This window comes from Tubulanus polymorphus, chromosome 10 (assembly GCF_964204645.1).
Source record: "Tubulanus polymorphus chromosome 10, tnTubPoly1.2, whole genome shotgun sequence".
NCBI classification, from domain to species: Eukaryota; Metazoa; Nemertea; class Palaeonemertea; order Tubulaniformes; family Tubulanidae; genus Tubulanus; species Tubulanus polymorphus.
The window spans coordinates 6,371,301-6,443,389 of NC_134034.1; the positions used below are offsets into that span (position 1 = coordinate 6,371,301).

The 72,089-nt window shown below is 35.5% G+C and overlaps 2 protein-coding genes across 2 annotated transcripts; one reads left to right on the forward strand and one right to left on the reverse strand.

The window, feature by feature from the left end:
* The first annotated feature begins 1,900 nt into the window (after positions 1-1,900).
* LOC141912070 (uncharacterized) lies at positions 1,901-38,008 on the forward strand. Its single transcript, XM_074803254.1, has 9 exons — positions 1,901-1,938; positions 11,699-11,816; positions 13,039-13,115; positions 16,305-16,459; positions 17,221-17,281; positions 17,725-17,871; positions 30,250-30,318; positions 32,120-32,221; positions 35,642-38,008. The coding sequence occupies exons 1-9, from the start codon at positions 1,906-1,908 to the stop codon at positions 35,888-35,890; spliced, it is 1,011 nt and encodes a 336-aa protein (XP_074659355.1). The 5' UTR covers positions 1,901-1,905; the 3' UTR covers positions 35,891-38,008.
* Positions 38,009-40,126: 2,118 nt separating this feature from the next.
* On the reverse strand, positions 40,127-51,498 carry LOC141911882 (enkurin-like). Its single transcript, XM_074802961.1, has 4 exons — positions 51,342-51,498; positions 42,608-42,753; positions 41,611-41,834; positions 40,127-40,640 (listed from the first exon to the last, which is right to left on the reverse strand). The coding sequence occupies exons 1-4, from the start codon at positions 51,410-51,412 to the stop codon at positions 40,320-40,322; spliced, it is 762 nt and encodes a 253-aa protein (XP_074659062.1). The 5' UTR covers positions 51,413-51,498; the 3' UTR covers positions 40,127-40,319.
* Between the last annotated feature and the right edge of the window lie 20,591 nt (positions 51,499-72,089).

Consider the following 72,089-nt stretch of genomic DNA (forward strand, 5'->3'; position numbering starts at 1 on the left):
GCCAAAAATCTTCCCCAAAATTTCAAATTTTTACAAGCAAAGATAATATACTTCATGCTTTTGGTGCAGAAAAAAATACATGTACACAAAATGCAAATTGAGTTTTCAAAGTAAACGATTGAGTGAGGAATTGTTTCGAATTCAAGGTTTTCCCATTAACACTCCGGTATTTTTCAATAAGATAAGTCAAACTATTGTTGTGATGGCCAGTTGAATACTTCATCATTATATTGAAAGATATGTTATACTTAATGCATCCTTTCTTAGGCCTTACAGCTTTCTCTATTGGTTAGCGTTGTGATCACTCAAAATTAACCATAAGTTTGAATTCTCACTGACCTACAACATCTCTATAACAAAAATATATTTCATATCAGGCAATTAGCTTTTATCTGTGCTCAGTGGACAGCAGCTACGAAACATTTCAAACTACTACATTATCATTCCATCTATTCATGTATATATAATATGATATGATATCTTCTTTGTTCAGTTTAAAAGTCTTGATCGTAAAAGTTTGACAAGTCTCGCATGTTGGTACCGATACGCACGTTCACGCGAGTGAAATGTGCACGTTACAGGCTCAAATGTGCACGTTACAATTACAAATGGAAACGTTGTTCGTTCAAAACCCTACGTAAAAATCTTATGCATTTTAGCGGAATTTCAAAGTTAGCTCGCTACCTACAACAAAAATCGGACAAGACTTTTTCAAGCGACAAATTTAAATATAAGAGTTAGTAGTACTAACGAAGGATTCACTAAACATATAAATTACTTATGGGGGTTCTGGTTAGCACTGGTAACTGGTCTGTACTGGTCAAGCATTGGTCAGTTAAACAATTCTTAGATTAATGCCCACATCATATCTAGTTATTTGACACCAAACAACTTAATTGTTTGCAAACAAATAATTTACTATATGGTCAGTACTGGTCATGCATTGGTCAGTTAAAAGACCATGGTCCACGCCACATTTGATACCAAACATGATTGGATTGTGTCGTTTCGAAAATTTATCTGTTGGGCAATTTGTGGTCAGCCCTGGTTCGTTAGGTTCTTATTTTGCGGGCATTTTTTCTCGAACCACCGAAGGACAGAATCACTAATTAATTCACCAGATCGTTAATTGCTTAAAATGAAGATTAGTGTTTAACTAATAGTCCTTGTCTGAACAAAATGTCTCTGGTATGGGTCCTATGGAATCATGTCCTTAACTGTACACCGTACTGTATCTTTGTACTGTATCTTTTTATGTTCACTACCATCGTAATTGACTATGATGTTTTCAAGTGGTCTTAAGTACCGCTAATAGCCGAAAGTCGTTGATTTATGTGAAATTTACATACAGCGCCACCCGTTGATAGTAAAACTAACCCGAGCAATACGGGTGTTAAATAGATACGCTAGCAAACCGGCATTCTCATAATGAGCACCCAGCGAGTCATCATGTGACATTATTTTCCGAAGATACAAGAGCTAGTAGAAACGCTGTTATACATACACCCTGTCACACATCTATGACATAAATTATGTTTGATAATTATGGGGTATTGAAAATATATGTCATTTAATTCTGAAAAAAAAAAATTTCCTCCTAGACTGGTTACCGGTCTCCATCTTCAATTATAATGGGACAGGCAACCAGTCTAAACATCCTCCAAAGGCGTACTCTTTTATGACCTCCGAAGTCTCCGTCAGAAATCTCCGGTTGGCTCCACACAAAATCCGAATCACACCACCTCGACAGAAAGGAGGTTTCGGAGACTCCAAAAAGTCACGTGACCAATAAAAGAGTACGATTGGAGGCAAACGGATTCTCCGATCTGATAAAACAGTTCGCCCCAAGTCACCGATTTCTTCGTAAATTTAGTCCGTTGCCTTAGTCCGAGACCCGCATTCAATATGGCGACTACTATGGACATTTCGAAAATGAAGGTTTGTTGATCGTTTCTTTCGAATCCTCGAATCCTTAGGCCTATATTTCCTTTCCTATTTTACCACCTATACAAGCTCCTGTATTTTTCATTCCGGATGACTAAATTCAGTCATAACCAGAAAAAGTACCATTAACACGGGTAGGCCTAGTCTTGTGTAGTAGTCTTTATATGGTACCTAATTCAATTCAATATTTTATTGGAAGTGCATATTTTCATTTAAATCACGATTTAGGTATAGCAATACCAACTACGAGGTATATGTTGCCTAGAGATGCAAATTCTGTAAAATTTGCTCTCCTTCAAGCACAAAATATGTTCATCTGATAAATAAATCCTCATTTTGAACAAAATATTGTCGAAGTGGATATTAAACCGTGGCCTATGGCAAAGTATTTACTTCCGCTCTTTTACCGTACATTATTACTATATATATAGTATTAACTAATAGAATTAACAATTAAATCATTATATTGGGTTTAAGGTAGTCTAATGTCTATTTCAACCTGACTTGAGAGCATTCCTGGTGGCCTAGCTCAGTCAGTTTTGGTAGTACATACCTGATAGAAGTCTTATTAGGAACAGAATGCATTGGCATATGACCTAAAATATCGTTTTTTAATCCACTTTAAACTGTATTGAAGGATATCCAGAAAATCTGCATTGAGAGGGGTTCCTGAGAGAAAAGAGACTCCATGATTTCAAAGTTTAACAATATGTCTCCATGCCTACCAAGTGAAGTTTGGTACGTAGGCATGGAAACATATTGTTAAACTTTCAAATCCTGGAGTCACTTCTTTTCATTTAACCCGTGGAGACTTTAAGGATATCCTTCAATACAGTTTCGAATTAATTAAAAAATGATGATTTAGGTCGACTGCCTGTCCTTTCTGGTCCTATTAAGACCTTTGTCAGGTATGTCCCACCAAAAATTGGCGAGCTAGGCCACCGGAATGCTCTCAAGTCAGGTTGAAATAGACATTAGTACCTAGCCGTTGTTCCTCAAACAATGTCTAGGGCGAAAGTGCTCATATAAGGTTAATTTTCGTCCCTCATTTTGAGGGATGAGGCTTTGAGCGTCTATTTCACCCCTTAGGCCTAAAGCACCCTCAACTTACCTCAAACTGACTGTTCTGTAATCAGATGGAAGTTAACTATTGTTTGTGCATAAATTTGTAATCCTAAGTAGCTCTGACGATCGTAGTAGCTCAAAACTTTTGACTAGTCACCTCAAAAATCAGTTGAAGTGAAGCACCATAACAAATATGGCGGCTTTTCGTGGTGCATGGTGGGAGTGTAAATAACAGATTCGGACTTAAACTTGGACTGACATTGATGCCAATGCAGATATCATTCTTGTTTCAAATACTTATGGTTAAAATTGACCAAAATTGATGCGCTTTATCAACAAAAAATAACATATAGAGTTATTTTAGAGAGATTTATTGAGTTTTCACATTTCATTCATTTAGTCCGTATTGGAAATCCCGATAGTGGCAATCACTACAATTCAAATCAAATCAATAAATTCTCCGGTTCGTGATTTAAATCATCAAAAATTTGGTAAGGTGAGGTACTATAGATAGTTAAAACATTTGGGTGGTTTTCAGCGAGCTCGGTGGTTTAGTGGTATGACGCTGCGCTAGTAATTTACTGGCCCGGGTTCGAGTCTCGCTCTATTTTATCTATCCCTGATCTCCACACTCTACTTGAATTTTGGCTGATTTACACCGCACAGAGGTGCACGACTTTACGATTTAAGGATAGTGTGGAGCGAGATCAGAGTTCAATCAATTTGAATTCGATAAAATTGTCCAGATCGAGAGGAATTCGGACCTGGCCCAGCGTATTCCTAGCCCAACTTTTTTCCACTAGTAGACCACCGAGCTCCTTGCAATCCAAGCGTAAGTTTTAATTACATAGGCCTATAGCACTGAACCTTACCAGTCCCTATCCTTAGGGGTAAAATGGACCCTTACCCTCTAGACCCTAACCCTAACGAAACCCTGTCCCTAATCCCAATATAGTGATTTTATTGTTACTTTTATTAGTCCACTTGGGAATTTAGTCCCAGCGGGCTATTGCGTTCACTTTTCGTCCGTCGTCCATCCGTAGACGGAATCTAGCTATTTTGCTAAGTTTTGAAGACGCTTCAAGGTAATGTCTTGATATTTGGTTAATACATGTATCTACCCTAGACACATCTTCAGCCCAAAAACTGGCCCTGTCAGAATCAAGATGACCGACTGGCAGCCATTGTTGTTCGCCAAAATCAGCACTTTTTACATGTTTTTGAAATTTTTTAGGGAAATTTTGAAGACGCCTTGATCTTTCGTATATATTTGTAAATTTTAAAATTTAACGCCCCTCAGAGTGTCTGAGACAGAAAATCACACTGGAATTTATGAAAAGTCACAGATGGTTTTAATGCTGGACACCAAATATTACAATAAATCTATCAACGAAAACTGGGCGAATGGCTCAGTTACTATGATGGTTGTCCATTTTTTGAAAAAACTGACGACGACCTACGCACTGGAGAGAATGAATGCATGAACACTTACATGCAGATTTTTTAGAAAATAAAGCGAGACGATTTTGAAGCGTAAAATCTATTTTGATGAAATCAAATGGTTTTGATGAAATCAAATGGGACATATAAGATATTTTACAAGCAACAGCGCCGAGGCGGCGCGGCGCGTAGTGAGAAGAACATGCCTCAACATGTGGCTTAGTTGTAGTTTTCCAGGAAACCAGGTACTAGGCACTTGGCCAGGGATATGAATACATTATCACACTCACGTTGAGGCTGACTATCACCGCTACATAAGACTTTGATGTGTTACCTTTACTCAGCTCAAAGAAAATCCTACTAGATATATATGACACAATATCAATGATGCAGTCAACAAAAATGTATATAAACTTCATTTGTACATACATTTATTGATGATCCACAGATGCTAAACAAACTTTATTGATCAGAGACACGTGCCATATGCAGCGCGCGCTCGTAGATACTGATAGTAGGCTCCGAACGCTGAGCTGCCAATCATTGTAGAGACCGCCGTTATCTTAGAAGTTGGCTACGTTCCAACTACTAGAACATTTCACGCATCCGATTTCACAACTTTGTCGGCACACGGTGATTTAGCTTCCCGTAAATTACGCATACCACAACAAAACCGAAAAAAAATTTAAGCAGGGCAGTAAAAACATTAGGCAGGGCGGCATTAAATTTTAGCAGGGCGACTCGCCCTGCTAAAACAGCCCATAGAGAACACTGCTTTTAAGTGTCCAAAAATGTCAATTTTGGCCCGAATTCTGAGTCCTGTAGCTTCCTACTGGTTTGCCATTTCTCATTGCAATTGCTGATGGGTATTCTTTGGAAAGGGTTGTTTTAAACCTGAGACCGGTATTTTTGATCAGCCAATTATGATGTCATTGGCGGTTATCTTGGTGTCATCAGTACTCATTGGTAGGTGGGAAAAAGTTTTTCGACATTATATTGACATATAACTGGCTATAATATGACTGGCTACACACCCACTGCTGCTGTTGGTCTCCTTACCGGTGGCAATGAAATGCCGTCGGTGAATTTATTTCTATTATTGCCGTAGGTGATATGAATAACCCGCGGCACACCTGGTTCACAATATAGGTCAGCCGTCAATCACCCGCAGTTCTTGACGCTGCATTATAAGGCTGGCTTATGTCGACAAGCAACGCGACGCCTACCGACGCAACTGGGTTTATCGCCGATTAGCGGCCTACGAGAGGCCGCCAGTTGCTCCTCAATCGGTTCGACATAAGCCGGCTTGCGGCGGCAACGCAACGCCTACCGACTCGTCGCAAGCCGTATCCGGCTAGTTGCCCATGTTCTACTCCGGCCTACGGTAGGTGGGCAGTTGCTTTCGATCACAGCCGACATAAGCTCATCTGCGACGCGACGGAACTGAGCGCAGGGGTTCCAGCCAATGAGAGACCACATATACATAGTTAAAATTATCACCGCTAGTTAGTCATTCGTAATTAGTCATAAACTTTCAAATTCAAGTTAAAAGTAAACCAAACCTTCAGCACAGCAGAGGACTGGACCGAAGATCTAGAAACGAAATTGGTAGAATTATGGTGTGAGCGGCCATCTTTATAGATGTCGCTAGCACGTTGTATTCAAAACAGAATCAGAAAGATCAAAGTCTTAAAGAAATAGCTTTTCTAATAGAAATATATTTCCTAATAATTCAAATTTATTCGCAAAATGCTTATCACGTGACCATTTGAGCCGTTGCAGTTGCCAGTAATCGTAACCGACATAAGCAGGGAAGCAACTGGGAGGATCTCGTATCCCGATAGTCGGCCTCAGTTGCTGCGAATCGGAGCGCAGTCGACATAAGCTGGGCTGGGATCGCGGTTGTTCTCAGTTGCATCGGTAGGAGTCGGTAGGCGTCGCGTTGCTTGTCGACATAAGCCAGCCTATAAAATATAAATTAGCGCTGCCACTTGACCTGTTTATCTAACTTCAGTCAGAGCTCCATCCAGATTTACTGATAAAAACAATGCCCAGCATACATCTATAAGAAATACGGGCGGCGTCAGCAGTGAGCCGTGCGTGTGTCTGTGTATATAGGTTTCAATAATCGCATGTATACAACAGTCACGGGGATGAATAGACACATCAGCTCGGCGACTATTGTGCTTCGTGTTTTTCAGCCTCTTACATCCTCAATTAAGACAAACGAATTGACAAATCAGTGAATTAAATTATCTGACGAAGGGTAATTGGGCGAGTTTCATTAGATCTAACTTATGTATTTTTAGGCTAAAAACTGCCATTGGCTTAAATTCAGCATTATCCCCTTCAAATTTGTTTAGTTTGGAATGGTTTTATCTTTTATTAATTTTATGATTTATTACTAGGCCTACCTTGAACCTAATTTGTATCACATCTTAATAAAATAAGTATCTTTGTTGTTCTGGATTCTCTCACTCTTTCTATTTAATCAATAACTGACATTGTATTATTTAAGTACCCCTAGCATGCCTTTAATTAGTTTTTAGTTTGTAACTCTTTTATTCCTTTTATTCTACCCCTGTGTAGAATATTATTTAGAAGTTTTATTCATTCTGTGTCAAATTTTTTGCCGTGGGTTTTTCGATTTACGGAGGCAAATTGGGATTCTAAAATGCTGATGGTCTTTGGTAAAATGCTCTTGCTCCAGGTCTGATTTTCCCAAATTCGAGGCCTGCTGTATGGTCACCAGGGGGCGTTGAATAGTAGAATAACCTAGTATTTCCTTATTATATTGGTACCTAGGCATATTTTGTTACCATGATCAATTGCAAAGTTGTAGTTCATGACATGTTCTATCATTGTGGTGAGTTACAAGGTTATTGGGTTTTGAATATGGTCACCAGGGGGCATTGAATAGTAGAATAACATATATTTTCGTATTAGATTGGTGACAAGGCATATTTTGTTTTCACAATCAATTACAAAGTCGTAGCTGCTGACATGTTCTATGATTGTGGTGAGTTTCAAGGTCATTGGTTTTTGTATATGGTCACCAGGGGCGTTGAATATTGAAATTGTTAGAATGTTGAGCATTTGAAACCACTTCTTAAGGAGGCATGGTGTCCCTGGACCCCTAGTTAGTTTTATGATATATAGGGTACGGTCAAATTGTGGAAGTAAGTACTTTGCCATATGGGCCTACGGCTAAATATCCATTTCTAATAGGCCTATAAGATATTGCGCTTTGATCGATGCATCATTTGTTCATTAGGAAACTTGATTCAGCCCTTGTTTTTACGTTGGAGACTATGGGCCAGTTGCTCAAAAGTTGGTAAAAGATAACCATCCGTTAAATACCATAGTAACAATGAAATTTCAATTGTCACCATATCAGCTATCCACTAGTTAACTCTAACCAACTTTTGAGCAACCGGCCCCATATAGGTAGGCCTATTGTATGTAGTAAAAATCCACAGGGACTTGTCACATTGATAGTGAAAACCAGTATCAATGACCAACCCAATATCCTTGTATAGGAAAAACAAGGATGGCAACTAACTGACTTATCGTCAATCTGAAAATTACCTCTCCACTTCAATCGCCTGGAATTCTATGTCTGCTATTCTTCCATTTCCAGCATCCAGCATTGTTGTTTTCTACTGACTTTGCCGAGCGGCGGTCATATGAAATGGTCCAACTTTTCAATTCTTTTATAAAAAATTGCCCGAAATGTTCCTTTCAAATAGCCTCGAAAAGCCTGAAATTCAGACTGGCCTGGAAGCTATGAACCATGTCTAGCATGATATTTCAGTATTTGGTGTTAAGGCATTTTTGGTTGGCCTTCCACAATCAATTGCTTAATTGTTGCTCATGTCATGATTGTTGCTCATGTCAATTTGATTATATTGAGTGTCCAGGTCATTGGTTTACCGGTATGTTGAATATTTGTCGAGCATTTGACCAAGTGGGCATTTCTTCATTCCTTATATTTAACCTATTATTTTACCTAACATTCAGAATTATGCACCAGTCAATGGAAGTCCCGTCCTACGGGGGCTGGGAAAGGAAAATTAGCGACCCATAGCACCGAACAGAGGTGATCCAGAAAAAAAAAAAGAATAGATCGCATACCGGTAACAGCGCAGCTTTTGCCACTAGTCCTTGTGTACGGACCCAATCCACAGCGTCAAATAGCGCCGATGTCCTCTCCCACAATGTCGACCCATAGCGATTCACAGCGCTAGCTAGTGCCATCTTCAACCACAAACTTTTTATTTCCATAAATTCATATTTTTACCGTTTTTAAGAGCTCAATGAGATCACTTTTTTCAAACATTGGTTTGTAATATTTTTCTGATGATATCATTAAATCTTGACAAATCGTACTAAAAGTAAAATGTGTTTTCGTACTGAAAAGTGTTAATGAATAAATCTTGAAATGATTATGAAATTGTATAAATTTTAATGGAGAAAACTATGCTGAATACATGCTAAAGCTTTTTACAGTAAACCTCGCACAAGTCGGATCATTTGGGACCAGGCAAGCAAAAAAAATCTGAGTTAGAAAAAATCCGACTATGGGCAAGTCGGCTTTTTTACTTTTTAGCTCCGCTGTGATGGAAGGAGCTAATGGGTTAGTGTGTGAGCCGTCGTTGTCCGTCTGTTTGTTCGTACGTGTGTCTGTCAACTTTCTCTTCAAATCGCTCCTAGTCCTACATTTTTTCAGAGTTTCCATTTCTTCAAATCGCTATTTTTCCTACAGTTTTAATCAGATCAATTCCAAATTTAGTGTGAATGTTCTATGGACCTAGGCCTATAAAGTCAATGAGCAATTTTTAGCCCACTTGGGACTTTAGTCCCAGCGGGCTATTGCATTCACTTTTCGTCTGTCCGAAGACGGAATCCAGTTATTTTGGGAAGTTTTGAAGACGCTTCAAGGTAATGTCTTGACATTTGGTTTATAAATGTATCTACCCTAGACACATCTTCAGCCCAAAAACTGGCCCTGTCAGAATCAAGATGGCTGACTGGCAGCCATAGTTGTTCGTCAAAATCAGCACTTTTTACACTTTTTGAGGGAAATTTTGAAGACTCTTGAAAAAATAACCTTGGTCTTTCGTATATATTTGAATCCCCCAAGGACCCATCACCATAAGAAAAATTTGGTCGATTGGACTCAAGATGGCTGTCCTATGACCTTTTTACTGCCCAAAAATTGTCAATTTTGGCCCAAATTCTGAGTCCTGTAGCTTCCTACTGGTTTGCCATTTCTCATTGCAATTTGTGATGGGTATTCTTTGGACAGGGATATTTTATACCGGAGCAAGGTATTTTTGATCGACCAATTATGACGCAATTGGCGGCCATCTTGGTATCATCTTGGTATCATCAGTACTCATTCGTAGGTGGGAAAAAGTTTTTCCACATTATTTTGATACCTAAGCATATTTTGTTACCACAATCAATTGCAAAGTTGTAGCTCATGACATCGTCTATGATTGTGGTGAGTTTTAAGGCTATTAGTTATTCTATATGGTCACCAGGGGGCATTGAATAGTTGAATAACTTAGTATTTCCTTATTAGATTGGTATCTAGGCATATTTTGTTACCATGATCAATTGCAAAATTGTAGTTCATGACATGTTCTATGATTGTGGTGAGTTTCAAGGTCATTTGGTATTGCATATGGTCACCAGGGGGCGTTGAATAGTAGAATAAGTTAGTATTTCCATATTAAATTGGTAACGAGGCATATTTAGGCATATTATGTGATCACAATCAATTACAAAATCGTAGCTGCTGACATGTTCTATGATTGTGGTGAGTTTCAAAGTCATTGGTTTTTGTATATGGTCACCAGGGGGCATTGAATATTGAAATGGTTAGATTGTTGAGCACTGGAAACCACTTCCCAAGTGTGCATGGTGTCCCAGGACCCCTAGTTTGGATTCGTCCCCCTGGGGGTGGAGTTTCTATTATTTTCAAATCGCTACTCGTCCTACAGTTTTAATCAGATCAATTCCAAATTTGGTATGAATGCTCTATGGACCAAGGCCTATGATGTCACTGAGTCATTTTTTTATTCGTCCACCAGGGGGTGCCCCTGGGGGTGGAGTTTCTATTTCTTCAAATTTCTATTAGTCTTACAGTATAATCTGATCAATTTCAAATTTGGTATGAATGTTCTCTGGACCAAGGCCTAGAAAGTTACCGAGCCATTTTTTATGGATTCGTCCCCCAGGGGGGCGTCCCTGGGGATGGAATTTCTTCAAATTGCTACTTGTCCTACAGTTTTAATCAGATCAATTCCAAATTTGGTATGAATGTTCTATGGACCCATGCTTATGAAGTAACAGAGCCATTTACGGAGTTACGGAGCCATTTTTTTGGATTCATCCCCCAGGGGCGCCCCTGGGGGTGAAGTTTCTATTTCTTCAAATTGCTACTAGTCCTACAGTTTTAATCAGATCAATTCCAATTTTGGTATGAATGGTTTATGGACCAATGCCTATGAAGTACAGAGCCCTTTTTGGATTTGGCCAAAAGGGGACACCCCTAGGTATGCAGCTTCTATTTCTTCAAATTACACAGCGGAGCTATATAAGCCGATAGGCACCTTGTTTAGTAAGATATCGGATATGGCCATAGAAAAACGTCACTGAATGGAATAAAAATAAAACATGAAAATGAATAAAACTGATGTGTTTATTTATTCACTATTTCAACATAATATCCTGGTTATGATGAAGCCTATTTTTAACATCTAAAAGAATATAGTGTAATTTTATACATGATTAATAAATGATCGGACTTTGAGACAATGATTTGAATGGAGTATTTATATTTTGGGATCACACTTTACACTACAATATAGGCGAGTTTCCGACTAGTAAAATTCCCCGTATACCACGACGATCTGTAACGCACAATTCCCCGCATACTTAAGCGATCCTTAGCGGAGGAATCCCCGTGTGTAGGTGATCCATAGCGTTACGGCAGCAATAGAAATAACGTTACCGGTAGCGGGGAAAAAGTCCCGATTGAGCGATCCAAGCGCCTGCGCTAATTTTCGTTTCCCGGCACCCGGGAATGAAAGGGGACTTTCATTGACTGGTGCATTAGGTTGTCATTAGATGATGGTGAACTTTACACAAAGAAAATGCTTGAAATGCGGCGGTCATATTATGTAATAGGCTAGCGGCAAGCGAACAGCCCTATACTTTTTGTGCCCTATGGACATTTTAGATTGCCGAGTTAAAGAAGGAATTAAAAGAACGTGGTTTATCAATGAGTGGTAATAAAAGTGATCTTCAGGAACGATTAAGAATTAGTATCGAAGAAGCTGGAGAAGTGAATGATGCAGGTAAGCATGTAAAGCTATGTGCGGCTAAGTATAAATCGTCTTATACCCACTCTGGGTAAAGCTCCTTGAAGGCTACTGCCACTTCTTGTCCACTAGGGCATCGATCTATGTATAGTGCAAATCAAGTTTTGGAAAGTCTTGATAGAGTTGCAATGAATTATCTTAGTATTTAGTTTAGCCTATAGCCTACATGTCTCCTATCCACATCTGCAGCCCAAAATTTCTAGAAAAATATAATTACTGGCTTGCAACCATCATTATTGTTTGCCAAAATCTAGCTTTTTTTCATATTTTTAGAATCAACTTTGTTGATCTTGTTGTAGTATTTTAAGTCTTGCTATGAGACGGAAGACTTCTAAGGCTTCTAATGCAACTAAGGCTAACAATGAAGGAACTGGTTACTTTCTCTGTGTCTGTCTTACAGTTTTAGCTTTGTTAATAGTTGGTTGATCTTGATGAAACGTGGTTACTATGTTAGAAAATGGGTCTAGTATTGTGCAGTGCAGAGAATAGGCCCGGTGTGCCGCGTAGTTTCAGAACTAGGCACTAAAAACTGGTTTTCCGTAATATGACCTTGAAGATGACCTCAACTGAGGAACAGGGTGAAATTTAAATGGCTGACTTGACAAAATGTAGCTAAATATTGGCTCTTTGAATAACATATCCAAAATGCTATGGGAACTAATGCATGGTAATTTCGGAGTTTTATTTGAGCGAGAACCGTTGTGGCCTATGGCTTGTAATGATGATAATAATAATGGTAATTTAATTTTCTATAGTGATCTACAATTGGTGGAATATACTTCTCAGGGCCGAGATATTTGGATAGTTTCTGATACTTAGTACTTCTGAAATTAGTATAGCTGCAAATAAATGTGGTTGGAATGTAGAATTCCTTTGGAAGTCTGAAATTGGGCCTATTTAAGATGAAACTACTAGTATAGAAATATGTTTAGTTAGCCTATATACACACACTCATATCAGAGTGACACAAGATACAGTATGGATCGATTGGTGGCCATAGAGCTCAGATGCTGTCTACTATCTACATTTTTATCGAGGAAAATAATGCAATTGTTGTGATATTCTTATTTTCAACCCTTGGTTGGGGGGGGGGACTCTTGGATCATTCATTTAACAATTGGACCTATGAGCCTATATAGTTTTATTACTAGCCTAAAAATGAATGATATTGAATGATATTCAATTGAAAACACTACAGATTTGCTGGCTGATGTAAGTGCTGAAGTTGATGATGATGATGTTGCTGCACTTGAGGATGAAATCCTTGATGAAACTGTGAGTATTTACAGAGATCCCTTCCCAATGTTGACAAATGAGTGGCATAGGCCTATTGTGCTAGTCCGTGAAGAAGACATCAATGTGTATAACAATTAGTTTCACTAAGCTAATTAGGCTATGAATAATGCAGCTATCAATGTAAATCCTGACACCCCCTCACCTACCTCACACATTCGACACCTATTTGACACTTTTGATAAAAATTTCTGCCCCAGATTCAATAGAATTTCACCAAAAATAACTCACCTCTTTAGCCAGAGCTGTCTCAGAGCCTAGACAGGTTGACCGGAAACCTGGGTCCACTGAACATTATTTGGCATTACCTTTTTGGGCAAATAGCTCATTTTTAGTTTGCGTTCAGAGATATGTAGCTAATTAATGGTTTGCCAATTGCTGTTGAAATTGTTGATGGGTATACTTTGGGAAGGGATCTCTTACACATCCCACATCTATTAACTTTCAACTTTCTTCCTTGCATAATAAGATAAAAACCCACTAGGCCTATGTACAAATTAAAAGAATTAAAAATCAAGAATTCATTTATTCAAACAATCTAAATTAAAAATACACGACGTTTCTATCTCGCCCTAGAGATCATCGTCAGGTTTTGATCTCTAGAAGATGATCTCTAGGGTGAGGTTGAAACGTCATGTATTTTATATTTTAGATTGTTTGAATAAATAAATTCTCAATTTTACATTCTTTTAATTTGTACATAGTGGGTTTTTATCTTATTATCCGTTCACCACGTGTGGTTATCGTACTGCTGTCTTCTTTGCGTTAAGTTGACTTAAGTAGAATGGCACAACGTCCTGATATCATCCATCATATTTAGCCATTTCATCAGTTTGCATACACATAGTAGTTCTTCACATCGATGTCCCCACAGACTTGCACAATATGCCACTCATTAGTCAACATTGGTTAGATTTCATATGTGATGTTTTAAAAGGCATCGTAAAAGTTTTTTGTCAAAAAGTCAAAAGTTGAAAAGTTGAACTTGAGTCTTGATATTTAAGACGTGTAAGCAATCTCTCCCTGAAGTTCGTATTGGTCCAGTGTTTTCAATTATTCAGGTGTCTGGTCCCGGACCCGTCTGTTAGTCCATTTAGGCCCAGTTGATTTTTTTCAACCCAACATTCATCTCAATCAGTTTGACTCACGCATGATAAGACTGTTGGTACAGGGTTCTGGTCATCAATTTGATTTTGGGGCCTTCAATTTTAAAAATGTTGCAGATCTATAGACTTATGTTTGTTTTTGTAGTAATGGAAATCTGGCAACATTGTGCTATTTTGACGAAATATAAATTGTTTCGATTTCTTTTCATTCAATTTTGTACGTAAGGTGTCTTTTTGAGTCATTGGGAATGAAAAAAAGAAGTTATGTTCCCTCCCATTTTGATAGGTTATGATCTTAAAATGTGTATATTTTTTCTATATTTAGCTTTTATTGTCTGCTGGTAAAATCTGTACTTCAACTGATTAAGAAGGCCTTAGTGTGAGCATTTGGCCACTGCCTTGAAAATTAGCAAATTTCCTTTAAAAAGTTGCTGCATTTGGCAGTGAATTTGGCATAAGATGGGCAGTGAATGGTAGTGAAATTGCTAGCCTGGTTTTCCTATAGAAAGTGCTTACTTTGGTTTGAAAAAAGTGGTGTTGCGTGCTTATTTTGAGCCCACTTGGGACTTAACTCCCAGCAGGCTATTGCGTTCACTTTTCGTCCGTCATCCGTCATCCGTCCGTAGATGGAATCCAGTTTTTTTGGGAAGTTTTGAAGACGCTTCAATGTAATGTCTTGATATTTGGTGTACACATGTATCTACCCTAGACACATCGTCAGCCCAAAAACCATCCCTGCCAGAATCAAGATGGCCGACTGGCAGCTATTGTTGTTCGCCAAAATCAACACTTTTTACACATTTTTGAAGTTTTTGAGGGAAATTTTGAAGACACTTTGATCAATTACCTTGATCTTTCGTTTATATTCGAATCTACCAAGGGCCCATCAGCATAAGAAAAATTGGGTCGATCGGACTCAAGATGGCCGTCCTATGACCTTTTTAGTGCCCGAAAATGTCAATTTTGGCCGGAATTCTAGGTCCTGTAGCTTCCTTCCGGTTTGCCATTTCTCATTGCAATTTGTGATGGGTATTCCTTGGAATGGGAAGTTTTATACCTGAGACAGGTATCTTTGATCAGCCAATTATGACGCAATTGGCGGCCATCTTGGTGTCATCAGTATTCATTCGTAGGTGGGAAAAAGTTTTTCCACATTAAAATGATACCTAAGCATATTGTGTTACTGTAATCAGTTGGAAAGTTGTAGCCCATGACGTGTTCTATGATTTTGTTACCATGATCAATTGCAAAGTTGTAGTTCATGACATTGTCTATGATTGTGGTGAGTTTTTATGGACATTAGTTATTCTATGTAGTCACCAGGGGGCGTTGAATAGTAGAATAGCTTAGTATTTCCTTTTTAGATTGGTACCTAGGCATATTTTGTTGCAATGATCAATTGCAAAGTTGTAGTTTATGACATGTCCTACGATTGTGGTGGTTTTTAAGGTCATTGGGTTTTGCATATGGTCACCCGGGGCATTGAATAGTAGAGTGACTTAGTATTTCCACATTAAATTGGTAACGGAGCATATTTTGTTATCACAATCAATTACAAAATCATAGCTGCTGACATGTTCTATGATTGTGGTGGGTTTCAAGGTCATTGGTTTTTGTATATTGTCACCAGGCGGCGTTATGTATTGAAATTGTTAGATTGTTGAGCATTTGAAACCACTTCCCAAGTGGGCATGGTGTCCCTGGACCCCTAGTTACCATTGCCTTGCAACTATGAACCCTGTTTTGTCCTTCGGCCGAAGTAAGTTGAGACCCTGGACCCAGTTCCACAGTTCTGAGTTAGAGTTAACTCTGAGTTAAAGTTAGTTCATTTTCAATGAGTTAACTCTAAGTCAAATCTTAACTCAGAACTGTGGAACTGGGTCCTGCTGTTTTTATTAATGACCTGACAGTTAAAATGATTAATGAAAACACTGGGACCTATGCGTATGATGGACCATATCAATTGCAAAATTGTAACCAAATGTATTCTATAATTTTCAAGCATTTCATCATTTTTATCCCTTGTTGTTGATTCTGTTCTGATTGTAGAACTTTTCTTATGTAGGAAACGAACACAATGATAAATGAGGATGCATTGACTACTGATGATGTTCTTGAGAATCTTGAAGCCAGTTTAGTTGATGCAGGAGTTGGTATCGATCCACCACTTAAAGTTCAGAAAATGATCACTAAGTCACCACAACATGCATCAGTGCTCATGTGAGTTTTATACTATGCAGATGAAATCTTCCTCATACGATGTGTTTTAGGATTTATCGATTTTATAACGAACTTTGATACAACGATGTATCAGATATAACAAATATAGAATTTCGTCCCCAGAAAATTTGATTAATCTCGTACTGGATATAACGAACTATCGGTTATAACAAACATTTTTGCTGGTCCTGTGAAGTTTGTTGTAATGAGGTTCCACTGTACCAAGCTTTCAATGTATCTGAAAGTAACATGGATGAAAATTGATTGAAATAGTTCAGTAAATCAATTTGGTAAGTGGTTAGGCATTTATTGCCATCGTCTGCATACCCTCATTTGCTTGGTCTTTACTAACTGCTGAGAAAAAATCACTGACCAAAAGATCCACATTTGCCTAGTGTGCGCTCACTAAGTGACTGTTCACTTCCAATCATAGACTCAATGACCAATGAAATGTAAGTCAAGAATGGCTTTTTTCATGGATTCTGCAATTTCGAGAGAACTAGTGTAGCATCACTTGTTGAGCTTTCAAACTAGAGTAAAAGTTGACGATCAGACAAGAAATTGTCTGTGGCGACAAATATTGGCAAGTAATCGTCAGGTGTGCTGCTGGATTTAGCATAAAACGATGCGACTTAGAGATACTAACATAAACATGTAAATAAGATTGCTTTCATTTCAAATTATGATTGAATCACTTGACTTTTACATCATACCAAGCTTTTTATCTAACTTTAATTGCTACAATATTTTTTGCATTATAGGGTGAAAGAGTCTGTGGTGATTACAGAAAATAGTGTCAACAAACCTACATCTGATTCTGAAGTAATTATGTCCTCTCTGGTCCTTGCCCCCGAGTAAAGTCAACTTCTAAAGATACACAGTTTCAGACACTTCAGTGCTTTTATTTTCATTAAAAATGAAGGTTCAGACATTAGAAAATTAAGATATGAATTAGAACCAGTTAAAAACAAGAGAATAAATGCTAACATCATCTTGATGATAAAATAAAAAATCTGAAGTAATTATTATGTCATCTTTTATAATGGAATTAAGTATTCAGTGAAAAACCTGTAAATATAAAAATGAAAAAAAAATTAGAAGTGTCATTCTTACTTATAAACCTAATAAGTATGATTATATTGTTATTAACCTCAAGTTTATTCACATTTTCAATTTGCCCATTAATAAAGATGAATTGCATTTTTGATAATGGAAACATTCCCAATCTACAAGTTTATCATGCATATCAATTAAAATGTTTTCAGAAATTACTTGAGCGTGTGAAGAAATATGGTGCTCAGTCAGAGGACAGCAAAAAACAAATGCGTGCAGCACGATTTAACGTGGGTCAAACTTCAGAAGAAACAAACTCTGTGGGTGCAAAATCTATTACTACATTAAGTACTGGCAAGGTAAAGATCATAAAATACTAACTTTCGTTGAATATCAGCCATTGATTATTTGAGGCTTTATAAATCATTGCCGTATAAAAACTAAGCAAGAAATTGTATTAAGCTAGGTAATTAGAAGGCCGGTGTGTAGATCGAGTAACACGTAAAAATCTCCCAAAATTTGATTTCACAGCAAAATATGATAAAATATTCTTATCTTGAAAAACTTAAATAGTTTTCACAAATTTCTAATTTTTCGTGGTTTTTTTTTTAATATTCACCTCGGATAATCTGTGACTTTTACCAAGCTGCGTGCATGAAAATGACATTAGGCCTATTCAGTGACTTTTTAGCAAGGAACATGCATGATATTATCTAAGTTTTGAAAATTTCTATGAAGAAATCTAGTCTAGAAGTAATAGTAAAATATCTATGTACCCTAAATATTATTGTGAAAAGTATTATCTATTTCATTTAGGTTACTTGGGTGATTTTTGCCAGGGGGATTTTTGCTGCGGGGATATTTACCGGGGGATTTTAAACGAATGTAGGTAAAAATGTCCCTGGAAAAAATGTCCCAGAAAATGGGTCCCCGGAAAAAAAATGTCCCATAAGGTAGAAAAAAATGTCTTGGTCTATCATTACTAATTTAGTAAATTTCAAATCGAATTAACACCAGAGAACAAACTTGGCAATTGTGTAAATTGCACACTAACCATAAAAAAAGAATTCATTGAGTGACCATGAGGCCTAAAAAAATTTGGCATTAATTAGTTTTGCCTATGAGAACATGTGAAATCATTATATAATGCGTCAAATTTAAGAAGATTTACTATTGAATTGAATGCACGGTTGCTAAATTAGATATCATTAATGGGGAAAATTATGAAAAGTTATAAAGTAAATGCACAGTCACTTCAATTAAGATGTCAAAGTTAAGAAGGTTTTAAATCTTTAATACAAATAATTAAATCAGAATAGATCCATGATTTATAAAATGTTGAAATTGTAATTAAAATTTATTACCAAGTTTGTTCTCTAGTGTTATTATGATGTGAAATTAACTACATTACCAAGTTAGTAATGAAAGACGGGGACATTTTTGCCGGGCATATTTTTACCGTTTACCGATTTTTGATTGGTTTCGTCGTCATACAAACCCATCTATGGCATCGTTGTGATATCTGTCTATCTGTCTGTGTCCGTCTGTCTCTCGCTTATATACGGTAATTGCTTTGTAGAGGGCAGTTTTTTAGCCAACTTCACTTTTCATCCGTCCGTTGGTATGTAGACGGAATCCAGTTATTTTGAGAAGTTTTGAAGACGCTTCAATGTAATGTCTATATATTTGGTTTATACATGAAGCTACCCGAGACACATATTCAGCCCAAAAACTGGCCCTGTCAGAATCAAGATGGCCAGACTGGCAGCCATTGTTGTTCGCCAAAATCAGCACTTTTTACACATTTTTGAAGTTTTTGAGGGAAATGTTAAAGACGCTTTGATCAATTAGCTTGACCTTTCGTATATATTTGAATCTAACAAGGGCCCATCAGCATAAGAAAATTGGGTCAATCGGACTCAAGATGTCTGTCCTATGACCTTTTTAGTGCCCAAAAATGTAAATTTTGGCCCAAATTCTGAGTCCTGTAGCTTCCTACTGGTTTGCCATTTCTCATTGCAATTAGTGATGGGTATTCTTTGGAAAGGGAAGTTTTATATGAGACAGGTATTTTTGATCAGCCAATTATGGCGCAATTGGCGGCCATCTTGGTGTCATCAGTACTCATTCATAGGTGGGAAAAAGTTTTTCCACATTTAATTGATAAGCACATTGTGTTACTATAATCAATTGGAAAGTTGTAGCCCATAACGTGTTCTATGATTTTCGTGAGTTTCAAGGTCATTGGTTTTGTATATGGCCACCAGGGGGTGTTGAATAATACAATAACTTAGTATTTCTATATTATATTATATTTGTACCCATGCATACTTTGTTACCACAATCAATTGCAAAGTTGTAGCTCATGTCATCTTCCTATGATTTTAGTGAGTTTTAAGGACATAAGTTATTCTATATGGTCACCAGGGGGCGTTGAATAGTCGAATAAATTAGTATATCCTTATCAGATTGGTACCTAGGCATATTTTGTTACCATCTATTGCAAAGTTGTAGTTCTATGATTGTGGTGAGTTTCAAGGTCATTGGGTTTTGAATATGGTCACCAGGGGGCGTTGAATAGTAGAGTAACTTAGTATTTCCATATTAAATTGGTAACGAGGCATATTTTGTTATCATAATCCATAACAAAATCATAGCTGCCGACATGTTCTATGATTTTGGTGGGTTTCAAGGTCATTGGTGTTTGTATATGGTCACCATGGGGCGCTATATATTGAAATTGTTAGATTGTTGAGCATTTGAAACCATTTCCCAAGTGGGCATGGTGTCCCTGGACCCCTAGTTTATCCTGACATATATCGATTTCATTAAACTTTGCCGATTAGTGCTGTTCATACTATCATCACTGCATCACACATACTGCTGAATGCTGACTGCGTGCATACAATTGTACTATATAGCAGACACGAGGCCCTATTGCGCTGACGCACGTGTCTATACGGATCTTGTCGCTGTCAGTTGATGAAATAAACAAAATAATGCAAGAGTAACATCCGGAAGTGATTTATAGGCCAGCCCTACGCTGAGCCTATTACTATACAAATTTAATTCGTTATGGTTTCCAGATGAAAGGGTTTTTACTGTGCAACCTTGGAATATATTCATGATACAAATCGTGTATTCAAGCGTGCCAAATTTTGAAAAGGCCTCGTCAAAATTTACAGCAGGTTTTTGACGAAAATATGAACGCAAAACTGCCAGTTTTAAAAAGCCAATCGGAAAGTATTGCCTCCTCCAGAGATGAGAATTTCTCGCTTTTTTGTGATGAGAAATTTAGAATAGATTGCCCATGGGCAAAGTGTGGTTTACCTTGAAACCTAGAAGTTGTTTGGAGTAAGGGCATTGCTTGAAAAATCTTTTTAATTCGTGACTTCAAAGTTCCACAAGTTTATATCGTATTTTATCTTTCTGAAAGACTTATTTTGTAGTCAAATAAGACCAAAGATATACATTTGGTTATGGTCCACGTCCAAAATTTTATATTTTCCAAAAAAAATATGTTTCACAATATGAAAAAAATATTCAAATAAGGCCATCCCAAAATAATTGTCTGTTTGCCGTAACACCGACTCAACTTTTCAGGATGAGTCGGTAGGTAAGAAAAAATCTTTTTTGCTTAATTTTTTGGCAAAAAAAAACTAATTTATCACCTTCTACATGTAAACAATATCCCAAAAATCATCTACGTTGTGCACGGGAAATTTGTCTAATAGCGTAGATTTAGAGAATTATTCTAAAATTATAACTTCGTCCAGAGCGTCATGTCATCTCTGTGTTAAAAATGAAACAGTGCATTGAATATGTGCGCAGTTTTACGTTACCAGCTCTGATATAGTCACTATTAGAATGAATGGCAGCTTATTGGAACACTGCCAGTTTCCTGGAAAACTTAAATTAGGCCACATTGACAAGGCATGTTTTCACAAGATGCACACTTGAATTCAAACATATATAATACGTAGCTCATACGTAGGCAGTGGGTCGGTCGGCCGTTTTTTTCAAAAATGAAATTTATTTCAATGAATCCCAGAAAAAAGTTTTCACTCGGAACCTTTGAAGTCGGGTCGGTCGGGTTTCGGCAAACAGACCATAAATATGGGATGGCCTAAAATTCATATGATGTCACATATCAGAGGGTGGCTGAATATTGGGTCATGGAAACCTCTTCCAATGTTGGCCGCGGAAGTTAAAATACCGGTACAGAAGAAATCGGTTATTAGATCGTTTTAAATCCTGGAATTTACGACTACAATATTCAGACCTCGGCCTATACTTTTAGTTTGCTGCTTAATATTTTCAGGTCACAAGAAATTACAATTTATTACAAATTCTATCAAACAGAAAACACAGCACTCATCTTCTGCTACGATTATTCAGCTTATTTTCATGTCAAACGCGCACGCGTTACAGCATCACCTTGAGTAGTGTACTGTACGAGCTTGTGTATGTGTGTCGTGTAGCACTCTGCGCGCACAGGTGGAGGCCTCATGTCAGTGAATGTTCGCTTACATTTCAACGTCAATCAAAACAATCACCGGGTATTAAAATGAAACAATATCTATGGCGGTTGTGTGAAATAATTTCATCCTCACCAGCAATGAGCATTTAAAATTCGCACGTATACGGCACCTAGTCCAATGAAACGTACGCCATTCTATGGCTTTCTCATAATTATTTTAGTAGCGCCGGAATTCCCCGTATATCCCAAAAACAGCCAATCACATTCGCTCGTAGAGTCGACGCCCCCCAATCGAGGTCATTGCAATTTTATACGCGAGAGCTAAGAATTTCCTGCCAAAAACAGTTTTTTGTAGAATTTTAACTCAGTTGACCACGTACATCGACGGAGGTTCGCCATGTCTTCAATCGCATCGATTATACGTCATTTAAGCCGAGAACCAATGAAACAAATGCTCACATAAAAAAACGTACCGCGATTTTACATGAATTGGCTCAATGCCAACCTCATGTCGCTGACAAAGGTTAACCAAAAACGAGCTCTCCAAATTGTCCAGATCCATTAAGAAATTGATGGGGGGGTGGAAGGTTTGCTGTGTCTGGCATTACCGTAAAAACAGGCGTATAAGTCAACGCGGCGTATAAGTCGAGGTCGATTTTTAGACCTACATTTCATGATTTTAGCATATATCCGGCTTATAAGTCGAGTCCCTTCTCTTAGAAGAATAATTACTTGTATTATATTGAATAGTTTGTTTTGATAACGATGTGCGCCTTCACGCACGCCGCTGCGCGTCAGCCTGATTGCTGCTGTGTGTTAATCAATAGACTGTTACACACACACTCAGGTATAATACACTACCATACAGTGATATAGTAGTGTGAGTCACACGCTATATATAGCTTATGTATTAAGCGCTGCTATGAGCGCGCATATATGAATACATCGTTTTAAATGAAGCTATGTCAAGATGAAAGAAGTTTTTTCATGAAGTAACTTTATTTATCATGAATAGTTATTCAAACTGTTATAGCAGTAAGAAGATGAACACTGTCTTTTTTGTCTGGTAGAATCAATATTTCTTGTGACCTGAAAATACTTAGTAGAAAACTGTACTCGGCGTATAAGTCGAGGTCAATAATTTAGTGGTAAAATCAAGGGTTAAAAACTCTACTTATACGCCAGTTTTTAAGGTATGTTTCGGCTCACAAAACTGAGTATTTTTTTAGCATGCTTGATGGTACTCAGCCCAAAAAATACGAATATGAAAGATGTTCGTTATGTGCTGCCATCTTGTATTGCCAATATAAACTGCTGTGAAAAAATAACCAGTTCGTGCTGCCATCTAGAAATGAAACAAGACTGTTTTGGAAATCATGCTGGGAACTCCCACTTTGAGCTTCGTGTATATGTTGCAGTTTAGCTGGAATTTCAGTAATAAGGCCTAATAGAAATTTTCATCATAAGTCCCGCCATCCCTGCTTCTCTATGATAGGCCTAGCCGCAGAAGTCATCAGGTGTTCATGTGAATCCACAACTTTTTATTTCCGCGTTTAAGATTTAAATTTGTATTTCAAGATCGATTCCTGTGATACCTAGTCAGTCTCTGACAGTTGTAAACAAGCAAAGGATGATCTATCAGGGTTATTGTCAATGTTTGTAAAATGTCAATGTCTGTCTCAGTCAGTCTAACTAGAGGACCAAAGGTCCTGTGCTCTCGAGGTACAGTTTTTAGCATTGGTTGACGTTTATGACGTCATGCCAATTCTAGTAAAATGGATCGAAAAAGGTAGTACGAAAAAATAGCACCGACTCTTCTCATTTTCATAGTAACTTCAAATTGTCACTCCGTTCACGTAAAACATAAGAAACAGATGAAAATAACTCAAAACAATGTTTTTATTATTCCCGACAACATAGGGTTGCCAGATTTCTAATTTATTGGTCCTAAAAGTTATTCTAGCGCATTTTTCTCGTTACTTATCTGGTAGATGAGAGCGGGTTAAACAATCGCGTAGCGATATGTCTGCATTGACTTGACAGTAAAGAATGGGGAACAACCTCTTCTCAATAAAAAACATAAAATTATGTACCCCCCCGGTTTATAAATATAGTGTTTGAATATCACTGTCAGAAGCCATGGGATTAATTGGGATTGATTCTCAGTGTCAGAATACGTATTTCTAGAGCAGTGGAATGGCAGGCCTACTCATGACTGAAACCCGTATAGGTAAGTTATGTAATCGCGCGGGAACGCCTTTACTAAAATTAAAACCGTTTCATGATGACATGAAACATCAAATGGTAAACGGTAGGCTACCAACATGACACAATATCACCAGTAATGATAGATCATTTTATTCAATTTTACCAGAGTTGTTTATTGGAGGAAAATATCATAGTTAAGTAGGCCGAGAACAACCATGTTGTATCATCAATCAGTTGACTGACAGTATTGTAAAATTCCATCGGTTCGGCTATATTCTAAGATACGTTTTCACTTTAAGATGCCCTGCCCGCCTGCTGCGCACTCACGAGGCGGTTGCAGCCCCTTACGCACTCGCTCGGCAGATAGAATCGTTTTGTAATGTGGCTTGTAATGCGTGCTGGGAAAAAATAACGTTTATTATCTTTTCCATGCGTTAAACACCACAACAGTGATTGAATTTACACGTTTTTCGTAAATTGAAATATTGCGATGGTTATTGCCGGTGCTGTAGTTTTTTGGAATTAAATCGAGCGGCCTCTGTAGCTCAGTGAGATAAGTCATTATGCTAATGCATCCACCATCAGGGCTGAGTGGCAAGTGGGTTTGAGTCCTACGGCTGGCTGCTTACAGTACAGTGTGTGGGCAACACTTCAAAGACCGTCCCGTGGTGAGGTTAAATGAACAATCCAATAGGGTTAGTCTTGGGAAACCAAGATCCAAATGATGTAAAGCCAGACAAACAAACAATCATCAGCCGGCCTCAGTGACAACAATGCCGGCATCGTTTTGCATGTGTACATCTGACCGATTGATCAACGTACCTATTATGCATGAGGAGATTCAGTTGGGCCTAACAGTTCATGCCAAAAAATGGGTTTTTGTATCTAAATCTTGATTGATATAAATATCTTTGCGGGGACATGATTGAAAACAGAATAAACCAGTTTCGTCTTTTTAACAGAATTGCATAAATGAGGTTTAACAGTGCAGAAATCCTAGGCTAAATCGTTTTGCAGAAAAGAAATTCATTTTCAGCGTGAATAAAAAAATCGTACTAAACAAATTGACCTTTAAGTCTGTGGTCCTCCCAATCAACATTGTCATAGAACATTTGCCGGCAGATGTAAAACATTACAACCTCTTAATACCTTACCACAGTATAATCTCCCAATGCTTCAAGGTCCATGGACCTCTTGTGTATAATATCAATGATAAACATATTACATTGTTCATTCTACTACTCCTTTAATTATGCAGATCTGTTCTCTTTAACATCTGCCCTGGCACTACGGTGCGACTGGACGCCTAAGACAGTGGTAGGCAGGAACAGACATGTCGGATCGATTTGTTTTACCTTAAACTTTAGAGTGAGATATGGCCGGTTATAGTTCAAAAAGATCGACAGACCAATGTGTATCACTTTCGAAGACTTTTTAATAATAATTGGCCCGACAACTTCAATGAAAATCTATGATAAAGTTTATTTCATTCAAAACAGCTTATTTCACTGTATGAAAAATGCGCGTATTCATAATGCGTGCGGCAATAGGAGCATATGCTGTCACTGTAGCGTGTGCAGTGTGAGACACTGATCCGCCAGCGCCCGCTTGCCTCGCGTAGTATACACTGATATGGCTAGATGCTGACTGTTGCTACGCAATACGTCTGCAATTAATGAATAAACGCACACCACACTGCCATACAACTCGGCGATAATTTCTAACTATATAAATTAAAGGTTTTCAAGGAAGTTGTCTCGATTGCCAACCTTTCAAATTTAAAAACTCTCACTGACTTTCCCGGCACAAAACAAGGAATTTAAGACCAATAAGGTACCGACACTTCGTGCAAGGTGCCCGTTCACACCAAGTGATGTATAGTTATCCGCATATTAATTCACCTTATAAAATAAATTCATCCGAACAAATTATTGATAAAATATTATTCAAAAATCTTTTAGATATTATTGTGATCAATTTCTTTCACCATTCAACGCCATATAATTTGAAATAATCTTGACACAGGGGTTTGGCGATGAGCTTGGATTTCATTTCCGGGTTGTTGATACTCTCGCGAGAATGGCGCTAAATATGAACTGCGAATAAATTCAAAATATCATGGAAATACCTTGTGTTTATATTGTTTATTTATCCGCTATAAGTTTCCGATAAACAATTGGTCGTTAAGGATCATCATCAGACGGTTGTGACGCTCTATATAAAATCACAAGGGATGAAACGCCTTCAGAGTTGTGCCAGCCAGAAAGTTGGGACAGTCACGTGATCTTAATTACAAAGTTGTCAGATCTATTTTTGCAACATATTTAACCCCATTTATCGGATCTCTCATTAACTCAATGTCTGTCAAATGGTGTGCTTTGGTTCGCGGTAAACATACACAAAACGATGCCGACACGCTCGTAATAGCCCTCTCGTTCCTCGAGAGCTAAAAACGATCTTTGTCATTCAAACCTTTGTCATACCGGGGCAGGAGAACCGACCACATGTTTGAAGTTTTCTAGTTACATTATGAAGGAGTTATCCTGCTAATATTTTTCATAAATTACCAAATCATCTGAAGTATTGTTTGATTACTAGACTGATAGCTTGCACCAAATAACATAATCATAACTTATTGACAATCTTCTCCCAATGATTCCTTGTCGTTTAGAATAGTTTCTGAGATATGATACTCAAAAACTGAGGTTGACTTAGACATGCATTGTGAAATGATATAGCTCAGTGTCTCTAATGCTTGATAATCTTTGCCTTTTTCTTGTATTATATGTATATGTTTATTCCATGTTGAGATAAATCTCAACAGTGAATTTACAAAATTCTCGGCAGTGGTTTTAGAAAATTCTCGACAGTGAATTTAGAAAAATCTCAACAGTGGTTTGGAATGAAATCAGCGTTAAGATATAAATTCAACATATTAGGCTTTGCATGATCAACATATAGTTTAAGAAAAGTCAACATGGATAAAAGCTTGACATAATGTCCCCCACGGCGCCCCATACAGTACTATGCAGTGGAAAGCGCATATCCCTCATACTTATAGATATTGCAATCATTCGCGGAAATAGTGTCATTTGGTAGAGTTAAAGGCTGTCAGATGATAAAAACATATTTTGTGTATCTGAGTTTAGGCTATATATGCCCTCTTATTTGCGAAAAAGCCTTTGTAAAGTGTGCGGCTGGTTAACACGTAGGCTGGATGTTTTTCCTAGTTTAGGCTTCGTATGGTCCATTTTCTTAGGGCCATAAATAAAATTTTATGCTACCTTCGCGGGGAATAATTCATAGCTACACACAGCCAAGGCATTTCAAAAGACGGTAAAATTATCACGTTATTCAACAAAAATGATCGTTGTATTATAACTGAGTGTGCTGCAAACAATGCCTTCTAAGTATGACTTCATCAATATCAGCGCGCAACCGCGAGCATCCCATTGCTAGAGTGTTGCTATGGGCTTTTCCCGCGTTTGGATAATGATATTTGAAATTTTATTTTCACTTAACTACTTTAGACACATAGGGTAAACATTTTATGCAAAACAAATTTGATTTATAAATTTTTCCCTTTAAATACTAAACAGAGATGCTAGTTTTCCGGAAACATCCGGAATTCCGGAAATTTAGGATCGCCGATGTCAATTCCGGAAATTTGGTGAGAATTCCTCGTGGCGACCAGTAATGGCACGGACCGTAAAAGCGTTCGTTTGCTTGTACTCGTCGTCGCTTCTGTGTTATTTTATCTTGGTCTCCGTTTCCGAGGATGTTCTGCTACTATGTATATATGTGTTCTTGTGGCGGTATCTGTGCGTGCGTAGGTGGAGCGCCACTGTTGTGACGCCATTTCCAATTATCTTTACGCACCGTTGTACATCGTCCCGCTGATGGCCAACAATGTGAAGATGCACGTGGTAATAATTCAGATGATATTTAATAAATATCATCTTAATTATAACCATGCGCGTGCTATGTCCTGAGGCACGCAGCTTTGTAACTTTCTTTTTGCCTGCAGCTGTCAAGCGGGACGGTCTGCAAAATGAGCACGCACGGAAAGATTGTCAGTCGGGAGTCGGCCGATATAAAGGCAATTGACAGCGGTATAAAAAATAAATTTAACTGGCACTGGCTAGAGTGTAAGGACAGTAACGGGGACTACTTATCGAACTACATTCGTAAGTTAGACTTAGCTGGCGTGGCGTACTGCGTCGTTTGTGAAGACCAGGTCAAATACGGTAGTGGCGGGAAAAAAGATATTCTTCGTCACCCAGATAGCGCGCGGCATAAGAAGGCAGCGAAGGATGTGAAGCACAACGAATGCCTGCCGTCGTATTTTCAGATGAAAGATGCCGATCGTGATATAACGCAAAATTTTTCCTGGGGGAGAATTTTTCTGACCCCCCGTTCTAAATTCCGGAATTTTGGTACATTGGCCCTAGCATCTCTGACTAAATTAACTCCCCAACATTCTATACAATAATAACTAAAATACTCTAAAATCAGTTTCGGGTTACTTTTAAACCCCAATATCAGAGAAACTAAAATGATACAATAATGAATCACATGCACAGTAATTCAAAAATATAGTGGTTTCTATGATAGATAGCTGATTCTATCATGAGTCTTTTTCTAAGGTCAGATAGTAAACTTTTCTAGTGGGTTTTTGGCCTATGTCAACGGTCTGGCCGATCGATAATCATTCGTATGCTTAATACACTACGCTCAAAGCAATTTTTAGCACACTCAACGCAATTTCAGTAGCCTGTAATTTCACTACTAATGGGCTAATTGAACGGATTAGGCAAAAATATATTTCATAACTCGTTTTTCTTTATGGTGCGCAAAGTTGAAAGCCGTAGGTTTCATATTTTTTTAGAAATCAACCAAAAAGTGTAAAAAAAATTTGATTTATTTGAGCACGTTTTTTTATGCAGCATCTTTAATTGTCCAAAATAACACATGTGAAAATTCAATGTTATTTGCGTCAGAAGAACTTTATCTCGTCAAGATCCGATGCTTTGTTCGGTAGTAATGGGCTTTCAAAGACGAAACCCCCCAAAATCTTGGTTATATATAATTTATGTTGACCCGGTTTGAACTCCATCATGACGTTATAGCATTCGTTGAATATGTAAAGGAGGTGGATCAGCAGGTGCTAAACAAAATCACGGCACAATTGAGGTTCATATTCATCATTTCTAGCGCGAATAGTGATATTCAAGGCGTATGATATAACGATTTATTGTGCGATGTGTTCATTGATTCATTTAGTTTTGAAATCCCGTAGTCGCGTAGGCAATATTGCCTCATACTCTCGTATTCACTGCATGTATGTTTCAGTTATAGATAACGCGAGCCAAGGCGCAGGTCGCGCGTAACAACGAGTGAAGATGTAAGCTTGCCTGCCTTCTTAAAGCAATCCTATTGTAAAATTATTAAAAACTATGTCAGTCGATAAACTTTATTTCGTCAGTAACCGGCACTGGCCTCAAATTTGCATAGACTTGGGAGCTTCTGTCCTAATTGAGCCGTTTTATAAGGAAAAACCTCCGATGAAACCCAGGCCCTCACTTTGCCGGGTCGCTCATAGTTTTAGTTGTTTTATATGTCATTCTATGAATGTATTAGAATTATGAATATTTATTTGTTGAGACAAAAATTCCCAAAATTAATTTTTCAAAGATTTAATTCTCGTTAAAAAGTCAGTTATCACTGGCCAAAATTAAGTCCTTTTTTATATACTTTTCTTATTTAATTTTCAATGAAATGAATTTTTCGTACTAGTAGCCTATACATGACAAATTTTTTACTTCACATTATGGTTTGGCGAGCCACTGGTCCATTGGTCCTTTATTATAGTTTTTGTGTTAGTTTCTATCATGTTTAGAACTATCCATTACACAAACAACCTGACAAAGAGATAGAAGCACTTCGATAAATGAATTGCCTCGAAAGCTTACCCTAAAATATTCTACGTTTTTTCCAAGGCTTCAAGTAATATATCTATAATTAATTTTGTAATTGCTTTTTCTTTTAGACCGGTGAAGCTGATGTGCTAGTAAGAAGAGCAGAACGTTTTGGTTTGATTTCACCAAAAGTTGCCAAGGTAAATCTTCAGGAGCCAGTTGCACAGTCATGGCTTAAGTCCAAAAATTGTCTTAAATCTTAACCCTTACAATACCACTAACGTATGGCATACGGTACAAATTGGCAAGCTAGCATACCTGTACCGTATGTGATACAGTATCGCTTAACCCTTCTTCTAGAAGGGCATATCTATCAGTATGGTGCTGCCATCTGCATAACATCCAAGATGGCAACAGCCAGGAAAAAACAATTTGGCTGGATGAAACGGTTCAGCAGCTCGTATATGATGTTGACAGTGATGCTGGTGACTTGGAATTTGGTAGTGAACAAATTGAGAGTGACAACGAATATGACAGCAGCAGGTTGATTCGGTTGTCATGGCAACGGACACCAATAACAATAATGAAGAACCAGAAACTGTCCTCCTCAAGGTCACATATATCCAAATAATTTGTCTTATTTGTAAGCCCAATGGTTATCAACACCATGGTATACAATGTATCAGTGTCAATTACATAGGTAACAATTTTCTGAGGCCTGAAATTATACCCCAATGAAACCCCTTACATCCGGCCTTCCGACATATCGGTGAAGTTGGTAAATGAGTGGAAAAATAAATTTTTTACTTGTTCTATTGCTTTGAAATTTTTACTACCTAAAGTAAGGATATATGGCATACAATTTCAGTTGGAATTGAATAGATCAGTGCATTTTGCTGGCAGACAGAGCAGTTTATCTGAAACTTTTTCGTGAATTTTTTTCATGGCGGCAATCTTGGACTATGTGACCTTGACCTCAAGTTCACTTATATCCAAATTATTTATGTCTACATTGTTGGCCCAATAAATTTTCTGTGTCAGATACCTTGGTAACTATAAGACTGGTCTTAAGTTGTTAGATTGGCTATAGAACAAAGTTGGTCTTAGACTGGCAATACAATACATTCAACAAAAATCGAAAGTTTCAGAGAATTTGGAGATGAAATACTAATTGGTTCTTTAATACGAACACTGAGAGAGCATCAGGTTTCTGCTATATGAAATTTATCACAATCAAGGCAAGGGATTTTGTAAACACCGGCATGAGTTGCAAAGTTGGAGCTTGTGATATGTTCTATGATCATGAAGAGTTTCCGGGTCATCAGTGGTTGATCACCAGGGGGTGTTGAATAGCCAAATAACTTTCTATTTTCATATTGTATTGGTACCCAGACATTTCTACAATGAATTGCTAAATTGTCGCTGGTGACATCTATGATTGTGGTGACTTTCAAGGTCATTGGTACATGTATATGTCACCAGGTAGTGTTAAATAGTTGAATGGCTTTATATTATTATTCTGTATTGGTAACCAGGCATATTTTGTAACCGCAATGAATTACAAAATTGTAGCTTGCTCCATGTTCTATGATTATGGTGAGTTTCAAGGTCATTGGATTTGTGTATGGTCACCAGGGGTAGCGAATAGCGGATTGACTTAGTATTTTCATATTGTATTGGTCTCTAGGCATATTTTGTAACGGCAATCGATTGCAAAACTGTAGCTAGCGGTGAGTTCTTAATATATTCGCCAGGACGCGTTGAAAATTGACTGTTACGCGTTTCAAGCCACTTCTCAAATGGGCATGGTGTCCCTGGACCCCAAATTTCTGATGACTGAGAATTATCATAAAGAAGTAAATCAATTTTGGGTTATGTTTGGTCCTGGTAAGACATAAAAAGCAGATAAAGTGAAGTTATTTGAACCGTCCTAAAAATTGGGTATTAAATTGGTTAATATAATGATTCATCAGGTTCTAAGTAATCATATATTTTTTCTAGCTTGATGAAGAAACTCGTAAAAACAAACGCCAGGAACGATTTGGTAAAGATTTACAGGTATCTGCAACTGCTGATGTGCTTGGGGATAAGAAAATAACCAAGGTAAATATCCAAAAGATGTGTTACTTTCCGTAAAAACCGGCGTATAAGTCTACACGGCGTATAAGTCGAGGTCGATTTTTAGACCTACATTTCATGATTTTAACATATATCCGGCTTATAAGTCGAGTCCCTTCTCTTAGAAGAATAATTACTGTATCATTGTATTGAATAGTTTGTTTTGATAACGATGTGTGCCTTCACGCACGCCACCGCGCGTCAGCCTGATTGCTGCTGTGTGTTAATCAATAGACTGTTACACACACTCAGGTATAATACACTACCATACAGTGAAACAGTAGTGTGAGTCACACGCTATATATAGCCTAATGTATTAAGCGCTGCTATGAGCGCGCATATATAAATACATCATTTTAAATGAAGCTGTGTCAAAATGAAAGAAGTTTTTTTCATTAAATAGCTTTATTTATCATGAATAATTATTGAAACTGTTATAGCAGTGAGAAGATGAACACTGTCTTTTTTGGCTGGTAGAATCAATATTTCTTGTGACCTGAAAATACTTAGTAGAAAACTGTACTCTGCTTATAAGTCGAGGTCAATAATTTAGTGGTAAAATCAAGGGTTAAAAACTCGACTTATACGCCGGTTTTTACGGTAAGGTTTAAAAGAAATCTCATTTCATGGACCGGCCAATGGTATTTGGTGAATATGTAGTAGTGCCCCCTGCCATCTATTTTTTGAAAAAACAAAGATGGCGCATGGTGGCTGTTTAATGATGTAGTGAATTTCATCTGAAAAACTTGTGATGTTTTTTGTGTTATTTTGAGGGGTCATTCAAAATGGCCGATTTTGCGTACAGAAGGGGAAAAATTCAAATTTTATGCGTACGTAATTAATGAATGATCCCTGATGAAATTTAGTACAGCCATTTGGTACAGCTAAAGTTTGTATTCGCTATTTATTCTTGGATGAAATCAGATGTCAGCCATTTTAGCATCCATCTATGAAGTGAATTTAGCTTGAACAACTCTGCTTAGATATTTCATTGTATTTTGATGAAATTTGGTACACATATTAAGCATGGTATGAAGTTGTAGGCTTGCTCTTATTTTCTATTTTTCAATAAAAGATAGCTGATGGATGGCCAGTTTCGCATGTATCCATACAGTGAATTTTGTGAGGCAACTCTCTTAGATCTTTTTTTTTTTATTTTGATGGAACTTGGTAAAACTATTTGCTATGGTGTGCAGTTGTACACCTGTGATTTACCTTAGAAAAGATGTAAGATGCTTGACTGGCAGAATCTTTAATTGTATGATTTAAATTATGACTCTGATATTATTGCAGTCTTCGTGGCGAGGATGGTGGCAATGGCAGTCTTACCAAATGCTTTAACCCTTTCAGTACTGGCCATATTCATATGTTATAATACTGAGATGATTTTTCGGTAAAACTAGTGTCTGCAGTTAACTTAGCATTACTCAGAAACTACTCAACCTATATAAACAAGCTATACACCAAATTCGAGATATGAATCAGGGCTACATTTCAGAATAAGTTTTCCATGGTTCAGATTGGTGTGTTGAGGTCATGTGACCAATGTCAGTCATCTTGGATTTGAAATTACCATGTCTATGTAAAGATTGAGAAACATTACCCCCTAAACCTACTGAAACAAAAAAATTATTACTATCTGTACTCATCAATACCTTCAAAAACAGATTATCTCTCTCCTAAGGCCATATCAGAGCAATTCTCGCCGTTGGAATTCAATTGAATATCATCTTTACGCTTCACTGACTGTTAGTCTCCAATTCGGTGCCATTTTGCCTTTTGTTTTACCACAAAACTTGTCAAAAGTTCATAAAACCTTTAAATTCACTCACAAAATCTACCGGAGCACCACCTGGTAGATGTTTACTACCACCAGGAAGCGTTCAAATACAATAGGATTCGAGTCCCGACATAATAATCTAACGTAAAGTGACCCCTTCGGGGAATGGGGTGTGTATATTCTGTATATGTTTTACTGGCTTTCCAGAAGGGGGTGCGTACTGAAAGGGTAAGTTAGCGAAATTGCTCAAGGTTTACCTTACTAAGGTGTAATAGAGTGGGAATGAGACTGTGATCATTAATTTTGTCAGTTTCGTCATCCATTTCGCCATCTATTTCACTGGCTTCCTCCGATGGATTTGACAACTCTAAAAGGTCATTAGTTTTCCATCTGTCCACAGATGGAATCTTATTTTGGGAAGTTTTGAAGATGTTTCAATGTATTGTATAAGTGTTGAGATCCCATTTACCGTATTTTCCGGTGTGCAAGTCGACCTGGTGTATAAGTCGAGATCAAAAAAGGTTAGTTTGCTGTAATTCGAAACATCAAAGCAACAATTCGATGATACATTTTTGATACACCTGTTTCTTATAATCATTGAATCAATTTACCCTTCTGGCATTTTACCTCTGGCATTTTTACCTCTGGCATTATTACCACGGCATTTTTCCATCGTACCATACTAAGGCTATAGGCCTAGTCGGTGTATAAGTAAGGTCCCTTCTTCACGTGTTTACATAAGTCACTTTTGAAAACAATGCTATGGTCATTCTCATAGTAGTTGAAAGTCTTTACCATTGCAATTTGCAATTAATCATAAGGATCTGTTGTTTCTGATAGTAAATTACTGGATTCCTGCTCATTGGTTGTATCCACATGTTGAATGTATTGTGTATACATTGAATGCTGCGCACCTGTAGTCTAGTATTAGATTGCTGTACACTTATTGATTATTGGCACGCTGCCATAGCAGCGCGGCTTATATAAAATGCTGTACAATGATGATACACGTGCGCGCTCTTCTTTCTCATTTGATTTTTAACATCAGTTATTTCGAACCATTTCCAAACTATAAGAAACTATTTTGTCACCATTCTGAACTCTAATTGGTATATGAGTGTAGCCTAACATAAATTAATATTCCATTTCATCATGGCAACTTTGAAAAATTAAACATCGTCAGTTTAAATGATATGAAAGTGTATTCAGTATATAAGTCGACCTACTTTTTTGAACATGATTTTGGTCTCAAAAACTCGACTTATACCCCGTAAAATACGGTATCCCGATTCAGAAGCATCGAAGTCAATGCCTTCTCTGGACTGGTGTGGGATACATGTGTACTTATTTCCTCTGACACCTATTCTAGAGAGATTTGTCAATTAAATCTTGTTATCGCTTGTCAAGATTCAAAATATTGAAGATGGTAGATACCTGGTAACCAGGATACAACACTATCTCAATAAGACTCACGACGTCCCTCCCTGCTCTTCATTCATTGCTGGAGTCTGCATCACCTAGTCTGTGCTGTCTTTTGGTTTCGCGCTACCAACCTCATTATCTGTCTATTATTGATACACTGAATCATGACATGTATTTTCACAAATTTTACTATGATATTATAGATTGATGATCAGGGGAAACTTGAAAAACGTAAAGAGAGATTTGGAATTACAACAGGTAGTGGAGATGCTGCATCACTCGACGTGGCGATGGATAGAAAACGAAAACGTGCCGAACGTTTTGGACTCATAAATTCTCCAGGATCTGAAAATGTTCCAAATTCTTCTGGTGGGCTGGTAAATGCCCCGATATCTTCGGAGATCGATGAGAAAAAGCGTAAACGAGCCGAACGATTTGGTGGAATTGCGTAAAGTTAGCAGGAAAGCATAATTTGATCATCATTTTCTGAAAAACTTATTAAGATTATGAATTGATCCACATGGACTAACTGACTCATAGAATGTCTTTAGACAACCCACAAAGATTCATGTGTACATAGTCGCTACTTAGCGACTCAGGAACCCACACTCATACTGGGTACATTTTGTCAAGGTTTTTAAGCTAAGAGTAGTTTAAGATAAGAAAGCTCTTTAAGTTTAAGATGAAGATTAAAATTTAAGATAAGAAAACTCTTTAACTACTTGTGTGCAGCAGATGAAAAAAATGTCAGGGACGATTCGGGCAGCATAAGAAGTAATAGGCAGGATAAGGGTGGATACGGGTGGCTTGAGTGCAAATTGGTTAAAATACATGCCTATATACCAGTGTAGTACGTGTAATACTGAGAAACAAAATAACAGATGCCATTTGTTCTTAGATTTCCTTTTAATGATGGTGCCTGGTTTTGGACTGGTTTCGGCGCTATTGCACTTTCGTACCCCCTCCAAAAAACTTTTATTTCTGTATATTTCTGTATCAGGGAGGTTTGTAGAGTCAAAATAAATTACTTTTGACAAAAAAAATTCTAATAATTAGTCAAAATTCTGATAATTTGGGGCCGATTTCGTCGGTCGGCTATGTTTCCGCACTAATTACCACCTAAAAACATCTGAATAAATTTGTCTCAATAAATTTAATTGACAAAATTTCGTTTTTTGCATATAACTTTCCTTCATCAGAACATCTTTTAATCAGTAGCTACGTGTGAAAATAACACAGACATACGCGTCATTTTCAGAAATGGTCATGACATTTCAGTGGAGTCCTTGTATGAAGCTGGATCCAAATATCCAGCATATTGTTGACCCAGGTTGCGCTTCTTGGAAATAAGTCATATGCTATGGACTGATTTGAATTATTTCGATGACGCTTCCCAGTGCGATATACAAACCAGTTAGGCAGAAACCCGTTATCGCTGTTATGCAACTATATTTTTAAGTTTAAAGTTTCAAATGCAGCTCATCTACATGAAATCTGTGCCATGCTTTGCCTGATACAACCAAACCATGTATCCGCCAATTGAAAATATATTCATTTTAGAGATTCTTCAGATTCAATTTTGCACTGCCCTCAGAAACATTTATAGGCCTTAGTAGTTTCACATCGGTACTATATGTAACACAGGGGCGAATCCAGGGGGGATTTCAGGGAGTCTGAAAAGAAATTATCTTTCTTTTAACACTGCTGAAAAAAAATTTATAAGTAACTACTTCGTCATTGAATGTTAAATTTCACTGGTTAAATGCATCTGGAGGCTTCTATTTTTCATTTTTATTAAATTTGGTGCTTGGCACTTGCTGAATAATTTTAACCTTGGAATCCCCCCTTTCTCATCCTGGCTCCACTCCTATCACACTACTTAAAACATCAATTGGTCGAAGGTTGTCATTATCAGTAAACAATGTTAAAATTGGTGGAACCAAACATTTTTATCCATTGTATCTATACTGTATAGTCAACCTCGCTTAATTTGTATCTCTTGGGACTGTGTTTTTTCTACGAATTAGACATTATACGGATTATACATAATTCGTACTTTCAATGATTTTCAATTTTTCTATTATCATGTAAATTATTTCTCGAATAAAAACCTGGCGGGAAAATTTCGTGTGGCTGTGGCACGCTTAATGCCAATATGACTGACAAGTTATTGATAAGCTTGCCAATCACTGCTGGCAGCGGAACAATGGGATACGAATTACGCGTTGCATTTCCAATTGTTTTTAAGAAAAGGGACCGTGGCAACGACTACGATTTACGAATTACTAAGTACGAATTATCCGATGAAGATTAAAGGGAATAATGAAGGAAATAATCAGGACCCTTCATTTTTATACGAATTAGGTAGTTATACGAATTAACCAACTACGAATGAAGCGAGGTTGACAGTAATGAGAAAATATGTGTACCAATATGCTTTTTTGCTTAGAAATGTTCATCTTTATTTGGTATACTGGGTATTGAAATCTTTTTAAGCCGGCACTTCCCGGTGACAGGATATGTCGGGCACAGTCCGTGAACTTTCATAAAAAACGAATAAACGAATTGATCAAGGGATCCATTTAGTTAACTTATTTTCTAAAAATTTTGAAATTTTTGTCAGCTTGTGTTCATTGGCAGCACTGCGTGAATGGAAATGGCCAAAGATTATGAAATAGAATGGACTAGAATAGATATTGACGGTTCTATCCCATCCCCATCATCCCACTATGTTTCATCTAGCCCGCTCAAAATCATGCTAGCAACAGTGCCCTTATCGATGTCATTCATCAACTGATGGTGCCGTTTGGCTAGTGAAAGTTGATATGTGACCCTAGAAAATCCTGGAATTCAGCCAAGTCATCATTTTTTATCACCATCGAATATATATCTCCAGGGGTTGATCCAGAAATTTGAGCAGAGGGGTCAAGCGCAATGTTTTCCCACCTACATGTATATATTTTTGAATGCGAGAGAATTTCATTCATAAAAATGTGTGCATTAGTGGCAGGCACCGAAACAGCAATCGATATTGTGTTAGTTTCATCATTATTATGATGATTGATATCACTATCAGAAAACACAGAGCGGGAGGGTCTAGATCCCCTAAGGCCCCACTTGGACCTCCCTGGATATCAATTTCAAAACTTGATTGTAGCAATTTATTATTGTGTCCCTTATCACCTATTGCTATGAAGAAGCAATGTCACTATCGTAACCTACAAGCTTTCTTGCACGAAATTTCGGCATTTGCTTTAAGGCCCAGAATACCCTATATTTGTCCATCATTAACGTAACCTCAATGTCTCCCTTTGACCTTGACAACCTTTACGTAAAGACTACTGTACTAGACTAAAGCATTTGTAACATATTCGTAACAGTTGACTTAATTCATGAATTAGCAGTAACCATCATGTTTCATAACCACGAGAAAGAAATCTTTCTATCCTGCAATCTACAATTCAAATTCAGACAGGATGGTAATCGAAAAAATAGTTACGGACATGAAAATTGCTTTGGACTACATACAATGTACATAATATATAATGTCCAATGCTTCAAACTAACTACGAAATTTGATGCTAAGTATCTATTCACAGCGACCCCTTAAGACCCTGATATCATTGTTCTATCACAGCAACTCAGAGCAATCGATTAGCAATTTCTCGGCGATGAGCAATTTCTTTCGTTGCTGCAGACAGACAGATGAATGCACGAAAAGTGAATGCAACAGCCCACTGGTACATATAAGTCCCAACTGTTTTGTCAATGTGATTAAGAGAAAATCAAAAAATCTATACCGGTAACATTTTTCAGGTCCCAGTGCAGAGTCTTTCATAAACATACAGTTTAGTGGAAATGAGATGTTGTTCACGCCATTTGTCATTGGAACACTTATTTTCACTTTGTTCGATAATCCTATTTGCGGTAGGGCCACACCAAAATAAAATCCCGTTTCTCGGGCGGGGCAATCACCAAAATGGGTAGGTAGGTATGACATTTTTTTTTTCTTTTTATAGAAAAAAATTGTTAATTCTTCTATCAGTGGGTAGGTTGCCGCAAATAATTTCTACTGGACTCAGGAATATGATTAACAGCTAGTAGACCACAATTATAAAAGGAAATTGAGGTGTTTGTACAATTAACTATAAAAAAATATATTTTGAACATATTTCACGGAATTCATGGAATTTTACAATCCAAGGCCGGCATCAAAGTCCGATAAGCAAAGTTGTCCGAGCATGGCTGCGCAATTTCCAGAATCAAATTTTAAATCCGATATAATAAGATGTTTTTATGATGTTGATCTCAGTGCCGACGTCACGATTTGATTTAAAAAATATTTACGAGAAAGGAGAGTTTGGTAGTCGGTCGGCCACATATATATTTTTGTTATTTCACCCAAAATTTTGAAAAAGGGTCGGTAGGCGGTTATATTTTATTCTGAAAATGATTATTTGAAATGGGGAAATATCCGGTCGGTCGGGCCAGAGAAACAGGGTTTTCTTTTGGTGTGACCTAGGCCTAGCTACTTTTTGCTATGGCCCGAAACTTCATTCACTCTATGGACGCACAGTGAACGCAGATTCTACCAAAAAACGATTTTTTCCTCGAACTTCATAGATGCCCAATTTGTTTTTACAATGAAAAACATTCCTTTTTCACCAATTTCAACTAGTCAGTTGCTATTAGTCAAAAACTGATTTATTAAGTCATGATATGAACTTCAATAAAACTATCACAGACTCCTATACTTCCATATAATCAAATAGAACATGAATTTCAATTAAACATATATTTACATTCTGCTTTTTCATTTCATTTAGATTTTAAAAATAAATACATGTAAATGTCAATAAGACACATAATATTCCTTACAGATTAATAGTGCGATAAGTATATAATTGTATGTTTTTCAATCATTTCAATGTCCCTTTCGAGTTGCTTCATTTCTGCTTCCATACGCTCTTTGCGATTTTTTTTCGGGGCTGTGTCTGTAACAACCGATAATCCTTGATATTGATGATGCAGTTCCTCCCAGTTAGTTTTCAGCCCATCTAGGATCCCCTGTCTTTCATATTCTTCAAGTTTCCGCATCGCCCCACGTCGGAAATGTTCAGACACATAGTGGTCATATTCTTCCTGTGCTTTCTTTATCTCGTCCTTACGTTTGGACAGATAGAGCGGCGTTTTACCAAAGTCCTGTTTAATGCAAGAGAACATCTTAAATGCGCAAATTGAATTGGAAATACAAATTGGGACTCAGATATAATGAAGTGTTATCTGACAATGACTTAACCAGTTCACTGTTTTAACAAATTTAATTCGTTATTTCAAAGCATGCGAGAAGAAACAATGTCCAAAACTTGCCATTAAGAGTCTACACATTATCAATCATAATCATGTTGTCATAACCGAGAATTCAATACAAATTACTTCTACCCACAAATTTGAAAGCATATGTACACTACTAGTGTCAAAACAATGGATGGCGGAGGGTCCCGTAACTTAACACAGTCGATGAAGTATTTAATTAACTCTGCCTGCCAGGCCTATTTTTCAGGAAATGCTGCGCTTTGCCAGGATTTCAGTGTTTTTCAGAGATTCATAAAACAAAAACTAAAAGGGAAATCATCAAATTTGTTTATTTTGTTCATCTGGTCTTGCTTTTTCATGCAAAATAAGCAGCATTTCTTCAAAAAGTGATAAAATCTGCAGCTATTACCAGAGCAGAGGGGGTATTTTGAATAAAATATGCCCATTCATGCGTGTTCAGACCCCATTTCAATAGATGACGTCACTAACACACCACATAGAACGACTGATGTTTGTTTTAGTAGTAAAAAAGGCATTAAACTAACTGGTGTTGTGCAATGAATTTGCCATCTATTGTTAAAGTTAAAAAACAAGTCACCCATACCAGTACGTTTTTGGCAGGCAATGAGTTAAATTGGTCTCAAATAATTATACTATGTCGTGGGCAGGTAATGTAAGTTAATGTAAGAAAATGGGACTGCACTTCTCGCAACATTTTCAAATTTTGGACAAATTCATAGGCCTTTCATTCAAGTATTTCAAAACGATGATCATCATATAGCTATCATCTGTTTTTTGATGTTTTGATGTTAGTGCAGCGGCCATGTATATCTTCAAAAAGAAGCTTAACAATTACCTTTTTATTTAGATATTTAGGTACCAATCCAGATGGTTCCAGTGGACGCTTATCCCCACATTTTGTGTCTACATAATTCATTTCCGGCTTTTTTGGCACGGACATGATATTTTCAACAGCATTAGTGGTGATGAAGTTTTTGGTTGTCCGAAGGCCCATCACCGGTCTGTCATCAGGTTTCGGTACAGGTGGTTTCCTTGAATCAGTATATTTGAATTCACTCGCTGAATTGAAAAAGTAGAGTATTTGTTGTGACATATCAATACAAAATGGATAGTTATTGGTTTTTTTATCATTTAAATCTGAATTAACCCTACGAAACAGGCAGCCCTTTTATTACAATCGGAGTGCCCAGGGTCAATTTTAGAATCATTACAGCAGCAATTCAGATACATCTACACAGAAGGTTGAACAACTGAAACAACTTTAGTGAAGAATAAAAACTTTTCGCAAAATGACGACAAACAGACCAAACAGCTGTCGAAATGAACTGAATATAAATTTTGTTGCCATTTACAAAATGACCTGGCCAACAAGGAGAAACGGCATCATTTTTTAGCCTTAGTCTATCAAACTGCTATGCTGAAAATGAATATATCTAGTGGAGTAGAAATTATAGTAGTCCTCCAGAAATTGACTGAATTTTTCAAGCAAGGGCAAACACATGCTGGTCACATATCATGAATATTGGCACCACCTACCAAAAAAACATATAGATTGAAAGAGGAACTGAAACCGTTGAAGAATAGTCAACCCCCGATGTACCGCCAATATTGGTGCAGAACGAGGGAGGGCATAATATCGGGGTTGACTGTTTAGTTTCATAGGATTTAATCCATTGGGAACACTTTTATTGCCTTAATTCACAATGCCCTTTGTTTAGTCTAATTAGGCTTGTCACTAGGAAAAATGCATGCAACATGTAGGCCTATAGGGTTAAATGAGTTCTACCACCACCAACAAGTGAAAAGACATAACACTGGTAGGCGCTACTTACATTCAGGGAGTCTTGGTTCCTTTTCATGTTTCTTGAGGAACTGGTCAGTTGTTGGACAGTCAACCTTTGCAGGTCCCATCGTTTTATATGACCCTTTGTTAGCGTTGTACTCATCTTTTGCTAAGGTCTTAAACTTCGAAATATGTCTAGAAAGAGAGGGAGAGAATTAGTTCATCAATCTATTAGTAGGACTTGGGATCCAGGGCCACTTGGGGAAGTGGTTTGAGACGCTCAACAAACAGAAAATTTCAATATTCAATGCCCCCTGGTGAACATATTAAGAAAGCAACATTTGACCATAAAACTCACTACACTCACAATTGATTGTGGTTGCAAAATATGAGTAGGTAACAATATAATATGAAAATTATAAGACGGACGCAGAGCACCGAAGGTGCCCAGAGGACGTCCCGTATATGTGGATACTTTGAAGTGTCTTTTTAACCGAATCTTACTTACTTAAAAATGACGTCACTTGACGTCCGGTTGGAAGTTCATGGGGAAATCGAAAGTAGAATTATGTCACACTAAAATCAGGCAGCACATAAACTATAATACGGCAACCTTTGGATCGGGTGATATCAGTATTTATTCATTTTATGAAATTTCTAGAAAAAGAATCAAATACGTATTGAAACATATCAATAGGAAAATTTTCTGCTAGAAAAAAAAATCAAATTAGCAGGAAATACGAATGTCAGTACAAAAATTGATTTCTCTCGCGAAAAATGAAACATTTGTTTCTAATCCTCCGGGAATATCGAGTACCGGGAATCTAGGGTTCAAAATAAGCAGCGCAGCAGTACTTCAACAGTGGTACCGAGTTCCGTATTTGGTGAAGAAGGGGCGGAAATTGATGTTTTTGCCGACCACGATGTTGCTGCTACTCGAGCGAGACGCCATGCCGATCTGCCGCGCAATTTTACGACTCTTACGCGACTCTCACCAATTTGATTTAAAAAACTTATTTCAGTCCTGCGGCTAGGATCGTGCAAGAGCGTAATTCTCCAGGATTCAAACCTGCGCGCTGGCCGCGTTTGTTATCATGAATTCGCTCCCGTTGCTAAGGGAATTTCAGCTCGTTCAATCAACGCAGTTCATTGTTAAACTATTCATCGACCCAATCTTATTCTAAATTTCATTAAAATAAATAAATTCTGAAATAACCTGATCCATAAGTTACCGTATTTTAGTCAATCGGCTGCCTGATTTTAGGGTGACGTAATTCTACTTCCGATTTCCCCATGAGCTTCAAACCAGGCGTCAAGTGATGTCATTTTTTTCTGACTATGTCAGATAGGCCTACTGTTTCTCACACATGCTCTCCATGCGACGTTTTGGTCCGTAGTTTCGTTAATAACCAGTTGATCTGTGAATATTATGCATGAATTTGTTCAGTTCAATTTTTAGTGCCAAATCAAACCTTTGTACTAAAATGAATAAATTAGTTACCTTGTTGACTTTGAAAACGTGTTTTATAATAATATTTTTATTGATTTAAATCGCGAACTGGAGAATTTATTGATTTGATTTCAATTGATTGCCATAATCGGGATTTTCAATGGACTAGATTAATAAAATGTGAAAATTCAATATGTCTCTCTAAAATTACTCTAAATTTTATTTTTTGTTGATAAAACGCATAAATTTTGGTCAATTTTAACCTTAAAAAATATAGCTGCAAAGCAGCGATAACGGGTTTTCTGCACAGTCTTAGAATCCTGTTCAACGGTGGATTTCGACAAAGCATTTGATAAGGCACAACATCAGCCATTACTAAACAGGCTATTAGGAAACAGTATCAATGATAGGTCGCTCAAATGGCTCAGCAGTTATTTCTGAACGAAAACTTGTAGCTGAAATCAACAGAACATCTTGGAATAAGTCGGTCTAACTAGTGGTGTCACGCAAGGTGGTATCCTAACTCGTCTTCTGTTTGATGTCCTGACAAATGACATAGGCCTACTCAGTAATCTAAAATATACCAGACCGAGTAAATGTCCAAAACGACCTTAACACGCCGTTCGACCAAAAAACTTAATGTTCCGACAAGAAAATATTGTTCCAATGAAAACAATTCTGTTTGATCGAACAATACGCTTTTTGTTTGAACCAAAACTTTTCTTCATTCCGACAAAAAATGAAAACCTTTTTGTCCCGGAAAAAAATTTGGTTGAGCGAAAACAATTTTTTTAGAATGAATGTTTGAATGAAAACAATTTTGTTCGATTGAACGAAATACTTCATACTTTTGGTTCGGAGGAAAAACTTTTTACAATTTACTTGTTCGAACGAAAAACTTAATGTCCTGACAAGAAAATTCTGTTCAAATTAAAACGATTGTTCGAACAAAAAACCTTTTGTTTGGACAAAAAAAAATTCTAACAATTTTTTTCAAATTGGTTCAATCGAACGGAATATTATTGGTTCGAACGAAATAAATTTTGTTCCGACGAAAGAATTTTCAAGCGAAAGGTCTTATGAACTAAAAAAAAAGATAATTCTGGGGCTCCGCGGTAACTTAAAGCGGGACGTAGGTCGGCCATGTGACGCGATGCGATCCTCACGTTGCATCGCAAGTTTCGGTGCAAGTCGGTTGCGATACGATTGTCAGTGACTGTGTGCGACTAGTTTCTGCCAGTCGCAAGAGCGCGTAGGTCGGTTGTGACAGTCGTGTAGCGTCGCAGAAAGTAGAACATGTGCGACTCCTTGCGACTGGCGTTGCTGACAGTCGCAACCTGTCGCAAGAGCGCGTAGGTCGGTTGTGACAGTCATGTAGCGTCGCAGAAAGTAGAACACGTGCGACTCCTTGTGACTGGCGTTGCTGACAGTTGCAACCCGTCGCAAGGGAGTGTAGGTCGATGAGTCGTTGCGACACAATCGTCGCTGGCGATCACTGTGAATGGTGTCGCAGTGAGTCACAAGCCGTCGCAAGGCCGACCTACGCCCTGCTTAAGTCATTAGGAATGAATGCGAATGAAAAACCAGTTTCATTTATCATGAAAATACTCAAATGAGAAGTCTGGCTTATAAAGCTATCTGCTCAGACGAAATTTTCAAAAAAAATCTTCATTTTTGGCAATAAAATTGATAATTGGGATTGATTGTTGCAAGTCAGAACCAGTTAATCACTAATTAACATGCATTTTAATAAATCTGATTCCTCCTATACAGTGAACTTAGCATTAACCTAGTAGAGGCTACTAGCCTATGTATAGGCCTAACATCTGGACAGATTGGCCGTAGGCCTATTAAATAACAACCCTCCTAAATATCGTAAATTTTGTTTTGAAGTTCAACCCAATGAGTCCTTTAATAAACGCAACAATAATACTGTGTTTGTTTGAGACAGTAAAGGTCAGTGCCGGTAGGCCTAAAGCCTTAAGGTCGTGTAAAACTCGATAAACACTTCAAGCGACACAGCGAACGATCTCCTTTCCCCCATGGCGAACGCTTACTCTGAATGTCAAGTGTGAGTCCAGCATACGGATAGGAGTGTGTTATATACTTGTATTTAGTAAATACCTTGTGCATTTGACAATGATCTGTATGTACTGTAGGAAATATAGAGTATTGATGGTATTGATTTAGAGGTTGAGGCCTGCGGCCGAATTAAGTAATATATTCTTTTTTTGTTACCTCGTCGACACAACAGCTTTTCTCCGCTATATCTCTTCGGCGTGTTTAGTTTAGGCCTGCGAGTCCCCGGTACACTAATGATTTATCTTAGTAAATACACTGTTTAATTTGGTAAAGAAAAATAGGTATTGTTAAACTAACTGCTTGAAGCCTGCGGCCAAATCACTGGTAGTAATAAATATATTTGTACTCGACTTGATTCTCACGATGAGGAGAAACTCGCAGCTGATCCCCGGAACGACGATATAAACACGTCGATTCGTCGTTGTTTACGGCTCGACAGTGCTTTTAAAATCTAAAGTAGTAAATTTCCTGTGTATCGGTAATATGATTTGATGAGGAAAATGGGCTATTGTTAAAATTAGTTTTTAAAAACCGCGACTGAATGTGCAATCTTTGGGTAATAAATTTGTAAATTCATGCTTGAATTGATAATCGACGTGACAAGAAACGTGCGGTAGATTTTGGAAAGACGACTTAGAAAAACATGTCGGCTCTTTGAATGGGGCTCAATCTTTTATGTTTACGGCCCGACAGTGCTTTTTTAACGATGATTCGTGAAAAAACACGCGATGTATTTGTAGATCTCGGTGAGCTGAATGATATCATTGGGATTGTATCGACAACAGCGGCAAGGTAACAAAGCCTTTGTTCTTTTAGTGAAAATAGTGTGACATAAAATAATAATAATAAGAAACGCGCGAATCTCAATAGGGTTTTCTGTGATGTAACAGAAAACCCTAAGTATAGCTGCAAGCAGTGATAACAGGTTTCTGCCTTTCTGGATAGAATGTCGTTCAGGGATGCGAGCAAAGATTTCACCCGAAATCAGTTCGTTACATTCCATTTTTTGAAAGAGTGCCACCTAGGGGTCAACTCACAACATGGATATGTTGACCCACATGTGCTATACGCGCATGTGCTACTACGCGCAAAGTACTTATGTGCCAGGTTTTGGGGGAAATAACATCGAGAAGAACGAAGCTACGGTGTTTTTACCATTCCCTAGTAGTGACAGTTTAAGCACATATTCGGTTTTTATTAGTTCCGAAAAAAGTCGACTAGACAAGAAAACCGAATTTGGCCCAAAGCACAAATTTGGCCTATAATAGGGTAAACTATGCAGGAGGGAAGGCCTTAGTGTTACTATTAGTAGAGGAGTGACAAGTCAGTCTGACAAGTCAAGCGATCAGATGGGGACTACAATTCACATATGAAATTGACGTCCAATAACTATTATAAAAACGTAATCACGAACGGTACCATCACTCCCCATTACTGACTGTCACTGGTCTCTGGCTCGCAATCATTCTTTATCGGTGCAGTGGGTAGGTATTTTCAACTGACTTTGTTCTTCTATGACATTACCATCGCCGCTGCGTCACGATGTGATGTACATGGACCTCCAATTTGTAATGTATGTGATGTATTAACTGAATTTAGACCGTTTAATATCGACGATAACAAGGTTTCACCGACGCTGACATTTTCTGACGCTAACTAGTATGACCCGTCTTTTGGACCGGACCAATTCAATTCAATTAGGAAAACGTGTACCGGTACAATAAATAAATAAACCGCTGATATCCACGAACAAAACTATACTATTATAGAATGTTTAAAAGGAACTGCTTTTAATAACAGTCTGAATAAACTTACTTCACAAACAAGGAAGTACATTTTTAACTTGTGAATGGTCGAACCCCAGTTATTCACAGTAACCTGTGATTTGGATATTCTCGGAGCCTTCCTTCTTTATTTATTAATGAAATGACGTCACAAACTTTCAGATTCGCGCCAGTATGCGCGCCATGATCGATGATTGCTAATTCCACCGGTGCTATCTTTAAGTAACTTCAAGTTTGAAATAGGAAGCACAGTACATCCATAGAAACTACGCGCAGAAAGAGACTGTTATATTATCATCACTGTTTAACATTTCGTTTCAAAGTTGTTAGTAGTCAAATCTAATAGAAGATGATTTTTATGTGACGAAACTCAGTGGAAAATATGTTAAAATAATAATCAGCAGGAATGCCGAGGCAGCAGAAACCCTAATAATAATAATAATCACGTGAATCTCAATAGGGTTTTCTGTGAAGAAACAGAAAACCCTAATAATCACGCGAATCTCAATAGGGTTTTCTGTGATGTAACAGAAAACCCTAATAATATCTGCATTGGCATCAATGTCAGTCCAAGTTTCAGTCCGAATCCGAAAAGCCGCCATATTTGTGACGGTGCTTCACTTGGTGCTTCACTCATTTTTAAGCGACTAGTCAAAAGTTTTGAGCAACTACGATTGTCAAAAGCTACTTAAGATTACAAATTATCTGATTACAGAACAGTCAGTTTGAGGTAAGTTGATGTTGTTTTAAGGGGTGAAATAGACGAAAATTAACCTTATATGAGCACTTTCGCCTTAATGTCTATTTCAACTTGACTTGACAGCATACCGGGTGGCCTAGCTCAATCATTTTTGGTAGTGCATACCTGATAAAAGTCTTATTAGGACCTGAAAGGACTGGCAGTGGACCTAAACCATTAACTCTTAATCCATAGAAACTGTATTGAAGGATATCCAAAAAAGTCTTAACTGAAAGGGGTAAGATAAAGAAATTTGACTCCATGATTTGAAAGCTTAACAATATGTTTCCTAGTCTGAATACCACTAGTCGTTGTTACGGTTCTGTACAATGTCTGACGCTAAAGTATCATACACCTATAGAGGTTAACTCCTGTTAATTGCAATGCAACAACTGATTTTAGTGTCAAATCAAACCTTTGTACTAAAATAAATAAATTACTTACCTTGTTGACTTTGAAAACGTGTTTTATAATAAAATTTTTGATGATTTAAATCGTGAACCGGAGAATTTATTGATTTGATTTTAATCGAATTGATTGCCACTATCAGGATTTCCAATACGGACTAAATTAATAAAATGTGAAAATTCAATATGTCTCTCTAAAATTACCCTAAATGTTATTTTTTGTTGACGCATAAATTTTGGTCAATTTTAACCTTAATAATTTGAAACAAGAATAATATCTGCATTGGCACCAAGTTTAAGTTCGAATCCGTAATTTACACTCCCATCATGCACCACGAAAAGCCGCCATATTTGTTATGTTGATTCACTTCAACTGTTTTTTGAGGCGACTAGTCAAAAGTTTTGAGCTACTACGATCGTCAAAAGCTACTTTGGATTACAAATTTATGCACAAACAATAGTTAACTTCCATCTGATTACAGAAGAGTCAGTTTGAGGTAAGTTGATGGTGTTTTAAGGGGTGAAATAGACGCTCAAAGCCTCGTCCCTCAAAATGAGGGACGAAAATTTACCTTATATGAGCACTTTCGCCCTAATGTCTATTTCAACCTGACTTGAGAGCATTCCAGGTGGCCTAGCTCAGTCAGTTTTGGTAGTACATACCTGCTAAAGGTATGTACTAAGAAAAATGAAGAGAAGTGGTTCCATGATTTGAAAGTTTAACAATATGTTTCCATGCCTACATACCAAACTTCAGTTGGTATGCATGGAGATATATTGTTAAACTTTCAAATCATGGAGTCTCTTTTCTCTCATTAACCCCTTTCAGTGAAGACTTTTTGGATATCCTTCAATACAGTTTCAAATGGATTAAAAAATGATGATTTAGGTCGACTGCCCGTGCTTTCTGCTCCTACTAAGACCTTTATCAGGTATGTACTACCAAAAATGAGTGAGCTAGCCCACCTGGAATGCTCTCAAGTCAGGTTGAAATAGACATTAGACGTTGTTTCAGGAACAACGGCTAGGTACTAGACTATATGTTTCCATGCCTACACACCAAACTTCATTTGGTAGGCATGGAAACATATTGTCAAACTTTCAAATCATGGAGGTAGTCTCTTTTCTGTCATGAACCCCTTTCAATGCAGACTTTTTGGATATCCTTTAAAACAGTTTAAAATGAATTAAATAACGATGTTTTAGGTCCACTGCCAGTGCTTTCTGGTCCTAATAAGACATTTATCAGGTATGTAGTAACAATACTGACTGAGCTAGGCCACCCGGTATGCTCTCAAGTCAGGTTGAAATAGACATTAGACGTTGTTTGTAGAACGACGGCTAGGTACTACTGTCTGTCACACCTGCACGAATCACAGGGGCTCGTATCAGAGTTGTAGGTAATGTAAAAACGATAATCTGTGCATTGCGCATTTGAAGCCCTCGACCATCAAAATCGGTGAAGGATTTCGTGTCGAACTCAACGTTTTAAATTTCGAAATCGGCAAAAACCGGCGTCATAGCATTTTCGGTCCAGACGATTTCGGCCCTAATTTCGCGTTCAAAGACATATAATTCACGAACTATTCATCGGAAATTAACGGGATTAGTTTCGTTAGAAGCAGGAAGGTATTAGCTTTCATATCATGCCTGGATTACGGTCATCCTTATTACCGAGATGACGTATTTTACCGAGATGAACCGAGATAAAATGAAATATAACATATTTATTTATTCCTTATCGATTTTAACCATTGAAATCATATTATATCAGTAATAAATGCCTGCTGGAGTCATATTTTACATATTTTGTCGGATATTTTTGTAGAAAAATAACTTAACTTTACCAAGATGAGATCGTCGATCAATCAAATTCAATGAAATTTTATTGCTAACCGAGTTTACGTATTTGAAGTCAAAATTTTTTTAAATAAAAAATATATGTAAAATATGACTCTAGAAGGTATTTATTACTGATATAACATGATTTCAAGTGTTAAAATCGATAAGGAATAAACAAATATGCTATATTTCATTTCATCTCGGTTCATCTCGGTAATAAGGATGACCCCTGGATTATCAAAATCGGATGAAAAATAACGAAAAAGTAAGCGACTGAAGTTGAGTAGTTTGTGAGCGTCGTTAGCCCTCTTGTTATTTTATATATACTATATACATTCGATTAACAGATTATCGTTTTTACATTACCTACAACTCTGATACGAGCCCTGTGGCACGAATAATGCTGAATTGGCAATTCCCGAAGTGGTGAATTTGGGCCACACTGGTCACACATTATATTATATACGATATTCACATACCGTGGGTCCTTCGCGATTCTTTCCGGATCTCTTGGTATAAGATTGTAAATACTTTCGTTTGTTGATGCCATTGTCGTCGATACTGGCTTCCCTCAAAACGTAGAATGGCAGAATGAAGGAGAGCGAAGTGTTTGTAAATATATTAAATGGCGTCCTGCTGTCGCTATGGGTACCAGGTGGCAGCACCTCACATGATAGACTGGTTACCGGTCTCTATCTTCAATTAGAATGGGACAGGCAACCAGTCTACTCACATGATGCCGGTTAGACTGCATCCTCGCTTGCCAGGGGTAAGGTATCACTCCCGAACTCGCTTCCACCAGCCCCCTGGCCTCACGAAGCGTGATCTCATTACTGGCGCTGACGTCATATATTGATTTGCGAAATACTTCCTTGTTCAGTAAAACGTTCACTGAATGGTCCATTTAACGGGAAAACCAATATAAGCCTAAAGTCGTTTGTTGGTACACATTATGAGAATGCCGGTTTGCTAGCGTATCTATTTAACACCCGTATTGCTCGGGTTAGTTTTACTACCAACGGGAGGCGCTGTGTGTAAATTTTACATAAATCAACGACTTCCGGCTATTAGCGGTACATAAGACCACTTGAAAACATCATAGTCAATTACGGTAGTAGTGAAAATAAAAAGTTACAGTTCGTTGTACAACACCATAGCACCCATATAATACCACATACATTTTATTCAGACTAACGACTTAGTTAACACTGATCTTCATTTCCATTAATTAATGATCTGTTGAATTAATTAGTAATCCAGTCTTTCGGTGTTCGAGATAAAATGCCCGCAAAATAAGAACCAACGAACCAGGGCTGACCACAAATTGCCCAACAGATAAATTTTCGGAAACGACACAATCATGTTTAGTATCAAATAACTCGTGGCGGTGTGGACCTTGGTCTATTAACTGACCAATGCATGACCAGTATTGGCTATATAGTAAATTATCTGTTTTGCAAACAATTAAGTTGTTTGGTGTCAAATAACTAGATATGATGTGGATATTAAACTAAAAATTGTTTAACTGACCAATGCTTGACCAGTACTGACCAGTTACCACTAACTAGAACCCACCATAAGTAATTTATATGTTTACTTAAGCAATAAAATCGTGTTTGGGCGTCGAGCTACTAGATACGGTGCGGGCTATGATCTAACAACTATTTAACTCACCAATTATTTACCAATACTGACCTTAAAGTAATTTGTTTATTCTAGAAGCAACACAGTCGTGTTTGGTGTCAACTAATTAGAAATGGTGTGGGCTTTCATCTTACAACTATTCAAGTGACCGAATCTTGACCAATACTGATCACATAGCTATATGTATCTGTTTCGGAAACAACTTAGTCGTGTCTCGTATCAAATAATTTCATTAGGTCTGAACGAAAATATAACAACTCTTTTACCTGTACAAGCTACACCAGTACTGTCTAATTACCGGTTAAATGTTTTTAGAAATAACACGGGGTATTGCCTGAATCCTTCGTTAGTACTACTCTTATTAAATGTGTCGCTTAAAAAGTCTTGTCCGATTTTTATTGTAAGAAGCGAGCTAACTTTGAAATTTCCCACTAACTGCAAAAGACTTTCACGTGGGGTTTTGAACGAACAACGTTTCGATTTGTAATTGTAACGTGCGCATTTGAGCCTGTAACGTGCACATTTCACTCGCGTGAACGTGCGTATCGGTACTATTATGCGAAACTTGTCAAACTTTTGCGTTCAAGACGTTTAAACTGAACACTAAAGAAGATATCATATCATATATATGAATAACGAATAGATGGAAGATAATGTAGTAGTTTTGAATGTTTCGTAACTGCTGTCCACTGCATTATGAGTTTTCCGGTTTGCTTGGCTACCCGTACTGGCGGGGTAGTCTAGAGAGGCCAATGAAAACTCCGGTTTGCTGAACCACCCCTCTTTGCGGGGGTGCGGTATGATGTTTGATCTGACAGTTTCAAGTGGTTAATGGCTGTTTCAAGTGCTTACAACGATGCTTATTACTTTCGTGGTACATGGTGTATTAAAAAAAGATTTCATAATAATACGCTCACCGCGTGGGCTTCGTAGAAAGACCACTACCTGTGACCTTCCCAAATTTTAATTGTCCTGTCCGATTTGGTTTCATCCAATTCAGAGACTGCCTTTGCCAGTTAGGGCATTTTTGGATCACGTCACTCCAGGAAATGACTTAACGCTTTTGGGCCCCTTCGTCGGTTCCACATGTTTTATTTGAGCTATAGACCACAATGGTGACACCATGATGGTCAGTACCTGACCAATTGAGATATCCCCGAGTCTGAACACTTGACTTCGAATTTCGGAAATTTATCATGTAATGATTGTTTTCAGACTACTAAGGAATCATCATTGCAAATTCATCACTGACCATCACTGACCACCAATGACCAATTCAAACTTCTCGAATATGAAAACGATATACCGCGTTATGGTGTCAAACTAGAAACGATTCGCCATTGAAAATTCATAAATTGACCATCACTGACCACCACTGCCCAATTGAAACTTCTTAAAAGAACGATATACCGGTACCGCATTTGGTGAAACAAGAAAGGATTCGCCATTGAAAATTCATAACTTGACCATCACTGACCACCACTGACCAATTGAAACTTCTTGAAAGAACGATATACCGGTACCGCATTAGATGTGAAACAAGAAAGGATTCGCCATTGAAAATTCATAACTTGACCATCACTGACCACCACTGACCAATTGAAACTTCTTGAAAGAACGATATACCGGTGCCGCATTAGATGTGAAACGAGAAAGGATTCGCCATTGAAAATTCATAACTTGACCATCACTGACCACCACTGACCAATTGAAACTTCTTGAAAGAACGATATACCGGTACCGCATTTGGTGTGAAACGAGAAAGGATTCGCCATTAAAATTCATAAATTGACCATTACTGACCACCACTCACCAATTGAAACTTCTTGAAAGAACGATATACCGGTACCGCATTTGATGTGAAACTAGAAAGGATTCGCCATTGAAAATTCATAAATTGACCATCACTGACCACCACTGACCAATTGAAACTTCTTGAAAGAACGATATACCGGTACCGCATTTGGTGTGAAACTAGAAAGGATTCGCCATTAAAATTCATAAATTGACCATCACTGAACCACCACTGCCCAAGTGAAACTTCTCAAATATCGTGGTCGAATTCGAAAGTGCTTGTCGTCGTATTGCTATTTCTAGAAACCAGCAGAAAGTTTTGCAACTGTTTTTGAATGGCGTTGACATAATGGAAATTTATTACCCATAAATGGGTTACACATCTGAATCACTGCACCTCACTTGCCGCAGTGCGTTATTTTCACTGCATAGTAATGCTAATACATAAACTTTTTTACTACTTGACTCGAATCATCTGAACAGTACTGCGTTTGAAAACTCAACGAATAGAAAATGTTTGCGGGAAGCGCCTACAAATAAGTTATAATAAGATTAATTAATCGATGCATGAAAAACAATTAAATCACAAGGTGACTAACACCCGTCTTTCAACCAATCTGCGCGATACCAATTAATTAAATCATTAAACGCATTGGGTTCCTAATATTTGAAATCATGTGATACAATAGTTGTTCTTTAGACTTGGCCACTTTCATTTCAGAAAACCGCGTACTAGACCAGTGGTCACCGAGGCATTAACCATTCCTTCAAGTTTTGAAAATTCGATGGTAACGCGGATTCTTCGCCTCTAAAAACTGTTTCGTTAATAGTTTTCTTTATATGAAAAGTGTTCATAGGAATTGAAATTTGGAGTGATATCAGTCACAGCTGTAACCCTTTTTCATTGTCAGTTCTTTTTTGGAATTCAAGTAGATTAGTGAAAATATCAATGATGAAGTTCACTTATTATATCAAGTACCGTTTTTACTGTCGCATACGAGTCGAAACAAAAAGATCTATGCAACTGCATATCTTCGGGTATAAACTGTGATATCCTTCAGTATGTTATGAATATCTTTAAAAATTTGTGTTCTAGTATAATACCCGAAGGTTTAACTATCGGACACATAAAAGATTCGCCATAATCAAAGTTTTTAAGAAAATCTTTCTTCGAGAAAGAAAGATCTTTAAAAGAAGGATTGGCGTCAAACTAATCCATAATGGACTGTTGTGAATTTATTGAATAATCCACCTGAGAAATTTCGGTACTCGATAAACGCCTATTCATATAAATCAAAAATGCATGAATATCTTGACGTTATTTGCGGGTCTCATGAAACAGTTTCGTGCGCTCTTTTTAAATCTAAAATAACATAAATACATGCGTGTTGCGTTATAAACAAGGTTAAATTCCAAACGCACATGAAATATGGAGCCTGTATCACACGATATACACATCTTGAATTTTCTCTAACTACCTAGGTCCTTTCCAAATGGGAATGGTTCAGTTTTTTTAACGGCCGTCATTCAGAGGCACCTAAAAAACCGGTTGTATAGCACTTGAGATTTTCAGTGTAGGGCACATCTCACATCGACTCGGCTCGCGGTCGGTGGTTTAATGGGAACACATCTGGTTGTTTAACAGTTGACGAATTCAGAAAACTTTTTTCAAATGTCTTTGATAACTTTTTAAACATAGTATTCTTCTTAATTACATTTCGCTGATTCCATAGATATTTTTTCATGAAAACTGCTCCAGTTATAACGGATTTAAACATACATGTAAAATGATTATTTTCAAAATATTCAATTTTCTCCGATTTTGAAGAAATTCTGACACAATATCATCTCCACTCGACACATGATTTTACTTCGGTGCCTTTGAAGGGAGTGTCACTTGTTGTTGAGTTCATATTTAGTCAAACAAGAAGATATGCCTGATTCCTTTTTAGAATTTAGATTTCGACGGATATCATCAAATTACTAGAAAGGGACAGCAGCTTTCGGTCATCCGCAAAAAATACCTAAAATGCTCTCCTAGGGTTATGGAAAAACATGTCACGAAACATACGGAAAATCCTTTGTTTGGTAGACTGAAATTATTGAACTCTTAAATAGCAACATTCAGAGAAACAAAAACATAAGAATATATTCTCGCCCACCCTTTAAAAAAACAACGTGATTTCAATTGAAGATGACACGTAGCCTCATATCAAATGATATGAACGCAACAGAGCCTATTCATTCTCTTTACGAGGATGGGTCTCCACATTCATAGGATACGATACGAGATTCGTGGGTACGAATGATGAATACAACTGATAAAGCGCCAATTTCACTGATTCTTGCACATAAAGGTGTTTTAGAGTAATCTAGTTAACAGGTGTGTTTTAGGAGTATTTTGAATTTAAATTCAAATCGGGGTTCATGACGAATATTGAGCATTCTAGGGCTGGAGCAAGAAACGTGTGGGATCGTCCGCCAATGGTATCGCCAAAGAAATAATAAGGAGCCAGTCCGTGGTGGCTATTGAAAGCGACGACCGCATGTGAATGCATTGATTGAATGACATCTCAAAAGTCAGATTATATAAAATTGAACATGATATATGGATAGGTTATTCCATATATACTGGTAAAAATGATGCCCAATATGTGATATAAATGTTCAAATAAAAAGTAGAAACCGAATCCATAATTCAGTCTGGTATTGTTATAACATCAAACACTCAAATTTAATCCTTTGTTAGATTGGTAGTCAGTGTAGATGAGCAAGAATAGTGGTCCCTAATTTTAATGTGGACTGTTCAACAAGTTGGAAATTGTGTAGAGATGAATGAGTTTAAAATGGAGTGGAATTTAGATAATACTGTTTGAATGTCTATTACTCAATCTTTTTATTGATCATAAAAAATGGTGGTAAAATATTTGACTCTAGGGTTTTAGATTGTATCTCTCCACGCCAGAGGTAATCACGGATATTGGACTACAGAAAATTCCTTGTGTACAGCTCAACTTTTTAAATCCCTGGAAAATCTCGCCACGGATATATCTCAGTAATGATTAATTTTCCCACAAATTCTCCCCTTCGAAAAACCTGAACAACCAATGTACGCTTGCTCTAAGTTTGCCAATGCACTATTGTTACCTTTTCTAGCTATTTGCACTAGCTGTTTGTCGCAAATAGATTGCATCCTCTATTACAGGAGTAAAGGATACAGCTCTGGGACCCGTTTCTCAAAAGATAGTTTAAATTAACCATCATCCAATATGATACATGACTAAATACACTGAAAAAGATCAACTATGTACACATTTCAAATTTCAAACCATGTTTTATCATTAGAAAATTACGACACAACGTTCGATCTCTCACTAGAGATAATCTTTTTGAATTTGTACACTGAGTTTTGTTATCGTATTATCGTATTTTCAATTCTCTGCTTTTGAGTCAACAAGTACAAAGTTATTTTAGCAATGAAAATTTAATTGTCATTATAAATGTTAACTATCCGCTGGTAAACTTACTAACTTTTGGCAACTGACCTTAGATCGTGGAATGGTCTCAGGTGGCCTGCTGATCCACTCTTTATTTATACTACTAAAGAAATATACAGTATAAGACGTAAAAAGTATATAAACATATTATTTATCTTTATATCGCGATAATTCGTGTACGTATGATTGAAAAACGATATTCTATCGAATCTCATGGTACTTATGATTATTGCGTATAGAATCAATAATTAGCAACCCTCCACGGATACGAAGCAGCCTAAGTTTACATCCTACCAAAATTATCCTCGAAACTCTCAGCATTATTTCAAGGGTCGGTCTTAGAAAATATATGAAGGACGTGCTCACACGTTAACGAGGCCAAAAATCTTCCCCAAAATTTCAAATTTTTACAAGCAAAGATAATATACTTCATGCTTTTGGTGCAGAAAAAAATACATGTCCACAAAATGCAAATTGTGTTTTCAAAGTAAACGATTGAGTGTGGAATTGTTTCGAATTCAATGTTTTCCCATTAACACTCCGGTATTTTTCAATAAGATAAGTCAAACTATTGTTGTGATGGCCAGTTGAATACTTCATCATTATATTGAAAGATATGTTATACTTAATGCATCTTTTCTTAGGCCTTACAGCTTTCTCTATTGGTTAGCGTTGTGATCACTCAAAATCAACCATAAGTTTGAATTCTCACTGATCTACTACATCTCTAATACAAAAATATATTTCATATCAGGCAATTAGCTTTGATCTGTGGTCAGTGGACAGCAGCTACGAAACATTTCAAACTACTACATTATCATTCCATCTATTCATGTATATATAATATGATATGATATCCTCTTTGTTCAGTTTAAAAGTCTTGATCGTAAAAGTTTGACAAGTCTCGCATGTTGATACCGATACGCACGTTCACGCGAGTGAAATGTGCACGTTACAGGCTCAAATGCGCACGATACAATTACAAATCGAAACGTTGTTCGTTCAAAACCCTACGTAAAAATCTTATGCATTTTAGCGGAATTTCAAAGTTAGCTCGCTACCTACAACAAAAATCGGACAAGACTTTTTCAAGCGACAAATTTAAATGTAAGAGCTAGTAGTACTAACGAAGGATTCACTAAACATATAAATTACTTATGGGGGTTCTGGTTAGCACTGGTAACTGGTCTGTACTGGTCAAGCATTGGTCAGTTAAACAATTTTTAGATTAATGCCCACATCATATCTAGTTATTTGACACCAAACAACTTAATTGTTTGCAAACAAATAATTTACTATATGGTCAGTACTGGTCATGCATTGGTCAGTTAAAAGACCATGGTCCACGCCACATTTGATACCAAACATGATTGGATTGTGTCGTTTCGAAAATTTATCTGTTGGGCAATTTGTGGTCAGCCCTGGTTCGTTAGGTTCTTATTTTGCGGGCATTTTATCTCGAACCACCGAAAGACCGAATCACTAATTAATTCACCAGATCGTTAATTGCTGAAAATGAAGATTAGTGTTTAACTAATAGTCCTTGTCTGAACAAAATGTAGTCTCTGGTATGGGTGCTATGGAATCATGTCCTTAACTGTACACCGTGCTGTATCTTTGTACTGTATCTTTTTATGTTCACTACTACCGTAATTGACTATGATGTTTTCAAGTGGTCTTAAGTACCGCTAATAGCCGAAAGTCGTTGATTTATGTGAAATTTACATACAGCGCCACCCGTTGATAGTAAAACTTACCCGAGCAATACGGGTGTTGAATAGATACGCTAGCAAACCGGCATTCTCATAATGGACCACAGAATATGAATCGCCGAATATGAAATATATATTTGTTATAAGTGATGTAGTAGTTCAGTGAGAATTCAAACTTATGGGCAATTTTGAGTGATCACAACGCTGACCAATAGAGAAAGCTGTATCACAACAAAAGTGCGACTTATCTTGAAACAATTGTAAAATACCGGAGAGTCAATGGCAGTAACCCTCAATTCTAAACAATTCCACACTCGGGTCGTTTACTTTGAAAACACAATTTGCAATTTGTGGACATGCATTATTTCTGCACCAAAGGCATGAAATATATTATCTTTGCTCGCAAGAATTTGAAATTTTGAGGAAGATTTTTGGCCTCGTTAACCTATGAACACGTCTTTCATATATTTTCTAAGACCGACCTTGATATAATGCTGAGAGTTTAGAGAAAATTATGGTAGGATGTTTAAACTTAGGCCGCTTCGTATCCGTGGAAGGTTGCTAATTATTGATCTTATACATAATAATCATAAGTACGTAACATGAGACTCCATAGAATATCGTTTTCCAACTTGTTGAACAGTTCAAAATCGCGTGGCTTGAATTATTACGATAACTTAAATCAGGGACCACGATACTTGCTCATCTACACTGGCTACCAATTTAACAAAGGATTGAATTTGAGTGTTTGATGTTGTAACAATAGGCCTACCATACTGAATTATGGATTCAGTTTCTACTTTTTGATTGAACATTTATATCACATATTGGGTCATTTTATTTTTACCGGTATAGGCCTATATGGAAGAACCTATCCGTATATCATGTTTAATCTGATATAATCTGACTTTTGAGATGTCATTCGATCAATGCATTCATATGCGGTCGTCGCTTTCAAAAGCCACCACGGACTGGCTCCTTAGCGATACTTGGCGGACGATCCCACACGTTTCTTGCTCCAGCCCTAGAATGCTCAATTTTAGTCGTCATGAACACCCGATTTGAATTCAAATTCAAAAGACTCCTAAAAACACACCTGTTTACTCGATTACTGTAAAGCGTCTTTGAACATTTATATGCAAGAATCAGAGAAATTGGCGCTTCATCAGTTGCATTCATCATTCAAACCCACAATTCTCCTTATCCTATGAATTTGGAGACCCATCCTCGCATGAGAATGAATATGTGATTTCAATTAAAGAACACATGGCCTCATATCATTACGTTATGTTTTTTAACAGGTGGGCGAGATTATATTCTTATGTTTTTGTTTCTCGGAATGTTGCTATTTAAGAGTTCAATTATTTCAGTCTACCAAACAAAGGATTTTTCTGTATGTTTCGTGTCCTGTTTTTCCATAACCCTAGGACTGCATTTTAGGTATTTTTCGTGGATGACCGAACGCTGCTGTCCCTTTCTAGTAATTTGATGATATCTGTCGAAATCTAAATTTTAAAAAGGAAAATCAGGCATATCTCCTTGTTCGAATAAGTAAGAACTCAACTTTAAGGGACACTCCCTTAAAGGCGCCGAAGTAAAATCATGTGTCGAGTGGAGATGATATTGTGTCAGAATTTCTTCAAAAGCGGAGAAAATTGAATATTTTGAAAATCATGTTTGAATCCGTTATAACTGGAGCAATTTTCATAAAAACATATCTATGGAATCAGCGAAATGTAATTAAGAACAATACTATGTTTAAGATGTTATCAAAGGCATTTGAAAACAGTTTTCTGATTCCGTCAACTGTGGAACTAGTGTCAACCAGATGTGTTCCCATTAAACGAACCGACCGCGAGCCGAGTCGATGTGAGATGTGGCCTACACTGAAAATCTCAAGCGCTACCACTGGTTTTTAGGTGCTTCTGAATGTCGGCCGTTAAAAAACTAAACCATTTGGAAAGGGCCTAGTTAGAGAAAATGCTAGATGTGTATATCGTGTGATATTTCATGTGCGTTTGGAATTTAACCTCGTTTATAACGAAACACACATGTTCTTTTCTATTTTAGAAGAGCGTATGATAGTGCAATAAAGAACTGACAATGAAAAAGGGGTAACAGGTGACTGATATCACACCGAATTTCAATTCCTATGAACACTTGTACTTCTGTACAAGAGTAAAAAAACTTGAAATATTAACGAAACAGTTTTTTGACGGACAAATCGTTACCATCGAATTTTCAAAACTTTTTTAATGCCTTGGTGACCACTGGTCTAGTAAGCGGTTTTCTGAAACAAAAGTGGCCAAGTTTAAAGAACGACAAAGGATTTCAAATATTAGGACCCTAATGCGTTTAATGATTTAATTAATTCGCATCGCGCTGATTGGTTGAAAGACGGGTGTTAGTCATCTTGCCTGTGATTTAATTGTTTTTTAAGCATTGATTAACCATAGATTTAATCTTATCATAACTTATTTGCAGGTGCTCTCCCAAACATTTTCTATTCGTTTTCAAACGCAGTACTGTTCAGATGATTCGCGTCAAGCTTTGAGTCAAGTAGTAAAAAAGTTTATGTATTAGCATTACTATGCAGTCAAAATAACGCACAGCGGCAAGTGAGGTGCTGTGATCCAGATGTGTAACCTATTTAGGAGTAATATATTTCCATCATGTCAACGCCATTCAGAAACAGTAGCAAAACATACTGCTGGTCTCTAAAAATAACAATACGACGACAACCACTTTCGAATTCGACCACGCTATTCGAGAAGTTTCACTTGGGCAGTGGTGGTCAGTGATGGTCAATTTATGAATTTTAATGGCGAATGCTTTCTACTTTCACACCAAATGCGGTACCGGTATATCTTTCTTACATTCGAGAAGTTTAAATTGGTCAGTGGTGGTCAGTGATGGTCAATTTATGAATTTTCAATGGCGAATCCTTTCTAGTTTCACACCAAATGCGGTACCGGTATATCTTTCTCATATTCTAGAAGCATGAATTGGTTAGTGGTGGTCAGTGATGGTCAATTCATGAATTTTCAATGGCGAATCCTTTCTAGTTTGACACCATAATGCGGTACATCGTTCTCAGTAATAGGGATAATAGGCTTTCAGATCAAAGGTCGAAGGGTCGAGCTCGTAAAAAAATGAAAATAACAATAATTTACAGTTGAATTAGTCACGCACACTCCTAATTCAACTGTAAATTATTGTTATTTTCATTTTTTACTCACTCGCCCCTTCAACCTTTAACCTGAAAGCCTATTATCCTTATTACTCTTAAAATATTCATGTAAATGAATAACATTTAAATTGACAGATTATTCAATATAAAAGTGTAAGCTCTTATAGAATAGATATATACATAGATATATTTTCAACATTATTTCAATATTCATATTTGTGTGAGTTAGATTTTTAAACATTAAAAGTGTTAGTAAAGTGTGATTGAAATAATACATGATATAAATCATTGAACTTCTAAAATCAATTTTAATAAAAAATTTAGTATTAAAATGGAAGCAAATAAGTACTACTGTCCAACATGTAATATCAATATAGATAAATCCCAAAAAGCAAGACATAATAAAACTAAAACACATTTAGAGAATAAATTGAAACTAGAATATAAAGATGATATATCAGAATCTAAATTAGATGAAATGAAAAAGAAATATACAAATGTGATACATGTAATCAATCATTCAGTGATAAAAGATATTATAATGAACATTTAAAATCTAAAAGTCATATTAGAAATAAGAATAATGATATTTTAGGTGAAGATTATTTTGATAAAGATAATGATAAGAAACAGAAGACAATTAAAAGCATTAAAAAAAATTTAACAATAAAAGACCATACATGGAAGATGTAAGAAATTATATTAATTCATTAGATAATAAAAAAGATAAAGAGATAACCGAAGCATTTAAAAGTGATATTGGCCCGGCAGCTATCGAGTTAAAATTTCATAAAGGAAAAACTTTAGAAGAAAATAAAAAACATTTAGAAAAATATGAAAGAAATAATAAAAATAATAACTGATGTTGAATACCCTAAAATAAGTATATCTTCTAAAGTTAAATTCATAAAATCTGAAGATATACCAATATATAATATAAATTCTCATTCACAACATATTATATATAAACAACATATAGATGATAAATTAGATAAATATTATAATGAAGTAAAAACTAAAATAGAAGAGAAATATTTTGAAGGATCTGGTTTAATATTTGATGAAATAATATTTATGACTTTACATGTTTATAACACAAAATATAATAAGTTAACTAAATCAAAACCAATTGATGAAAATAATTTATCATATTATAAAGAACCAGATATTGAAGCATCAAGTTATATTAAACTACCATTTAAAACTAATGCTGTAATAAATGTACAAAATGAAGTAGATAAATGTTTTCTATGGGCTATAATAAGTTGTTTACATCCTGATCCTGCAACTTATAATATTTGTAGATTAACTCATTATAAACCATTTGAAAATAATTATAAGATAGATAAGTATCCTGTTATAATTAAAAACATCCCAAAAATAGAAAGAGATAATAATATAAAGATAAATGTATTTGATTTAATCAAATTACCAAATACAAAAGGTAACAATATAAAACATTATACATTAGAACCTTTATATCTATCAAAAGATTATGATTCAAACGATGTTATAGATATATTATATTATGAGAATCATTATATGTGGATTAAACAAATAGATTTATTCTTTAGAACAGAAAGTGATCACCATAATAAAATATATCTATGTAGAAAATGTTTACATAAATTCAGTAATGAAAGTACATTATTAAATCATTAACAATTATGTGAAAATCATGATTATTGTAAATTAGTTTTACCAAATGAAAAGGATAAAATATTAGAATTCAAAAAATATGATTACAAAAATAAAGTTCCATTTGTCATATATGGAGATTTTGAATCATTAAATAAGGAACTAACTGATCAAGATAGAAAAGAAATATATTATAAAAGAAAGAAATTAAATTGTAATGAAAATGATTTTTCAGATGAACCACCCAAAACAAATACTATTAAAAAGATTCATCAATCAGCTGCAGCTTTCGGGTTATATATAAAATCTGATTATCCAGAACTAATTAAAAGTGAATATTATCATTATAGAAATGAAAATGTTATTAATCATTTTTGTGACTTATTAATTGAATATGAAATAAGATTTAGTAAATTATTGAATGCAAATATAGAAATTATAATGACAGAAGAAGATAAAGAAGAATTTGCGTTTGCAGATAAATGTTATTATTGTGAAAAGATATTTAATTTTAGAGATAAAAAAGTAAGAGACCGTGATCATTTGAATGGAAAGTTTAGAGGCGCTGCGCATGAAATTTAAATCTAGAAATCTAGCTTACTGTCCCGAACATAAAACTGTAACTCATGAAGAATTATCAAATTATCAAAAAAGAATTAAACCCGAAAATCATATTCATACAGAAAAGTTAATGGTAACTCAAGAAGATAAATATAATTATGTAGTACATTATAGAATGTTAAAGTTTTATCTAAAACAAGGAATGATCCTAAAAAAAAAGTACATAGATATATTTCATTCAGTCAATCTAAGTGGTTAGAAAAATATATAGATTTTAACACCAAACAGAGAACTGAAGCTAAAACTGATTTCGAGAAAGATTTCTTCAAATTAATGAATAATGCATTCTATGGTAAGACTTGTGAAAATATTAGAAATAGAAATGATATTGAGTTAGTTAGTAATGGTAAAAGAATTAGACATTTACAATCATATCCTAAGTTCATTGGTAACAGAATATTTGATGAAAATTTAGCCGCAGTTAAGATGAGAAGAACATCAATGAAATTTAATAAACCAATCTATGTTGGAGCATCAGTTTTAGAATTATCAAAATTACTAATGTATGAATTCTATTATAATGTATTACAACCACTTTTTGGAGAAAAACATATAGAAATATCATATTTTGATACCGATTCTTACATATTAAAGATACAAACTGATAACATAACTAATGATTTAAAAGCATTAAAACATCATTTTGATTTCAGTAACTATCCTAAAGATCATGAATTGTTTAGCAATGATAATAAAAAAGTTCCCGGTAAATTCAAAGATGAATTAGGTGGTGAAGAAATGATTGAATTCATCGGTATTAGATCTAAAATGTATTCATAAAAAACTAAAGAACATGAAGCTAAAAGGTTAAAAGGAATAACCAAAAGTGTAGTAGAAAAGAATATTCATTTCAAAGATTACATCAATTGTATATTCAATGAAAAAGTTAGAAAACATAAAATGAGATGTTTAAGATCTGAAGATCATGAAATGTTTATTGAAGAAATTGAAAAGATAAGTCTAAACCCATTTGATGATAAAAGATATATTCTGGATGATGGAATTCATACAGTTGCTTATGGTTGTAATTTAGATGAATACTTAAAATTTAAAAGAGAAGAAACAAAAGAGAACGAGATAATGAAAAGAATTCTAACGTGTTAATCAAATTTTAATAAAAATATGTATTATAAATGGAGAGTAAACAAGCACACAGTGAGAACAACAAATCATTTCTAGATAGAATAAAAGATACTTCAAATGTCAAATCAGTAGATTATAAATTTAAGAAGTTAACAGAATTAACAATCCATAAGAAATATCTAATTACAAATATTGTTACAGTTACTAACAAATATGGAGATAAATTAGTTATACACTTAGAATATGAAGGATTAAAAGGAAATACATATAAATTCAGAACATATTTACCAGATAGATTTCATAGATTATCAAGTGAAGATCTAGAAGAATTATGTTCTGGTGATTTCTATTTCGTTTACAAAGGTATGAATGAAAAGGGGCACCATGAAATAGATTTCGAATAAGAAAATATGTAAAATAAATGGTAGAATTAAAAGAATACAGAATATTTGTTGATTCTAGAAAACTTACAAATTATAAATCTCATAATTTACTAGTACAATTAGATAGAGAATATAAAAATTGTGTAGATTTAAAATTAGTTAATATAAGTTTATGTAATTCTTTTTATAATATAACGGATAAAACTATTGATCATCAATTGTTTATAGTTCAGGAAAAAAATAAAAGGTATCATTTATATCTAAAACCGGGGTTATATAATTTAGATACATTGTCACAAGAAATTAATAGAAAAGCCTGGCACAAATTAGGTAGTAATTCCGGGTTTAGTATTAGATTTTTAAAAAGTGATAGTTCTGATAAAATAAGGATTAGGTTAACTCGTAGTGAAAAATATCAATTTTTAGTTAAAAAACCTATAGCTAAACTGTTAGGAATTACACCCGATAAACTTTATTCAAATGTTGATGCTACACCAAACTTAATACCTTACACACATTTCTATATCTATTGCAATTTAATTGATCCAACAAAAACATTCGAAGCAACTAAAGATATAACTTGTAATTCTGGTTTATTAAACATTTTACCATTGAAGAATGTTAAAGAATTTGGAACACAAATAAATTGTAATTTAACAGAATGTGATTTCAAACCATGCATTCCTCGTTTTAATAATTTTAGATTAGAAATTAGAAATCATAATGGATACTTAATTGATTTAAATAATTTCCCTGTAATTTATGAATTAGTTATAAGATGAAGAGAGTAATTTTTTTTCACTATATAAATGAATATAACTGTTGGACCGAGTATATGTTTTGGGTTTGATTTTAAACATGGTAAAGAAAGAATGAAACTAAATGATGTTATTACTGATATAAAAAGTAAATCATTTAACAATGCATCAATGATTGATAAAGAAAATCATAATATAGAAAAAGTAATTGATTTAATTAAAACACCTTTAGAATATTATGAATTAAATGAAGATGGAATTATTGATGATATTAAAAACATATTAACCAAAATGTATGATAATCATAAAAGTAGTAATGAAATAAATGTTGAATTAATCATCACTAAGATAACTAAATATTTTGAAGATAGTAATTTTTTTGATAAATAAATGAGTGATAATAAGTGGATAATAACTGGATTATATAATGGCGCATTACTATCAGTTGGAACTGTTGGTAATTCAATGGTATTAAAACAAGTATTCAAAATGGGAAGTGTTAATGTTGATAGATTTGATATAAATGATATTCTAAAATTAACATTAGCAGTTACTTTATCTAATTTAACTATTGATTATTTGGAAAAACAAAAATATATTCCTCCCATATAAATGCGTAATTATTTTACTAAATAAATGGCTTCTGCATTTATAACTATTATAGGATCGGCAATTGTTAACGCTTTAGCATTTACTGGTGGTGGTTATTTATTTAAGCATATTGATAAAAATGGATCATTAACAGAACAAAAAAGACATAACTTAGCATTAGAGAAATACGATAAAGCAGCCGAAGAATACAGAGAAAAGAGGCAAAACTATATGGATTATATTAACAAGGAATTATATGATCAGAAGATTTCACATAGAGATTTTCAATCAGTTGATGATGCAATGAGTTTATAGAACGCAGTAACAAATAAAGAAAAATTACATCTATACAAACCTAAATTATCAGATTATTATACCCCAAGTAAAGAACAACAGAAATATGAAATAATTTGGATTTTAGGTGGAACAGTTATTTTTATATTTGCTGCTTATAAGTTTACTAATTAGTAATTTTTTTGCTAAATAAATGGATGATAATATTGATATTATTCCTCATGATATAAATAAAACTAAATTAAAAATATATTTAGAAAAACAAATATTAGAATTTGAAAGTGACTTAAAAGTTAAAAAGAAAAAGTATTTAAAAAGTAAAATTATATATTATTTGATTATAAGTGGTTCGGTTACAATTAGTTCTGTAATAACATTTCTAGCAATATTCAGTCCATTAACACCTTTAGCTATATCAATTGGCGTGTTAGGATTATTATCAAGTGTATTAACTGGTATAAGTTCAAAATTAAATACAAAAAGTAATAAAGAAAAAATTAAAACTAATATAAAAGAAATTAATAAATTAAAGAATACACTAGATTATATAATAAGTTTAAATGGTCATATAACAGTTGAAGAACAAGATAAATTATTAAAAGAATTAATAAATTATTAATTTTTTAATTATATAAATGGCAGATAGTTTTCCAAAAGCTTCCCAATATAATAAATCAATTAAATATAATATTCCTGCAATAGATTTTAATAAAGATATTTCATATAGAAATGAAGTTTTAAATTCATTAATTGATTTATATATTTATGTTACTGAAAGTAATAATTTTCATGTAAAGATGGAAAATATACTTCATGTGTATACAATTAATTTCAAAAATTTAAATGAGGCAAAACAATGGTTATTAAAATCTAATATGAAGTATTGGCAAAACCAATTAAATTTTGCTGTTTATTGCGCAACAACAGGATGTGGAATTAGTTGGAATGATCATTTAAACAAACCAAGTTTACCATTGATGTTATCACTTTTTAGATTTCATACATATTTTCAAATAAAATTGATATTAGATGAATTAGAATGTCCTTTACCAGGTTCAAAATATTTTAAAGAATTGAATAATAATATTAATTTTTCTAAGTTTTATAAAATATGTAATGAATTTAATATTAATTCAAATAAAGATTTTAGAGCAAAAATTGGAACAATGGGTGGATTAGGAATATTATATACTAAAGAATTTGGAAAAATAATGACAAATTCAGATATAAGAACACTAAATTGGAATGAATTACCAAAATATTATAATAATAAACAACAACAAAACAATAATGGTTGGGTTAATTTCATTTTAGAAAATAGTGAAGGTTTTACTAAAGCTGGAATACAAAGAATAAATCAATCAATTAGAACTTATTTGATATGTATTTTAGGTGCGCAAGTTGAAAAAAGATCCCCAATAATTGGAAATGATAACACTTCATTCGATGCGCAGAAACAATTCTAAGTATTATTTGAAGATTCCATTCATAATGATAAAAATAGATCGATTCCAGAAAACATTGTAAGATATCAAAATTATTTAGATAAATCACATATTAGATTAAATTATTGTATAGGCCCTAATCTATTAATTATTTCTAATGATTTAGTATTAAAGATGGGAAATATAATTGGTTATAATAATCTAATTACAACTGCAACAAAAAATAATTCATTTGGATTGAATGATATAAATAAAAAGATTATTACTGCTCCAAAATTAATGGAAGGTGAAAAAAATAAAAAACATATTCAATCAACTGAAACTAAAACTAAGAATATTAAATTGGATAATGATTCTAAAATAAAAGATTACAATACATCAGAAGATATTAAAACTGATATTATTCAACATGATATAATTAAACTAAATGATGATAATAAATCCCATGAAAATACTAAATTAGCTATAACTTGTATAGGAATTGTAATCGGAGGAATATTATATTTTAAATTTTAATTTTTTATTATATAAATTGAAGAAGATATTCCAATGGATCCTTTTAGATGAACCTGGTATAAGTGATGAATAACAACCTGATTTTAGTGAAACAAGTTTTAATGACGGTAATGAGCCAGGACGTAATTCTAATTTAGGTGAAGATGATGATTATGATGATGAAACGTGTAAAGAATTTAAAGAATATATGACAGCTACCGAAAGGATAGTTATTAGAACCGCAACATCTAGAAAGGATTTAATGAAAAGATTAGTAAATACAACTGATCCTCTTATGAAACATCAATTAAAATTAATGAAAAATAGAGTAATATATACAATTGTTAACGTATTATAACAAGATGAAATAGATGAAATTGGTTCCGAAGGTGTTGTAGAACAAATTTTAAAAGATGACCCATTTTTCATGAATAATTTAGAATTTAAAAATGATGCATGGTATTATAATGTTGAATTAAATAACAAAAATGTATCAATTCAATTATCTAGAATGGGTCAAGAAAATATTTTTGAACCTGGAATGCGATCAAGATCTACAATTGAAGGTTCAAAAGGCGGTAGAGAATTTCTCAGAATTATATGGAATGCAATCGATAGAATAAATAAAGAAAAACCAATTCCTAAAATTGATATTAACAAATATTCACCATTTGAAAATCCAAATTTAAATCCTCCTGATGTTGATCCAGAAATGGAAGAGAATAGAGATCGATTAGATAAATTAAGATCTTCAACACCCGAAACATCGAGAAGAGATATTCAACAAATTGATTCAAGTCAATTACAATTAACATTAGAAAAACAAATTGATAGATTAAGAGATTCAGAAGAACTGATGAATAGTATATCAGATACACCCGATACTGAAACTGGAATAAATCGAATACAATCTTTACTAGAAAAAGGATTACTTGATTTAACTGATGATGAATTAGAAGCATTTCCTGAACAAACACGTAGAGAAATTAAAGGTATGCAAGAATCGGCTGATAAAATTGCGAATGAAAAAAGTATAAGAGATATTAAAATTAACAATTTAGAAAAAGAATTAACTGATAAAAATAAAGAAATAGAACAATTAAAGTCTGATCTTGATCGTCAAGTAATTGATGAAATGGAATATAGACAAAAAGAATTACGTTTAGAAAAAGAAAAAGATGATTTAGAATACAACATAGAACTACAAAAAGAAGAAATTAAATTATTATTAAAATCATATGATTATAATATTAATAGATTAAAAGTTATTTTTAAAGATTTGTTGATAAGAATAAAAATAGAATAAAGTTATTATTTAAATTAGAAGGAATAACAATTCTTTCAATTCTAACAGCTGTAACTATGTTATTTACAACAATTGGTTTAGCAATATCAAATTCACTGAAATCTACTCCTACTCCCAATAAACCAGATAAACCCCCGAATGATAATAATTCTATACAAGATAAAGTTAAAGATGGTTTAAAGAAATTAGCAAAATATTTATGGGAACTATCTAAAAAATCTGCTGCAGCATTACCAGGAATTATTGCATCAATTGTTGGTTTTATATTGAAATCTGCAGGAAACATTGTTAACTTTGCTGCTGAACATATTATTTCATTTTTAATTACAGTTGTAAGTGCTATTATTTTTGGGTTAGTAAATATGATATCAAAAAATATCAAGTAAACATGATAAAAAATAAATGATTAATTTTTTTGTTAAATAAATGAGTGGGAGTTATATCAATCCTTCTAAGAATCATAGAATATCTAATGCTATTAAAGCAGAAAGATCTTATCATATAATTACTCATAACCCTTCTAATATTAATCCCGATGAAACTTTATATGTTAGAATCCCTCGATTAACACAAAATACGTTTTATGTTCCAAATAGTATTTATTTATCAGCCGATATAAAAGTAACCGGTAATAATAATAATTATGTTGTTGATAATGTTGGAAGATATTTGATTAAAAAATTAACTATAAAGATTGGACCAGAAACAGTTTTCTCATTAGATGATTATAATTTATTTATGCATTATAAAGATTTATGGTTAACTAAAGAAAATAG

What these genes read in the sequence shown, in the direction of transcription:
- LOC141912070 (XM_074803254.1), top strand. Translation starts at nt 1,906, where the DNA reads ATGGCGACTACTATGGACATTTCGAAAATGAAG. An exon ending in CAACATGCATCAGTGCTCAT is followed by an intron (nt 16,460 to 17,220) that starts GTGAGTTTTATA and finishes TTTGCATTATAG; the next exon opens with GGTGAAAGAGTCTGTGGTGA. An exon ending in GGGATAAGAAAATAACCAAG is followed by an intron (nt 32,222 to 35,641) that starts GTAAATATCCAA and finishes ATGATATTATAG; the next exon opens with ATTGATGATCAGGGGAAACT.
- LOC141911882 (XM_074802961.1), bottom strand. Translation starts at nt 51,412, where the DNA reads ATGGCATCAACAAACGAAAGTATTTACAATCTTATACCAAGAGATCCG. An exon ending in AGAATCGCGAAGGACCCACG is followed by an intron (nt 42,754 to 51,341) that starts GTATGTGAATAT and finishes CTCTCTTTCTAG; the next exon opens with ACATATTTCGAAGTTTAAGA. An exon ending in GGAACCAAGACTCCCTGAAT is followed by an intron (nt 41,835 to 42,607) that starts GTAAGTAGCGCC and finishes TTTTCAATTCAG; the next exon opens with CGAGTGAATTCAAATATACT.